The sequence below is a fragment of the Nuphar pumila genome, chromosome 10 (genome assembly GCF_984573655.1).
Source record: "Nuphar pumila chromosome 10, dmNupPumi1.hap1.1, whole genome shotgun sequence".
Taxonomy (NCBI): Eukaryota; Viridiplantae; Streptophyta; class Magnoliopsida; order Nymphaeales; family Nymphaeaceae; genus Nuphar; species Nuphar pumila.
In genome coordinates, this window is record NC_143258.1 from 14,434,945 (window position 1) to 14,507,033 (window position 72,089).

Here is a 72,089-nt window from a genome sequence, read left to right on the forward strand (position 1 = left end):
GTAAGTATGAATATTGTAGGTAAGTGGCAATGTACAAGTGTTGTATAGTGCAGGATAAGTGCATAAGGATGTGGGAAATGAGCCGATATATACCAAATGCTTAGACATGCTCAATGCTAACTATCAATACCCATGCTAACCGATAGCTTATGACCTTAACAAGGTTTGATAACATCAATACAGGTTTTTGATAACAATGGATACTTACTGGTGCTGGATGAACTATCAACACATACTCATGTAAGTACAGTCTATTTGACAGGGACCGACCCATCCACTATTTAATGCCTCTTGAATTCAGTTTTTTTTTTTTTTTGCTAAGATAAATTATACAAAGCTGAGATAAGTTATACAAAGCTTATTGGCTACCTGAACAAATTGGATTCGGACTGTTCATCATTCAAGCTGAGTTGAACATCTGCCAACATGACTATTAACATTTATGTATAGGTGCCTGGATATTCCTTGCTTTTGGAAGATCAAAATATTTCAATAAGTCAAAATCATTTACTAGAATCTGAGTAGCATAATTTCATATGACTTGCTAGAGATTGATCCCCCATCTTCTCAGAGGATCCATAGCAGTGAAATCTTAATGGAAAAATGATGTAAAACTTGATTAAAACAACATGGTATGACTTAGGTATAGGGCCTGAGAATGACTGATTACCATGACCCTGTACACAGATATAAAATCATAACTAGCAAACATACCTGGCTGGGAGGTGGTGACCGATGATCAGGACAGTGTGCAGAGGAGCGGATATCAGTGAAAGTATATCTCCAACAAGAGCAAGAATCTAGCAACAACAGTTCTAGACAAGGATAACTGAGTATCTCTGTTTTGCGGATGGGCGCTGTATATATACTTCTCTTTTAACCAAAAGGAAACTTGAGAAAAGGAATTTTCTGACCTCCAGAAAGGCAACCTCATCGATAAAACTTACTGCTGTTCATAACAATAGGAGCTTTGTATCCTTGATTGAAAATTTCTCAATGGCGCCTTTGGGCTGCTATCAACCTGACTGTAGGGATGTGCATATATACGCAGATGAGGATACTGAGATACCTGCGGCCGTGAGGTTAATAGAGGAGCATATGTTGTAATGAAATGATGCTAGGACCAAGAAAACACTTCACTGCGTCAAGATCCGATGAAGATTGAGAGGAGAAACTTGGAGATACAAGCAATCAATGTGTTTGAAAGTATTGGCTTCTGTTAAAACACAGTTTTCCATCATCCTCACTTTCACATGTAAAGGTTGCAAGCCAAGGAGCCATCCATCATTCTGCTGAGCCCTCAACCGAGGTTCTTAAAAGATCACCAACACCCATGGACCTCACAAGGAGTTTCCTCAAAATTACTTGATCTATGAGCGTCAACACGTCAAAGAGTCTTCAATGCCACTTTTCTTAATGGTGGTTTTTAAAATGACTTGTGGAAATCTGGTAACAGAACCCCTGCGCATACTAAGTTAATCCCAAACATTTTTTTTTATCTGACTAGTTTTAGCCGTCAATGATATAGCCAACAAGGGAGGGTTTCTTCAGCTTGCACCATTTGCCTAAGAGATGAACAGATATAGACTTCCACATACCTCAAGACAGACTTAAATTTTTGAATCACAAAGGGAGAATCATTTATCAAATCAACCTCTGAGACAACGGTTCTATCGTCATCCTCTCCACTCTCGTTGATGGAGATCGTAAAGAAACAACCATGAACTTCAGGGGGGGACTTAGTGATCATTTCCTTGGTGCCGATAATGTTAAATAAAACAAAAAATTTGCTGATGACAGATTAAAATTGTCAATGAACAAATGCAGAGGATTGAATGTTGTGCAGAGCGTGGTGAAGAACTGGCTGTGCATCGTGAAACACTAAGCCGGAGACATGAAAATGGAAGAAAGAAGAAAAAAAAAAAAGAAAACAAAGGGAAAAGTGATACTATAAACAGTAAAAGAGCATTGAATCTGAAGATGTTTGCGCCTACATAAACTAAGGAGATCGGTTAAGATGAAGCATAGCAATAAAATGTTGGGGTTACTCATTTACTGTTGCACGGAGTTGGATTGAGGATGCTATCGGCAACTCAATACCATTGAAGGTGCGTTAATGGGGGTTAAAAGCAGCAAAAAGAAAGAAAGAAAGAAAAAAAAAAACGAAATAAGATAGATACAGAGGAAGATTGAAAAATCAAACTATAAACATACCCTAAAACCTATAAAAATCAAAGAAAATTTGGGAATAGACAATGAACGAGAGGAGGGAAGGTGAGGGGCGACTTACCTCTATTTTGTGTGGTTCTGAAGGAAGAAGGAGAGGGATCGGGAAGAAGAAAATGGGGAGGTGAAGAAGCAGTGGATTTAGGGTTCCTGGTGTGTCTCTTTTAAAGGGGAAGAGGGAGGTTTCGGTTGGGGGATGAGAGGCTGAAGATGAAGAGATGGAGGTTTGTTGCAGATGGACGAAGGAGAGAGAGATCGCACATGGGGGTGTTCGGCGGAAGCTTCATGAAGGAGTTCGGGAGATGGCTGCCTGCGGTTAAGGGTTTTGGTGGCAAAAGGGGTTTGAGATTGTGAGAGGGTTTGAGAGTGCGATTGAGGGAGAAGGTGTTGGAAAATTTTCTAAAATTCCCAGGGGGGGGGCTCCTTTTCAGAAATTTTCTTAAAAAATGGTTAAAAAGGAGGTTTTTGGCAAAAATTCAATTTTTCAAGTTTTAAAACCATTTACCTTCCTCAAATTTTTTTATTTTTATATTGCTTTTTCCTTTTTTTGTATTTTTATAGTAGAAAACTAAGGTTTTAAAAGAAAACAAAGTTTTAAACACTAAATTTTTGTATTTTTCTGAGGAATATTTACAAAAGTATTTTTCTGAGAATTTTAGACCATTTCGGGGAAATTTCTTCAGAAGAATAGGTTTTTGACCCAGGTTTTGAGAAAATGTTCTAGTTTTGACACTCGAATCGAGAAATACAATGTGATGGACCCAAACGGATGTCAAACGGACTATCCGAGCTATTTAAAGGCTATTTTTGGTATTTTCTATAATTTTAATTTAAAATTTGAACGATGAGACTCAGATTTGGATCTGGACAATGGATCCAGATCCGAAATCAATGTAATCATATAAAATGAATTTAATTTCAGTAAAACTTGAGAAATGAACTGGAATTTAGATTTAAAGTGACTTATTTACTCAAAAAATGAATTTAGGGGCAAAAGGGGAATATTTAAAAGATTTTGAAAAATTTGGGGTGTTCACAAAGAGGAGATTACTTGGGACTTCTTCGACAGAAGAGAGACCATTCCTCGATACACTTACGCTCGCGACAAGCGCTACAGGTTGCTGGGCCCTTTTTTTTGTGTTGATTATCAGCCGGAACGATGTCTCAGACAGTTTTCGCAGCGACAGGTTCGTGCCAACACCCGTTTCCCGACAGGCAATTGTGAACACCCCAAATTTTTTAAAAAATCCAAAAATGACCTTTTTGCCCCTGACCTCCGCCCTCTGAATAATCGGATAAATTTTTAACCAAAAATTTCATTCATCCCTTCGATTCGTTAGAATTCAGACCCAAAGTCTTAGCTCTGACCCAATTTTGATCCAAATTGGATCCGATCCCCCTCTTTGAGAAAAAATTCAAAAATAAGAACCTGAATTCTCAAAAGACTCTCTTTTGTAAATATTTTTGCAAAACTACAAAAAATCAGTTTTAAGATCTTTATTTCTCGTAAATCTTAGGATTTTTTACAAAAAAAATAGAAAAATAAAACAAAAGCCAAAAAAATGGAAAAATTTCAAGAAAAATGAATGAGTTTAAACCTTTTTAAGTCGATTTTGCTGAAAAAATCATTCTTAAACCATTTTTTTATGAAAATTTTTGTTAAGGGAGCCTCTTTTTGAAAAAACCAAAAAGTTTTCACAAATAAACCCTAATCGCCCCCCTCTCGTTTACACGGGGAAACCCTCATCGCCCAGCCGCCCTCTCCTTCTACAGGCTCTCGCCCTCCACCTTCACCTCCTCCATGTGCGCACCCTATTTCCCCGCTGTTTATCTCGAACGACCCCATCCTTCCCGAATCTTCTCCATCTTCTTTAAAATCGGCAAAAGAAGAAAACCCTAGGCATCCGTCTTCACCACACCAGCGGTCTCCTTCTCTTCTCTCTACTTCAGAAATCCATCTTCTACCTCCCCATCTTCTTCTCATTCACGATCCGTCTTCACCCCATCATGCTTCAGAAGCAAGAGGAAAGAATCCTCCTCTGCCCAAGCTCGTTCAGCGCTCGCAGTGACAAATTTGGAATATGCATCACCCAATCACATTTTTCTTCCCTTTTTCCCCTTCTTCATCAGTCGATCGAGCCCCTCCTTCAGCAACAGAAGGTCCCTGTTGCAGAACGAAGGGAAAGAAGATCTGGTGGAAAGGAGGAAAGGCCACCCTTCTTCCTTCAGAAGCCCTGCGAGCAGAAAAGTCGATCCAGCCCCTCCTTCTGAATCCCGACAAATCAATGGAAATCCTCATCCAATTGCTTTAAAAATCCAAAGCTCCAATAAAATCATAGAGTCAATCGATCCCAAGAGGTACAGGAAAGCAACTTTTCCTTCTCTGATTCTTGCAGAAATCCTCGTTTCCTTTTATTGTATTGCCTCATTTTCTTTGGTTTTTTTGTTTTCCCTTTTATCATTTTTTCTTTAAAGAGCATGAGGATGGAATCGTCCTGCATATGGCAGAGTCGATCCACTAATGGCAATATCAATAGGAATTTCTTATAGCAAATTTGCTTTCTCTAATTTACTTAATTTCTAGTGTTTGCCTTTCATGCTTCTTCTTTTCTTTATTATTTTCTTCTCCTTTATTTCTCTTTTTCTTGCTTTCCTATTGTTGTTTCTGATTCTATTAATGCGCTTGTTCGTAACTCCTTTAGAACACTCTTGGTAGCATCGGGTGGCTTATAGCAACCTCGATCTTCCCTTGTGCAACAGCAAAGGAACCTTTGATTCCGACATTTTTCCCATTTTTTTTTTTTTTGTGTTATGTTGCTATAATCGACGATTACTTGGGTTATCCTCTCTAGTGAATTCCTATTTGGAATACTCGTCAGTTCTTTTTTTTTTCCTTGTTCCATATTATATTCTGTAGATAACGTTCATATTGTTTCATCATGCATCGACTCACCCAAATCTAGCCTAATCAACCCTTGCTTTGAATTTTGGATTCCCTACAAAAGATAAAAGTTGATCTGAAGGCAGGTGTTCGATTTACCTCAAATGGCGTTCCAACATTCGAGTATCTTTTGCTATTCTTTATGCTCTTGTGTCATATTATGTTTCATCACACTCAGGCACCTCCATCTTAAATGATCACTTCATTATCATTTGCTATTTTGTTTTAATTTCAAACATCTCTTTCCCATATTCTTTTATTAATTTAGTTTAAGTCTCCTTTACGCATCATGTTGTAGTGTCTGTGAGCATGACTCACTCTCCAGACTTCATCATCCAGTCTAAAACTACTGTAACAATGGGCTTTGTTGTATTGTTCCATCAGACTGAATGTCGATCTCTGTTTTGTTCATCATTTAGCATTACATGGCTCTGTTTAATCATTTCACACAGCACATAGAGATTATATTCCATAGGTTCATATTTTGCATCTGCCCTGTTCATGGTCATAGCATCATCTTTAACCTGGACCTAGCAAACAGGATTTTATGCATCTCTTGTAATATAACTACATTTTTTATTCCTGACAACAATTGAAGCAGAACAACACACGGCCATTGCTGCATTCCAGATATTTTCTCAGATCTTTACAATTTGTAAATTCCATTATTTCTTCTGTTCCGATCAGTCTTTTTTTTTTTCTTCTCCTGATGTGATTTACTTTGATCAGTTCAATCTGCAGATTTTTTTTTTTATTTATAATTAACTCGTAGAACCAACCTTGGTTCCACTCCATTGCATGTGATTTCCTACCAGTAACATTGATTTCTTGTGTTCATTCTGATATTTGATTGATCTTTGACCTCAGGTCTTATGTTATGTTACCTGTATTTGATCAGCAACGATTTCCTCTCTAAAATCTATGGGATGGTAACGATTAGATATTCTTTCTATTCATGTTGTTATAGTATCATTACCTGCTTAATCTGCATAACTAATCATCTTTTTTTTTTTTTATTCAGCTTCATAACATTCTTCTTACAGTAATTCACGTTTCTGAAGAGCGCTGTGATAGAGGAATTCTCTCTTTCTTTTGTTATAATGATCCATGATTGGTATTCATTGGGGAACCTCTATATGAATTACATTTACACTGGTTAAAATCAGATGCAGACTCTTTCCATTGGCTATTTATGTTAATAAATACCATCTTTAGCAGAAAGAATTATTTGTTGATAGAGTTATAGAAATCAAACCCCAATAACTCTTTCATGTTTTCAATGGTCATTTTCTTGAAGTATTCATCAAGTTAATATCACAGAGAAAGTAAAGGGTGGGGATGGTAAGTTGCTCCAAGCATGATATATCTTGGAAAATGTGTTTCTTGTTAAATTTTATACCTTAAAAATTCATTGTTATGACAAGGAATCAGATTAATTGATACCTTCACCTAAAGCGGGGAATGATTTAAGTGTTTGGTGTCTCCCGAACCTGGAAGGATTCCTGCTCACAACATCGTCAATCTGTGTTTTGCAAGAAAAGTGATTCCAGCAACTGGAGGTAACCATTCAATTGATTAAATGATTTAAATTGAGCTCAATATCAGCTTGTTTGACCCATGAATTAGCATTTTCTGTTTCACTCTTCACTGTATGCTCATATGACCCCATTTTTTTTTTTAGATTCCTAAAAGTAGAGATTGTTATCATGCTCATATCTTAAAAAAAAAAACAAGACAAAATAAAAAGAGAACATAAATGCATGATCTTTCATTTTACATTCAAAATTTTCCTTAGTTTTCACATACCAGGAATTTTGATAAACTTGGTACACTCAGCTTGTTGCAGACATCGCCGAGCCTCTCCATCCATCGGAATTTTTGTTTTGTATGGTGAAGCTAAAAAAGATCTTATAGGAATAAACCAGCTCCAGGAGTTGATATTGAGGGTCTTGAAGTCGTTAGTGACTGTTTGGAAGATATTTTTTTTGGACTTGATGCATATGCAGCTGATGGCCCTCCCCATCATAATTTGTTGGTTGATTATTTTAGTTCACTTGAGCGAAAGAAGCATGAGATGTCTTCATTTACACAGCAGCTACTCATTACACTCTGCTGCACACAGCTGTTAAGTGCATCATGTTCTCTATAGGGCATCCAAACACCCTTTTCAGCACAACCACCGTTTACATTCGATCATTACCCACACAGTCAACTCCTACTTCACTAACCCTCACAAAACAACAACAACCTCTCACCATCCCTTTTGTTCATCATCCATAGTAGCTGCAGCATTTTCACTCCATCTTATTTTCTTTTTTTGCATTTACTGCAAATTCCACTGTTTATTCACTACAAAATTTGCCATAGCATCACAACCACTTTATTTCTTCACTTAACATCCCTTTTCAGTTGCACTTGTCATCACCACATATTTTCCCAGCACTCACTCCACCAACACTTTGCTGTCCAATTGTGACTTCATTCCAGTTGCATTTTCAATATCACAATCCCCTTTCATAGCCTCTATCTCCACTTGATATCACCACTATCATAAACCATATGCCCATTTAGATATACAAATATATGAATAGGTTCAATATAGACTTTGACATAGGTATTTCCATTTCATCACCAGATACAAGTATTAGATTCCCTTCTAGATAATATATATGTATTCTAAACTTATTTTCACTATTATTTTAGGATATTGTATATATGTTTTAGCATTCACTCAATACATCATCCCAGCATATACTTTATTATTTACATAGCATCTCCATTTAAGTAAATATATTTATATGTGCATTTTCCATTCAGTATAAGCATAATATTTAGATTTTACTTCATGTTTTCCATCATTCTCAGTTTTTTTGCAAATTTGTCCTATGCTAAACCCTGGTTTTTGTAGGAAACGTATAACAATGGTACTTTCAATCCTAAGTTAGGGAGTTTTGCAATTTTAATTTCAGATTTCAATGATTGTGATAGCTAGATATAATGAAAATTTATGTTCTTTGTCTTAGAATAGAATGCATAAGCATGTATATATCTTCTAGAATTACTTGATTCAAGACATTTTTTCTCTTTTACTTTCAAAACTACACAAATGGTGAAACACGAATGGCACGTGCACCCTTTCGTAAGAGGTAAATTAATCCTAAGTTGATGATCCACATCAATGGCCATAGTCAGGGCGTGGACAAAACTTAGCATTTTTATCTTTTACGAAATAACACTGGATCCACATTCGATCCGTTTTCAAAATTCATCATATTTTTCTTAAATATTTTCTTTTTTTATCAGAATTTAACTTAAAATTAATTCAAAATATATACCAATGGCCATAGTCAGGGTATATTGAGAATTAATTTCATTTTAAATTCTATAAAAGCACCAAATATGTTTTATTCTTCACCTGAATTTAAATATAGATTATTATATAATACATTCAATGACCATAGTCAAGGATGTATTATATCTTCAATCTTATTTTAAATTCATTTAAAGAATGGAATAGCTTTTCAAAATCCAATTTAAAAAATTTAAATTCATTCATCATTTAGATAGAATTGTATCATAGTTTTAAATTCTTTTTCATAAATCCAAGTAATTCTTTCATTCATTTCTCAGATCAAACCCCATTCATAAATTCAAATTCAACTCTATTTTTCAAAAGAATTCAAGAATTCAATTTCAAAGTCCCATTTGACTTTGAAACTTCAGAATCATCTTGTATTTCAAATTCCAAATTCTATCTTAAAATTGAAGCCCAATTTAACTTTGAAATTCATTTGTATATTCAAGATTCAATTCATTTTCCAAGTTCAAATTAAACTTGGAAATTCTTGATTCATCTTTTTGAATTTAACTCCAAATCCATTTTAGGATCCAGGATTCAACACTCATATTGGATCTCAGACTTCAGATCCAATTCCTCTTTAGGATCCAGACTCCAATTTCATTTCGGATCTTAGACTTCAGATCCAATTCCTCTTTAGGATCCAGACTTCAGTTTCACTTTGGATCTTAGATTTCAGATCCAAATCCATCTTAGGATCAAGAGTCCAACTCTATATTGAATCTCAGACTTCAAGATCCAAATCCATCTTAGGATCCAAAGTCCAACTCTACATTGGATCTCAGACTTCAGATCCAAATCCATCTTAGGATCCAGAATCCAAATTTACATCGGATCTCAGATTTCAAATTTTAAATCCATTTTAAGATCCAATTCCATTCCTAAATTCTAGATTTCAAATCCAATTCCATTTTCAGATCTCGTATGAATCCATTTCTACTTTCTATATCATTTGGATCTCTCAAGCTTGTCCTGATTTCAAATCTTAAGATTACACTTTCAAATTTCATCTTCTTCTCCTAAATCCATGATTAAATTCAAAGTCCATTTCTGACTTTGAAATTCCATTTTCTTTCATTTCAAAGCTTCAAATCTTTCTCTTCAAAATCAATATTTATTTCCCAACTCTGAAAACTTAGAACTTCTCTGATTTATCTCAAGTTCTACGTTAAATTCAAATATTTCTTCACTCCCTTATCAAGTCCATCTCAGAACACTTGGAAATTTTCAAAACATCTTTCAAAAGGAGCATACATCCTTGCATTGCACAAGTATGATTCTTTGTGCATTTAGAGTTAGGATAAATTCTTAGATTATATTTAGGCAAAGCAAAAGGCATAGATTCGATCCTTGGTTCGATTACCCCTGGTAAAGGCGCCAGGAACGGTCGAACCTCGTACCGACGAGCGAATCCCGTCTCTCCCTTTTCCCGCAAATATTTTCAAAAACGGAGGCGAGTAATCGTTTAAATCTTTTCAAATCAAGGTCAAGTGAGACCGCGTAAAATAGTTCCTCTTCTCACTTCACTTCTCTTCTCTTCTTTCTTTTCTCTTCTCTCTTTCTTTTCTTTCTTTTATTTTTCTTCCTTCAAAAAGGAGGAAAATAGAGGTTAGAAAAGGGAAAGAGAAGGAAGAGAGAGAAACCAACGAGAGAGGAAAAATTTTGCGATGATCACAGTTTTGGCGACCGTGATGAGACTTCGTCTTCGTCCGGTTGGATTTATGCCTTTGCTTTGCTTTTGTATAATCTAAGAATTTATTCTAACATATGTCAGCTTCATTTTCATGCAAACCTTAGGAGCCTAGACTCTATCCTAAGCTGACATCATTGCATATAGGATTTAAGTATGGTTTGATAGGACCATATTGAGGAGATTATCCATGTTCACATTAGATTTAGGTTGAAATACAACTCTCCTCAATTCTAGGGATTGAATGCAAAACAATGTATGCAAGTGTATGCTTCTTCTTATTTAAATCTATCTCTTTAGGACTTGCATTAGAGCCTTCTGGTTTTACTTGCATGTTGATCATATTTTGAAAACATCCCTACCTACATTGTCCCGGTCTTCACGTTGCTGGGTTGTCTCACTGAACCATAGTTCGGGAGAGAGCCTCACAACTGGACCACTTATTTGGGTTCGCGCCCCCCTACCACGTACTTAAGGGCCATAGTCTGAGGTATATCGGTAGGTGCTCAAGGATGTTGGGAAGCTATTACCTTAGAACCGGAGAAATAATTCTTATGCCACGTACTTCGAGCTTCGGCTTGGGTATATCGGCATACCTTGATTGGAATCAGAAGATCTAAACTTTAGAGTTAGGATTAAGGTCCTACGAGCCTTTTCAAAATTTACATTTTGAGTCAGCTTCTAGGGAATGCTATTCTGTGCATCATTGCTTGTATAAATTGATTTTTTTTGTAGATATTATCCTGAAAATTCTTATCTTTCAAAGCCCTGGATATTTATTTCATAAAAATCCTTTTATTTTCTCAAAATCCAGGATGATATATTTCTTATTTCTTTATTCTTTCATAAATTTCTTAAACCCTGGACATTCTTTTAAATTCTTTCCCCTATCTTTCAAAAGTCCAGGCGTATTTTTCTTCTTCTGATTTATTTACATTCTTTTGATCCTGCCTGCAATTTTCAAAAATATTCAAGGTCTTGTCATCTTCAAAAAATACTCTTCCTCGTATATTCCATCTTCTTCATATAAAATCCTTTTTATCAAGAAATTCTCTTTCATTATCTCTTTTCCTTTCAAAAATTTCTTTGATCTGAACCTTTCATTTATTCGTCAGAAAACATCATGGTTCAAACAAGAGCAGAAAGAAGGGCAGCTCAGCAGCGCGATAACATCGAAGTGGAAGAGATGAACTCTTCCAGATTGTCCCGAAAACATGATTCAGATGAGGATGATGTCGACCCGGCGATGTATAAAATCTTTCAAAAGATGATGGCAAAAATGATGTCCGAACAAGCTGGGGCAGGTTCGAAGAAAACATCCTCTAAAAACAAGGTAAAAAAGAAGCCAGTGAAGAAGCATGTTAGGATCGGCAAGAAGAAGGTTCAGCAAGACAACACCTCTGAAGGTACAAAGTTAGAAGATGAGGATTCTGAGGAAGAACAGTTTGTGTTCGTCCCGAAACATTTGCGACAAGTCAAGAAGGTGGCAGAGGAACCTGAATCAGTCAACAAGCCTAAAGATGGAGTCCCGGCGAAAGACTCAGTTCAAATATTGACGAAGATGGTCAAAGACCTACAGATCCGAGATAAGGGAAAGAGGGTATATACCAGACAGGACTTCTACCTTGGTTTAGATGGGGACAGTAGCTTGGAAGATCTCCCCCGAAAATTTATTAAGTTCAATGGGTCCGGCAACCCAAAGGCCCATCTCGCGATGTTCTTTGCCGAATGTGCCAGATTCAGTTAAGACAATCGGGCCCTCTTCTTGTGCTTTCCTCGCAGCTTAGAAGGTGTAGCCGCAAAATGGTACGCAGAGCATATCAACCCCGTTGAGCTGCAAAATTTTGACAAAGTTGTTAATCTGTTCGTGGAAAGATTCATGTTCAACACTGAGGCACTGCCAACCCTCAATCACCTGTATAACCTGAAACAAGGGGATAAGGAAAAAGCCGTAGACTTCATTCGGAGGTGGAGAGATACCTGCAACAAGATGAGAACCCCCATTTCAGAGAAGCACACACTCCAAGTTATCCTGAACAATTTTTCTCAGCCTCTTAGAAGCCTCATCTCCACTTACCCATCAAAATCATTCATAGAGCTTATCGAACGAGCTGAGTGGCTCGAAATGGGAATGGACAATGGAAATTATGAGGGCATCACTCTCGTCAAGAGCGGCCAAGACCTTAAAAGGAAGGTAAATTATACATTCTCGGCTAATTCTGGGGGTAGTGGCAGCAAAGATAACAAGACCAAGCAGATGAGTCAGCAAAAGGAACCCTTCAAGCAGAATGACAAGCCAGTTCAGGCCAAGCAGAAGGAAAAGATAAAACGTGAAGGTTGGGGTTATGACCGCCAATTCTCTGCTCTTGAACAGTCCCTTGAGCAAATTTTGGAGTATATGTTGAGCAAAGATATGATTAAACTCCTGAGAGTCGTTGATCCTCTGGTCTCCCTGGGAAAATGGAAGGACAAGTTCTGCAAGTTCCACCGGGCAGTGGGGCACGATACCGAGCACTGCTTCGTCCTAAAGAACATCATCCAGGACTGCATTGATAAAAACCTTCTGATAGAGGATGAAGAAGAAGAGCAGCCCGCTGTCCTAACCAAGCCTTTCCCAGATCACTCAAAGAACTGATGATATCAAAGTTTTCTTGCTTTCTTGCTTTTGCTTTTTCCCATCGTCTTGTAGGGGCAAGTCAGCCCTAGTCTTTTGTGATCTTTTTGGTCACATGCTTGTAAATAGTCAAGTCCTTGTTTTCAGTAGTTACTTATAAATGAAATATCAATTTCCTTCATACCTTTGTGTTCAATTCTTACTTCCTTCGCCATATTGGGATATCTTTTTGCATTTACACTTCAAAAAATTCTTTTTCCGTTATAATCCTGTCCTTTTTCGCAATGCGGGACAAAATCCTGACATCATTCATGAGAGAAATGATATTACCTATGAGGGTTTTTCCAAAAATCATGAAATTTCGAAAGTCTTCATTATGATGACCGAAGAGTTCAAATACTCTTTGGTCCAGCCTTTGTCAACATCAACCCCCGAGTTGATCATGTTTTCAAAAATAAGTTTTCGAACCATCGCATTAAAAGGTCAACCCTTGTGTTGGTCTTATCTTCCAAAATGGGTTTCAAATCATTTATGTTCAGAGATCAACTCTGGTGTTGGTCTTATCTTCCAAGATTGGTTTCAAAACATTGCATTTAAAAGATCAACCCTCGTGTTGATCATATCTTTCTACAAATCGATTTTGAATCATTGCATTCCAAAGATCAACCCCTGTGTTGATCTCATTTTCAAAAAATTGATTTCATTACATTCAAGCATCAACTCTTGTGTTGATCATATTGATTCAAATATCGACCCTCGGGTTGATCATCTTTCTAAAAATTGGTTTCGAATCATTACATTCAAAGATCAACCCTCGCGTTGGTCATATTTTCTACAAATTGGTTTTAAAATCATTTGCTTCAAAAATTAACCTTCATGATGATCTCTCGTGAATGATCCCCTTCAAAAATCAAGCTCTCGCAGTTAATCCTCTTTTCCAAAATGATTTCCTTGTATTCTTCTCCCACTTCTTAAAAGATCCCACATGCAGGCAGGATCAAACAAAATTCTTTTTCTTCTCAATCAACTCTTTCCTTTTTGTCAATTTTATCAGTCTTATCAATTTTTATTCATCTTTATCAATTTTGTCAATTTTATTGATCCTTCATTAATTTTGTTAATTTTTCTTGTCAAATTCTTATTTTCAAAAATTACCCTTTCAGGTTAAGGGATAAACCTGATGCCTCTTTCCCATGAGGTATTCCCTTTTTCCTTCCTCTTTTCCCATTCAGGATAAGGGATAATCCTGAGACCCCTCATAAGAGCACCAATGCTACTTGTGAAAATTCTTGTTCAAAATAAATTCCTTTAAATTCTTCCCCATTTTTATAAATTTTATTCGATTTCCCACTCAGGTTAAGGGATAAACCTGAATTTCCCTCTCAGGTTAAGGGATAAACCTGAACCTCGTCCCGCGAGGTCCTTCTTCCTTCAGGAACAGAGATAATCCTGAAGTCTTTCATCATCTTCCAAGTATCTTTAATTTTTGTACCAAGCTTCGCCATTCTTTTAGATCTTTGTCAATCTTTGTCAATTCTTTATTACTGATTCTTTATCAATTTTATTAATTCTTTTTCATTTGTTATCAATTCTTTTAATTCTTTATCAACCCTTTATTAAATTTGTCAATTTTATTCCTTCATTCCCTTTCAGGTTGAGGGATAAACCTGAATCATCTTCCATTCTCATCAAATCCTAATTTTCTTTTTATCTTTCCCTTTTAAAGATTTGGGTTCCGACTCGAGTCTTCCTCTTATCTTTTCGTTTGAAGTTTCGAGTTCCGACTCGGGCTTCCCTTTGGTTCTGATTGAACCAATTGTTTTCTTTTATCTTTTATCTTTTATCTTTTCCTTTTAAAGATTTGGGTTCCGACTCGGGTCTTCCTTTTATCTTTTCTTTTGAGGTTTCGAGTTCCGACTCGAGCTTCCCTTTGGTTTTGATTGAACCAATTGTTTTCTTTTATCTTTTATCTTTACCTTTTAAAGATTCGGGTTCTGACTCGGGTCTTCCTTTTATCTTTTCTTTTGAGGTTTCGAGTTCCGACTCGGGCTTCCCTTTGGTTCTGATTGAACCAATTGTTTTCTTTTATCTTTTGTCTTTTTAAAGATTCGGGTTCCGACTCGGGTCTTCCTTTTATCTTTTCTTTTGAGGTTTCGAGTTCCGACTCGGGCTTCCCTTTGGTTCTGATTGGACCAATCGTTTCCTTTTATCTTTTATCCTTTCCTTTTAAAAATTTGGGTTCCGACTCGAGTCTTCCCTTTCATCTTTCCTTTTGAAGTTCCGAGTTCCGACTCAGACTTCCTTTTGAATCCAATCCTCGCATTGGAAATCCCTCATTTCTTTAGAAAACCGAATTTCAATTCGGGCTTTTCTTCCATTATTTTTCATTTGAAGTTTCGAGTTCCGACTCAGACTTCCTTTTGAATCCAATCCTCGCATTGGAAAACAATTGTTTCTTTAGAAATTTAAGTTTTCAAAACTCAATTTTCTCTTTTATCTTTTATCTTGAAAATCTGGGTTCCGACTCGGGTTTTCCCCTTTTATATATTTCATCTCCTTGAATATCCAAATTGAGTTTTATTCTCTTTAAAATCCCTTCATTCCCGCTCAGGATAAGGGATAATCCTGAAACCATTCATAGAAGCAGCGCAACCTTCTATAATGGTCCTTCCAAATCCAGTCTAGCACTGGTCCTTCATCACAAAAATCCTTCGTAAAACCCAATTCTCACATTGGTCCTTCCAAATCCAGTCTAACACTGGTCCTTCATCAAAATCCTTCCAAAATACCAATTTTCACAAATTGGTCCTTCAAAATTCCAGTTTCACGCTGGTCCTTTGAATTCCAATTGGTCCTTCAATCAAATTCCAATTCCATGAATTGGTCCTTCCAAAATTCCAATGTTTACATTGGTCCTTCCAAAATACCAATTTTCACAAATTGGTCCTTCAAAATTCCAGTTTCACGCTGGTCCTTTGAATTCCAATTGGTCCTTCAATCAAATTCCAATTCCATGAATTGGTCCTTCCAAAATTCCAATGTTTACATTGGTCCTTCCAAAATTCCAATGTTTACATTGGTCCTTCCAAAATACCAATTTTCACAAATTGGTCCTTTAAAATTCCAGTTTCACGCTGGTCCTTCGAATTCCAATTGGTCCTTCAATCAAATTCCAATTCCATGAATTGGTCCTTCCAAAATTCCAATGTTTACATTGGTCCTTCCAAAATACCAATTTTCACAAATTGGTCCTTCAAAATTCCAGTTTCACGCTGGTCCTTCGAATTCCAATTGGTCCTTCAATCAAATTCCAATTCCATGAATTGGTCCTTTCAAAATTCCAATGTTTACATTTGGTCCTTCCAAAATACCAATTTTCACAAATTGGTCCTTCAAAATTCCAGTTTCACGTTGGTCCTTCGAATTCCAATTGGTCCTTCAATCAAATTCCAATGTTTTCATTGGTCCTTCCAAATTCCAATTCCATGAATTGGTCCTTACAAAACTCCAATGTTTTCATTGGTCCTTCCAAATTCCAATTCTCACGAATTGGTCCTTCCAAAATTCCAATGTTTACATTGGTCCTTCAAAATTCCAGTTTTTACGCTGGTCCTTCAAATCTCGATGAGTCCTTCAAAAATTCCAATATTATTCCTTCAAAATTCCAGTTTAGCACTGGACCTTACCAAAGTCTTTCTACCAAAATCCTTTACCAAAGTTTTTTACCAAAATCTTCCTTTATCAAAATCCTTCAAAATTCCAAGTTTAGCACTGGTCCTTACCAAAGTCTTTTTACCAAAAATTTCTTTACCAATTCTTTCACAAGATTCTTTACCATAATTCTTTATCTAACCTCATTTTTTTAGTTGGTCTCGTAAAGACCAGTTCTACTGATCAAGATTGCCAAAAATAAAAGATGTTCAGCCCGAGGTCCTATCAAAATCTATATTGAGTGATTATTTCACAAAGGATTCTCGAAAACTTTGCCAATCTGCTAAAATATGTCTTGCTTCCAATATTTTACTGCACCAAAAAGAATCACCTCATATTACCTCTAGTATTCTTTTCAAAAGGGTGAAGCTTTTTGCGAAAATGAGTGAAAATTCAAATCTTCTCTCTGTTGGTCAACCAAGAGGATGTGAGAAAGATCCTTGGTATGATTAGCAAAAGAAATATTCAATGATGTTGAAAAGCTAGAAGCGAATCGATGTTGATCATAGCTATGACACATGCTTTAAGATGACTTTCTGGCGATCAGGCAGTGGAGATATCCTCGGCGTTAAAAAGAATCCACTCAATCCATACCTTCTCATTCATTCATTTAAGCTTCAATCAAATATCCGCAAAAGGGATCTCTCAATTGTCGTCAAGATGAAGGCGAATTAAGCGAGTAGACCCCTGGGGTAAAAGAAGATTTGAAACATCTCCAAGATGACGAGGTTTGTGACAGATCCTTCCAAGGAAAGTTCAGATCACCGTCAAGATGAAGGCGAGTGTGATGAATCTCCTGACAAACCCTAAAAGATATTTGATTGTTGCTATCATTTTTAACCAATGAGCTTATATAATCCCTGAGAAAAAGAAGGATCAAAGCATCTCCAAGATGACGGAGTTTGTGACGTACCCTTCCCCGAAAAAGAGAGAAAGTCAGGAAACATCCAAATGAAGGATGATGTAATAAACTTCCCCTGAAACCCAAGAAAGCTCAATGTCCTTAAGAGAGTGCCAAAAGTTCGTTATAGGAAAAGCCTCAGAATATCAGACTGCCAAAGTTGCCAGGAATCATCTTTTCTTATGCGAAATCCTTTAATCAATGTCTTTTCACTACTTGCTTTTATGAAATTAAGAGTATTTCTTCTCTATTCATGTCAAGGAAATGGATAACTTCCTTGAAGAAACTCAACAGCTTTAAAATTTGAATCTAACTCTAGAATTCAAAGAGTTAACCTCATTTTGGAGGAAATACTCTAGGTAAAAGAGGGAACGTCTTCCGCACATACATGCACACTTTCAAGTGTTTGAATCAATTACAGTTTCATCTTATTGGCAAAATTTTCTGGTTATCCAAAAATAAGATAAATGCTCAATATCTATTTTGATAAAACCTAGCGTCGTTTGTATATTCTTTAAACAAGAAATGCCTTATTCAGGTGAGGTATTTCTCCCAGTCCCATCATGATATTCCTCATCAAGGAATCCATGCTTTGTATATCCATTCAAATAAAGATTATACCTAAAAACCTCGTCCCACGAGGTATTTTTCAAAAGCGTCCCATCCAGGTTAAGGGCTAAGCCTGTGTCTTTTCAAAAATCCTTATCCTTGTCTCAACCTTGAAATTTCTTTAAAAATCTCTCCTTTTACTTTTCTTCGGGATCTTTATCCCAAAATCCCATCACGGTTTCCTCATTTTCTTCTATCCAAATAATTTTCATCCTCGAGGATTTCGTTATCTTCCCAAAACCCTTTCAGAATAAGGTACAAAACCTGGAAAAAAAAATATAATAAAGCTTTTTAAAGCAAATTCTTCCATACCCAGTTCAGACCATTTGACTGGGGCATTTTTAAAGAAAATTCGGCGTGTCTTCTTTGCCCCTAAGCTCGGCTTATAACCGGCTTAGCAGCAAAGAGGGGCATCTGTGAACACCCCAAATTTTCCAAAAAATCCAAAAATGACCTTTTTGCCCCTGACCTCCGCCCTCTGAATAATCGGATAAATTTTTAACCAAAAATTTCATTCATCTCTTGGATTCGTTAGAATTCGGACCCAAAGTCTTAGCTCTGACCCAATTTTGATCCAAATTGGATCCGATCCACCTCTTTGAGAAAAAATTCAAAAATAAGAACTCGAATTCTCAAAAGACTCTCTTTTGTAAATATTTTTGCAAAACTACAAAAAATCAGTTTTAAAAATCTTTATTTCTCGTAAATCTTAGGAGTTTTTACAAAAAAAATAGAAAAATAAAACAAAAACCAAAAAAATGGAAAATTTTCAAGAAAAATGAATGAGTTTAAACCTTTTTAAGTCGATTTTGCTGAAAAAATCATTCTTAAACCATTTTTTTATGAAAATTTTTGTTAAGGGAGCCTCTTTTTGAAAAAAACAAAAAGTTTTCAAAAATAAACCCTAATCGCCCCCCTCTCGTTTACACGGGGAAACCCTCATCACCCAGCCGCCCTCTCCTTCTACAGGCTCTCGCCCTCCACCTTCACCTCCTCCATGTGCGCACCCTCTTTCCCCGCCGTTTATCTCTAACGACCCCATCCTTCCCGAATCTTCTCCATCTTCTTTAAAATCGGCAAAAGAAGAAAACCCTAGGCATCCGTCTTCACCACACCAGCGGTCTCCTTCTCTTCTCTCTACTTCAGAAATCCATCTTCTACCTCCCCATCTTCTTCTCATTCACGATCCGTCTTCACCCCATCATGCTTCAGAAGCAAGAGGAAAGAATCCTCCTCTGCCCAAGCTCGTTCAGCGCTCGCAGTGACAAATTTGGAATATGCATCACCCGATCACATTTTTCTTCCCTTTTTCCCCTTCTTCATCAGTCGATCGAGCCCCTCCTTCAGCAACAGAAGGTCCCTGTTGCAGAACGAAGGGAAAGAAGATCCGGTGGAAAGGAGGAAAGGCCACCCTTCTTCCTTCAGAAGCCCTGCGGGCAGAAAAGTCGATCCAGCCCCTCCTTCTGAATCCCGACAAATCAATGGAAATCCTCATCCAATTGCTTTAAAAATCCAAAGCTCCAATAAAATCATAGAGTCAATCGATCCCAAGAGGTACAGGAAAGCAACTTTTCCTTCTCTGATTCTTGCAGAAATCCTCGTTTCCTTTTATTGTATTGCCTCATTTTCTTTGGTTTTTTTGTTTTCCCTTTTATCATTTTTTCTTTAAAGAGCATGAGGATGGAATCGTCCTGCATATGGCAGAGTCGATCCACTAATGGCAATATCAATAGGAATTTCTTATAGCAAATTTGCTTTCTCTAATTTACTTAATTTCCAGCGTTTGCCTTTCATGCTTCTTCTTTTCTTTATTATTTTCTTCTCCTTTATTTCTCTTTTTCTGGCTTTCCTATTGTTGTTTCTGATTCTATTAATGCTCTTGTTCGTAACCCCTTTAGAACACTCTTGGTAGCATCGGGTGGCTTATAGCAACCTCGATCTTCCCTTGTGCAACAGCAAAGGAACCTTTGATTCCGACATTTTCCCCATTTTTTTTTGTGTGTGTTATGTTGCTATAATCGACGATTACTTGGGTTATCCTCTCTAGTCGTGAATTCCTATTTGGAATACTCGTCAGTTCTTTTTTTTTTCCTTGTTCCATATTATATTCTGTAGATAACGTTCATATTGTTTCATCATGCATCGACTCACCCAAATCTAGCCTAATCAACCCTTGCTTTGAATTTTGGATTCCCTACAAAAGATAAAAGCTGATCTGAAGGCAGGTGTTCGATTTACCTCAAATGGCGTTCCAACATTCGAGTATCTTTTGCTATGCTTTATGCTCTTGTGTCATATTATGTTTCATCACACTCAGGCACCTCCATCTTACATGATCACTTCATTATCATTTGCTATTTTGTTTTAATTTCAAACATCTCTTTCCCATATTCTTTTATTAATTTAGTTTAAGTCTCCTTTACGCATCATGTTGTAGTGTCTGTGAGCATGACTCACTCTCCAGAATTCATCATCCAGTCTAAAACTACTGTAACAATGGGCTTTGTTGTATTGTTCCATCAGACTGAATGTCGATCTCTGTTTTGTTCATCATTTAGCATTACATGGCTCTGTTTAATCATTTCACACAGCACATAGAGATTATATTCCATAGGTTCATATTTTGCATCTGCCCTGTTCATGGTCATAGCATCATCTTTAACCTGGACCTAGCAAACAGGATTTTATGCATCTCTTGTAATATAACTACATTTTTTATTCCTGACAACAATTGAAACAGAATAGCATACGGCCATTGCTGCATTCCAGATATTTTCTCAGATCTTTACAGTTTGTAAATTCCATTATTTCTTTTGTTCCGATCAGTCTTTTTTTTTTTTCTTCTCCTGATGTGATTTACTTTGATCAGTTCAATCTGCAGAATTTTTTTTTTCTTTATAATTAACTCGTAGAACCAACCTTGGTTCCACTCCATTGCATGTGATTTCCTACCAGTAACATTGATTTCTTGTGTTCATTCTGATATTTGATTGATCTTTGACCTCAGGTCTTATGTTATGTTACCTGTATTTGACCAGCAACGATTTCCTCTCTAAAATCTATGGGATGGTAACGATTAGATATTCTTTCTATTCATGTTGTTATAGTATCATTACCTGCTTAATCTGCATAACTAATCATCTTTTTTTATTTTTTTTTATTCAGCTTCATAACATTCTTCTTACAGTAATTCACGTTTCTGAAGAGCGCTGTGATAGAGCAATTCTCTCTTTCTTTTGTTATAATGATCCATGATTGGTATTCATTGGGGAACCTCTATATGAATTACATTTACACTGGTTAAAATCAGATGCAGACTCTTTCCATTGGCTATTTATGTTAATAAATACCATCTTTAGCAGAAAGAATTATTTGTTGATAGAGTTATAGAAATCAAACCCCAATAACTCTTTCATGTTTTCAATGGTCATTTTCTTGAAGTATTCATCAAGTTAATATCACAGAGAAAGTAAAGGGTGGGGATGGTAAGTTGCTCCAAGCATGATATATCTTGGAAAATGTGTTTCTTGTTAAATTTTATACCTTAAAAATTCATTGTTATGACAAGGAATCAGACTAATTGATACCTTCACCTAAAGCGGGGAATGATTTAAGTGTTTGGTGTCTCCCGAACCTGGAAGGATTCCTGCTCACAACATCGTCAATCTGTGTTTTGCAAGAAAAGTGATTCCAGCAACTGGAGGTAACCATTCAATTGATTAAATGATTTAAACTGAGCTCAATATCAGCTTGTTTGACCCATGAATTAGCATTTTCTGTTTCACTCTTCACTGTATGCTCATATGACCCCATTTTTTTTTTTAGATTTCTGAAAGTAGAGATTGTTATCATGCTCATATCTTAAAAAAAAAAACAAGACAAAATAAAAAGAGAACATAAATGCATGATCTTTCATTTTACATTCAAAATTTTCCTTAGTTTTCACATACCAGGAATTTTGATAAACCTGGTACACTCAGCTTGTTGCAGACATCGCCGAGCCTCTCCATCCATCGGAATTTCTGTTTTGTATGGTGAAGCTAAAAAAGATCTTATAGGAATAAACCAGCTCCAGGAGTTGATATTGAGGGTCTTGAAGTCGTTAGTGACTGTTTGGAAGATATTTTTTTTGGACTTGATGCATATGCAGCTGATGGCCCTCCCCATCATAATTTGTTGGTTGATTATTTTAGTTCACTTGAGCGAAAAAAGCATGAGATGTCTTCATTTACACAGCAGCTACTCATTACACTCTGCTGCACACAGCTGTTAAGTGCATCATGTTCTCTATAGGGCATCCAAACACCCTTTTCAGCACAACCACTGTTTACATTCGATCATTACCCACACAGTCAACTCCTACTTCACTAACCCTCACAAAACAACAACAACCTCTCACCATCCCTTTTGTTCATCATCCATAGTAGCTGCAGCATTTTCACTCCATCTTATTTTCTTTTTTTTGCATTTACTGCAAATTCCACTGTTTATTCACTACAAAATTTGCCATAGCATCACAACCACTTTATTTCTTCACTTAACATCCCTTTTCAGTTGCACTTGTCATCACCACATATTTTCCCAGCACTCACTCCACCAACACTTTGCTGTCCAATTGTGACTTCATTCCAGTTGCATTTTCAATATCACAATCCCCTTTCATAGCCTCTATCTCCACTTGATATCACCACTGTCATAAACCATATGCCCATTTAGATATACAAATATATGAATAGGTTCAATATAGACTTTGACATAGGTATTTCCATTTCATCACCAGATACAAGTATTAGATTCCCTTCTAGATAATATATATGTATTCTAAACTTATTTTCACTATTATTTTAGGATATTGTATATATGTTTTAGCATTCACTCAATACATCATCCCAGCATATACTTTATTATTTACATAGCATCTCCATTTAAGTAAATATAATTATATGTGCATTTTCCATTCAGTATAAGCATAATATTTAGATTTTACTTCATGTTTTCCATCATTCTCAGTATTTTTGCAAATTTGTCCTATGCTAAACCCTGGTTTTTGTAGGAAACGTATAACAATGGTACTTTCAATCCTAAGTTAGGGAGTTTTGCAATTTTAATTTCAGATTTCAATGATTGTGATAGCTAGATATAATGAAAATTTATGTTCTTTGTCTTAGAATAGAATGCATAAGCATGTATATATCTTCTAGAATTACTTGATTCAAGACATTTTTTCTCTTTTACTTTCAAAACTACACAAATGGTGAAACACGAATGGCACGTGCACCCTTTCGTAAGAGGTAAATTAATCCTAAGTTGATGATCCACATCAATGGCCATAGTCAGGGCGTGGACAAAACTTAGCATTTTTATCTTTTACGAAATAACACTGGATCCACATTCGATCCGTTTTCAAAATTCATCATATTTTTCTTAAATATTTTCTTTTTTTATCAGAATTTAACTTAAAATTAATTCAAAATATATACCAATGGCCATAGTCAGGGTATATTGAGAATTAATTTCATTTTAAATTCTATAAAAGCACCAAATATGTTTTATTCTTCACCTGAATTTAAATATAGATTATTATATAATACATTCAATGACCATAGTCAAGGATGTATTATATCTTCAATCTTATTTTAAATTCATTTAAAGAATGGAATAGCTTTTCAAAATCCAATTTCAAAAATTTAAATTCATTCATCATTTAGATAGAATTGTATCATAGTTTTAAATTCTTTTTTATAAATCCAAGTAATTCTTTCATTCATTTCTCAGATCAAACCCCATTCATAAATTCAAATTCAACTCTATTTTTCAAAAGAATTCAAGAATTCAATTTCAAAGTCCCATTTGACTTTGAAACTTCAGAATCATCTTGTATTTCAAATTCCAAATTCTATCTTAAAATTGAAGCCCAATTTAACTTTGAAATTCATTTGTATATTCAAGATTCAATTCATTTTCCAAGTTCAAATTAAACTTGGAAATTCTTGATTCATCTTTTTGAATTTAACTCCAAATCCATTTTAGGATCCAGGATTCAACACTCATATTGGATCTCAGACTTCAGATCCAATTCCTCTTTAGGATCCAGACTCCAATTTCATTTCGGATCTTAGACTTCAGATCCAATTCCTCTTTAGGATCCAGACTTCAGTTTCACTTTGGATCTTAGATTTTAGATCCAAATCCATCTTAGGATCCAGAGTACAACTCTATATTGAATCTCAGACTTCAAGATCCAAATCCATCTTAGGATCCAAAGTCCAACTCTACATTGGATCTCAGACTTCAGATCCAAATCCATCTTAGGATCCAGAATCCAAATTTACATCGGATCTCAGATTTCAAATTTTAAATCCATTTTAAGATCCAATTCCATTCCTAAATTCTAGATTTCAAATCCAATTCCATTTTCAGATCTCGTATGAATCCATTTCTACTTTCTATATCATTTGGATCTCTCAAGCTTGTCCTGATTTCAAATCTTAAGATTACACTTTCAAATTTCATCTTCTTCTCCTAAATCCATGATTAAATTCAAAGTCCATTTCTGACTTTGAAATTCCATTTTCTTTCATTTCAAAGCTTCAAATCTTTCTCTTCAAAATCAATATTTATTTCCTAACTCTGAAAACTTAGAACTTCTCTGATCTATCTCAAGTTCTACGTTAAATTCAAATATTTCTTCACTCCCTTATCAAGTCCATCTCAGAACACTTGGAAATTTTCAAAACATCTTTCAAAAGGAGCATACATCCTTGCATTGCACAAGTATGATTCTTTGTGCATTTAGAGTTAGGATAAATTCTTAGATTATATTTAGGCAAAGCAAAAGGCATAGATTCGATCCTTGGTTCGATTATCCCTGGTAAAGGCGCCAGGAACGGTCGAACCTCGTACCGATGAGCGAATCCCGTCTCTCCCTTTTCCCGCAAATATTTTCAAAAACGGAGGCGAGTAATCTTTTAAATCTTTTCAAATCAAGGTCAAGTGAGACCGCGTAAAATAGTTCCTCTTCTCACTTCTCTTCTCTTCTTTCTTTTCTCTTCTCTCTTTCTTTTCTTTCTTTTATTTTTCTCCCTTCAAAAAGGAGGAAAATAGAGGTTAGAAAAGGGAAAGAGAAGGAAGAGAGAGAAACCAACGAGAGAGGAAAAATTTTGCGATGATCACAGCAACATGCCAGAATTCAATCTACAGTCGGATCAGTGGTCTGGGGCATACCATGTCACAAAATATACCTGGAACTCCTTTATTTCTCTGTCTATATTTCCTGGACCAAATGTATCATCTGAATATCGAGAATGGTGGCAAACTGTCTGCCCACCCTCTCTTTGTCTTTGAATGTTAAAATATCAATAAAAAATTACTTTTGGCCAAAATTTTACTTCTTGTATTTTGTTTTATAGTGCAAATAGTCACAATTTTGGTGACGACCTCATCTTGGGTAAAAGGGACATTCCTCTCACATTGATCTTCAATATATTTTATCATGGTTGACGACCTCGCCTAGGTAACAAGGCACATTTCTCTGTTATCATCAAATGATAAACACAATTATCACAAATCGTGTGATGACCCAATCCCGGGTAATGGGATAATCTCTTGAAATCGTCTGCCGAAATCCTTCATTCTTTTTCCTCAAAAATTTATAATTTTCAAAAAAGCTTCTCCATACTCTAACCATTCCCATATTCCGCAGGAAAACTTTGGCATCCAAAGATGGTTCAGACAAGGGCTGGTAAACAGGCTGCTCAACGACACAGTGACAGCGAGCCAGAGGAGATGAATTCTCCTAGAGTATCCAAAAAGCATGACTCGGGGGATGAGAGCGATGTTGATCCGGCTATGTACCAAGTTTTTCAAAAGATGATGACTAAGATGATGGCCGAGCAGGCTAAGGCTGTTCCCAATAAGGCAGCTTCCAAGAGCAAAGCTAAGAAGAAGCCCATAAAGAAGCCGGTCAAGATCAGCAAGCAGAAAGTACAGCGTGACAGCACCTCTGAGGATTCCGGGTCAGCAGAAGAAGTCTCCGAGGAAGAAGAGCAGCTGATCTACATCCCGAAGCATCTACGGCAATCCAAGAGGCCAGTAGAAGAGCCAGTGTCAGTAAACAAGCCCAAGTATGGGGCCCCTGCGGAGGACTCAATCCAGGCACTGACAAAAATAGTCAAAGACCTGCAAATTCGGGACAAAGGAAAAGGGTCATACACCAGGCAGGATTTCTACCTCGGTTTAGAAGGGGACATCAATATGGAAAACCTCCCCAGAAAATTCATTAAGTTTGATGGATCCGGCGATCCTAAGGCCTATCTTGCCATGTTCTTTGCAGAATGCGCTCGGTTCAGTGAAGACAACCGTGCCCTCTTCCTCTGTTTCCTCCGCAGTCTGGAGGGAATAGCTGCCAAATGGTATGCCGAGAATGTCAATCCCATCGAGTTAAGGGATTTTGACAAAGTCGTCAACATGTTTGTTGAACGTTTCCTGTTCAACACGGAAGCCCTGCCTACTCTGAACCATTTGTGCAACTTGAAGCAAGAGCCCAATGAGAAGGCCAGGGATTTCATTCACAAATGGAGGAGCCTTTGCAACAAAATGAGAAACCCTATTTCTGAGGAACATGCCCTCCAGGTCATTCTCAACAATTTCTCGCAACCCCTAAAAAGCCTCCTTTTCCCATATCCTTCCAAGTCATTCATTGAACTGACAGAGCGAGCAGAATGGCTCGAGATGGGGGTGGAAAACAGGATGTATGAAGATGTTGCTTTGGCCAAGAATATTCTGGACCCAAAGAAGAAGGCACACTTCACTTACTCCACCGAGGTTCCAGGGGATGATCAGGGCAGTAGCAGCAAGCTGGGCAGCGGCAGTGGTACAAAGCCCGAGCAGAATAGAGGCAGAAAGGGAAAATTCTTCAAGAGCAGTGACAAGCCTCTCCCGACCGGTCCTCAACAAAAAGGGGACCTTCAAGAAAAACCCAAGCACATAAACTGGAGCAGGGACCGGAAATTCACCCCCTCGACCAGCCTCTAGAAAAAATTCTGGAATACTTGTTGTCTCACGGAATGGTGAAACTTCCTAAAGTTGCAAATCCGCCAGTGATCATGGGAAGATTCAAGGAATAGTATTGCAAATTCCACAGGGCGATGGGCCATGACACTGAATATTGCTTCGTCCTGAAGCATCTGATCCAGGATTGCATTGATAAAAGCATCCTCATCGAGGATGAAAAAGAAGGCAAAATGGACATCCTGTCCGCCCCATTCCCAAAGCATTCAGCATCAATCATTTCTGAACATTCTTTTCTTCCACAGAATCACATACGTCCATGTTCCAGTGAAGAAATGAGTTTGCAGCATTAGGTGATGGTTCTATATCAGGATCAACCTGCATTTCAGAGAGGGGATATCCTCTCATTTTTAAATATAAGAAACATGTCAGTTGAGAGTGGAAAAACCCAAGTTTTTCCAAAGAGATTCTTGAAAAGGGAAGCTTGTACAGAGGAAGCAGAAACCTCCGAGGCAACAGAAGAACAGGCCAAAAGCCTTCAGAAGCCAATTACAGCGCTCTCCAGCATCTCCATTTTTGAGTTAACTCACGATTCTCCCCAGCATCGGGAAAAACTAGATGATCTACTGAGAAAGATCAAGGTGAAGCCGGGCACCACGCCCGAAGACATGGCACAAATTGTAAACCAGGCGATGACAAACGCGCCTATTACTTTCTCTGATGAGGATTTGCCTAAGCCTCATTCATTCCACAATAATGCACTATACATTGTGGTAAGGACCCGGGGCATGACTGTCCCGCATGTACTCGTTGATGGAGGTAGCAACCTCAATATTTGCCCAGAGATGACAGCAAAGGCCCTGGGATTAAAAGAAGAAGAATATGTGCCTGATCCCATCACCATCTACGACCTTGATAATCACGGGCAGACTGCCAAGGGAAAGATCTTCCTAGAAATTTTCATCAACTACTGAGTGCACACCCTCTTATTCCATGTCGTCAATGTGCCGCCAACTTACAATCTTTTGTTGGGACGAACATGGATCCATAATGCCAATGCCATTCCATCAACTCTCCACCAATGCATCAAGTGGGCCAAGGATGGAATGATTACTACCGTCTTGGGCGAAGATCCTGAAGAGAGGCTGCCACAGCCTATGATTCCTCGCCCGACATTTACAGCAGATATTCCCAGCATCCGGGAGGCAGACGAAATCAATCTCAGTGACAGCCTAGAGATGCTGAAATTAAAAGATGTCATGGAAGAAGAGAACGTTGCAGCCACGGTCCAATGGCAGGGACCTTGTTTCTTCAAATTAGGAGGCCGCATCAATTACACCTCCTTCAAAGATCATCCTTTATTCCCTCAGTTTTCCAAAGCAAGGAAGGGATTCGATCTGTTGATCAAACATGGATATCAGCCATTCTGAGGCATGGGGAAAGATGAAGATGGCATGATAGAGCCTATCATTCCAGTCCAGCATGCAGATAGTTCAGGGTTGGGGTTCACCGGCCAGGATTCCAGCAAAAAGATGGTTTCGTCAGAGGAAACAAGTGAAGATGATGCCTTAGTTTTCCTGCTTTCTTTTCTTATCTTTTGTTAAATCTTGTAGGGACAACACAGTCCCATCTTTTGTCGATGTCTTGTAAATACTTCATTTCCAATCAATGAAAGATCAATTTTCTCTTCACATTTTGAGCATCTATCATTCTTATCTTATATTTTGTCTATACCATTATTCTTTGCTTTGTGTAAAAGGCTCACTTTTTTATTTGTATTTTCTCTTAAAAACCTCCTCTTGGCATTTTCAGGATCATTAACTCCTGAATCAAAGACAAAATTCGTTATCAATCCCAAATATCTAAAATTGGCAAGGTTTCTTGAGATGAAATACAGAGCAGAGGTCAGTCAGGCAGCAGAGCAGACTGAAGAGCCAGCCGAGTTTGATTCCACCATTCAGGATTTGCCAGAATTTGCTCACATTCAGAAGCAGGATGAACCATCATCTTTGGTTCAAGATCCAACTGAGGATATAAACATTGGGTCGGAAGATGATCCGAAAATTCTCAAAATCGGGTCGGGTCTAAGCGAGGTTGAAAAAGCAAGATTCATCCAATTCCTTAAGAAGCATCAGGAAGTATTTGCCTGGACTTACGAAGATATGCCAGGATTAGATACCAAGCTAGTTGAGCATCGACTCAAGTTGAAACCAGAAGCCAGACCGATCAAACAGAAACTGAGGAAATTAGACCCTCAAATTGAGCAACAAGTCAAGGAAGGACTTGAAGACTTATTAAAAGCAGGCTTCATCCGAGCCATTAATTATCCAGACTGGTTAGCAAATATTGTGGCAGTCCCTAAAAAGAACAGAAAAGTTCGAATTTGCATTGATTTCAGGGTTCTCAATAAGGCCACCCCAAAAGATGATATTGACCTGTTGATTGATAGCACGACAGGTCATGCCATGTTTTCTTTCATGGACGGATATTCAGGCTATAATCAGATCAAGCTGGCTGTTCGTGATCAGTCCAAGACTTCATTTACTACCCCATGGGGAACCTTCTGCTATACAGTCATGTCATTTGGGCTTAAAAATGCCGGGGCAACTTATCAAAGGGCGATGGCCATCATTTTCCATGATCAAATGCATAAGAATATGGATGCATATGTGGATGACATTCTAGTTAAGTCTAAAGAAGAAGAGGATCACCTTGATGCTCTTAATCAAGTTTTTGAAAGGCTTATTCTTTACAAGTTAAGACTTAATCCTCAGAAATGTGTTTTCAGAGTTGAATCCAGCAAATTACTCGGCTTCATTATCAGCAAGAAAGGAATCGAGGTGGATCCGACCAAGGCAAAAGCCATTATTGATATGCCGCCCCCAACTAATCTGAGAGAACTGCGAAGCCTTCAAGGATGTATTCAGTCTATTCGCAGATTCATCTCTAATTTGGCCATGAGATGCAAGCCTTTCAACCATTTGCTAAGAAAAGGAGTTAAATTTGAATGGGGATCAGAATGTCAGCTCTCGTTTGAGCGCATCAAGCAGTATTGTAAACACCCCAAATTTTCACTCACCTGAAATTCCACTAGAGGGGGGGTGAATAGTGAAATACGATGCAGATCGATAAAATAAAAAATAAGGCAATAAGGCACAACACAATAAACACAGGATTTATACTGGTTCAGCCGAGTTATTGACCTACATCCAGTCCCCAAGTAAAACACTTGAGCCTTCCACTATAACATCCGAGTTACCGGATAAATAGTACAACACCCTCTTCCCAAGAGGTCTTCTTCTCTCAACAGAGAAGGGAAACACCCTCTTCCCAAGAGGTCTACTTCTCTCAACAGAGAAGAGAAACACCCTCTTTCACAGAGGTCTACTTCTCTCAACAGAGAAGGGATACAACAGAGATCAGAAAGTTACAACACTTTCCTATAGAACCTTCAGAATGATATGCAGAGTATAAATGCACGTATGAAGATTCTCAGAATGATCTTTTTCTTTTCTTACACACTCTTGTATTTTTCTGAGAGCTTTTCTTGACTTTTTCTCTTTCTTTTTCTCTTTCTTTTTCTAAGCTCTTTTCTCAGAGTGTCAAGCAGGAATTTTTCTCGTTGAAAGCTTGCTTGTGTTTTCACACTGTTCTGTTTGTATATATATAGTCTTTAGAAAACTAGTCGTTGTCTTTTTGAAATGATTGTCCTTTTGGGATATGAGAAGTCAGGTCATTTCAAATACAACTTAGTGTGAAAAGATAAGTGTACTATATTGCTTTTTCAAAAAGTCTTCTTTCCATACGAAGCATTTTTGGAGTACACCATTCGTTGGTGTATTTAGAATGAGTTATTCTTTGTATTCGGTCTTTTCTCATAATAAATGTTCTGTAGTATTTTTGAACGTTGAAGTGTAGTTTTGTCTTTATTCTAATTAATGATTTGAGGTACATAAGTACTTCTTTACTTTAAATGAGTGTAAGTACAATGAGTGCTTTGAGATATTTATTTGTACATAGTCATGTTAAGTGTTTTCTTTATGTTGTGGTTTTCAAAGTCTTCAGAGAGAATGAGGACTACAAGAAAGTCGACATTCTTTGAGAAGGATATTAACAAGGATTTCTTACAGGAGGTATTTAATGCTTGTACAAGGAGAATGATGACTTCAAGTAAGTCGACATTCTATGGTTTTGTAAAAAGGTAACTAGAGTCTTTTCAAAACATATTATATTTATATTTTATGTTTATGAGTAAGTCGACATTCTATGGGTTTGTAAAAAAGTAACTAAAGTCTTTTCAACATATATTATATTTGTATTTAATGTTTATGAGTAAGTCGACATTCTTGAGTGTGGGTTTTATTTATAAATAAATAGATATTTCTCAAATGCTTTTGAGGTGGCATTTAATGCTTAAAGAAATAAATGGTCATTTCTTATTTTAATAAAATAATATTTATTTTCTCAAATCGTCAATTCTAAAATGAATGGTTGTGAAGTACACTAAATGCTTGAGTAATACTTATATTACAAATAGTCATTTCTCAAATAAATGCTTGTGTATTATCTTTTCATAATTTATCTTTTCTTACATAAATGTTTATGTATTATGAACCAAAATTTCTTACGTAAATGTTTGTGTATTATGAACTAATGCATTTTGTCTTTTCTTACATAAATGCTTATGTATTATGAACCAATACATCTTTTCACATTTTGTCTTTTCTTACATAAATGCTTATGTATTATGAACCAATACATCTTTTCACATTTTGTCTTTTCTTCATAAATGCTTATGTATTATGAACCAAAATTTCTTACGTAAATGTGTATTATGAATTAATTCATTTTGTCTTTTTCTTTCATATTTGAAATCATTAGCTTTTATATCTTTTCAAGTTGTCTTTTTCATAAATGCATGTTAGAAGGTACAATTAATGCTTTTGAAATCATGAGCTATTATATCATGTCAAAATGTCTTTTTCATAAATGCTTGTAAGAAAGTACAATTAATGCTTTTGAAATCATGAGTTGTTATATCTTGTCAAAATGTCTTTTTCATAAATGCTTGTAGGAAGTACAATGATTTGTTTCAAAAAGGTGGTTTTGAAATGCTACAATATACATAACGTATCCTTTTATGAAAGCTTAACTTTTTGTAAATAAATGGCTTGTATGATTTCAAAGCATATAGTCTAATATGAAATATGCATGCTTCTGAAGGTTCTGTTACATATGACTCTAAAGAAGAAAAAAGTCTTCATCTTGAGGAAGCCGATCTTCTTGGATAATCTTTATGAGTGTATGGCCCATCAAGCTTTTTCTTCAAAGTAGTATGATTGCATTAAATAGTTGCACTTGATCAAGTTGTCTTCACTCTTCTTAAGTGAAATAACCTTGCATCAAATACTCGTTAAATACATAGCACATCATATCCAGTCATAATATAACATATTCAGTTTCACATATGAAAGCATATCATATTTATCATATCTCATGAAAGCATATCATGTATTTATCATGTATCATATATATGCATCATGAAAGCATATCATATTTATCATGTATCATCAAAACATAGTTTCTCAACATTCTCCCCCTTTTTGATGATGACAATATATGCTCCCCCTGTCACTAAGCCATATATATTATGATGATTTAAATATGATATCAGAAATAAAAAATGCATAGAAATAGTAATCATAAAAAAATACCAAAATTAACATAAAAAAGTTTGTGTATGCTTCATGTGTATGAGATAAAGTGTTAAACGTTTTTCTCCTACATAGGAGAGGTAAGTTTTCTCTCCCCCTTTGTCATTGACAAAAAGGAGGGATCAGAGTCGAAGAGTTAATATTATAGACCAGGTTGAAGTAAGTTGAAGACAACAAGTCAAGAAATGGATTTCAAATAATACATGGGGTGATCCATTGTTTTGAGACAAAGTAAAGAAGGAAGTGAGCTCAATTCATGTGAGAGAGATGAATAGAGATAAAGTCAAGCTCAATTTTAAGTTGGGCGTATGAAGAGAGTGATGACAGACATGGATTTTCAAATAAGACATGGATAGGGACAAAAATAATTAATGAGTGATATGAGATGACAGAGATAAATAAATGTCTTGATTGCTTATTTAATATAGAAATAGTTTTTATGGAAATAGGTCATAGGGTGATCATGTGATGTGTACTTTGAAAGATATGACATTTTTGAAAGAAAAGAATGACTTCAAAAAATGTGTCATGATTAATGTGTTTTCATATTTGTAATTTTTGTGAGTATACGTAAATATGAGAAGGACACACTTTGACTTTGAATAGTGGTAAGAGAGATGATGAGACAAAAAGATATTCATGAGTGAAGAGTAATAATTGCTTATATAAGAAGTGTTTTTATGGATATACGTGGAAGGAGTAAAAGTAGACATAAAGAAGGGTGATATGAATTTGTAGAGAGATAAGAGTGGTCATAATGTACAACAAACACTGGATGTATGACATAAAGTAAAGTTATGATTGATAGGAATTGATGTTTTGCTTGAAGGACATAGTTTTTGAAAAAAATAAATTGTAAGAGGTCAAAGATCACATATGGAGTCTCACTTCGTATGAGATAGAGAGAGAAAAAAAGTGGTATTAATAGTACTTATGAGAATAAAAAAAATGAAAGACAAGTTTTTCGAATAATTTTTCATAAAAGGTGTGAAGGATGAAAGGACGATAATAGATTGTACTGAGGATATGATATAACAGATGATGTAGTAAGATTTTACGTGAAATATGACAGCTTGATTTTGAAAAAGGTGGTGAAGAAAATAAGAAGGATAAACACTTGATTTATTTAACATAAAGTTTAGTGAAGTGTCTTGATAGGAGTAAAGGAAGTCATGAAAAGGGATATATCACTTGAAAAAATAACATAAGTGAGGAACACAATATCATGTTGAATCTCGGATAGCTTATCGTAATAGAGGTTTTCACAAGAAGACAAAAGTGATAAAAGGTGTTATGAGATGAGTGATGTGAACAGAGTCATGATAGCTTTACTTAATATTATTTTTTCTTATGGATATGAGTGAAAAGGAAATAGGAGAAGGAGTTATTATTGATGTGTACTTGAAAGATGACAAGTTGAAAGACATAAAGAATGTGTCATGATGAATGTGTTTTTATGAGTGTTTAGAGTATACGTGAATATAGTTTGAAAACATGATCAGGAAATTGTTCATTTTTAAAACCTGGAGGTTGTTTTATATAAACTTGTTCATTTATAAAACCATTTAGAAAAGTACTTTTAACATTCATTTGATATAGTTTAAAATCCATATAGCTTGCATATGCTAAAAACATTCTTATAGATTCAAGTCTAGCAACAGGAGCAAATGTTCTTTGATGATCATCTTTATTAGATTCAGCTGAGTTATCTAAAAGAAAATCTGTACTTTCAAGATCATCATCATTAGTCTTATTATGAACAGATTGACCAATAGACTCATTAAAACTGACATGCATAGATTCTTCAATAGTATTAGTACTCTTATTGAAATATAGCATGCAGTATTAACAGCTTCAGCCCAAAAATATTTAGCAAGATTGTTATGTTGAAGCATAGTTCTGGCAGATTCTTGAGGGATTCTATTCTTTCTTTCTACTACACCATTTTGAGGTGCAGCTCTAGGAAAGGCAAAGTTATGTGAAATACCATGCAAGTTACAAAAAAAAGGTCATTATCAAATTCTCCTCCATGGTCACTACGAATTTTAACAATTGAAGAGGATTTTTCATATTGTAATTTTTTCATAAAATTTCACAAAACGTATTACTTTTGTTTTTCAAAAATATTACCCAAGTGAATCTTGAGTAATCATCAATAATGACAAAAGCATATTTATTATGATTAAGACAAGCATCACAAAAAAAATAGTCTCTTTTAAATGGTATTTTAGGTAACCCACGAACCAAGTTATTTTTAGCCATTTTAGAGATATATTTAAAGTTAACATGACTCATTCTCATATGCCATAAATTTTGAGAGTCATTATTTGCTTATGAGACAATGTTCAACAATATTATTCATATACATTATTTTTCTTTATACCTTTTAAAACAATATTTTCGTTTGTGTCCACTATGAGGCATGCATCATGTTTAAAACATACATTATATCCTATGTCACACATTTGACTGATGCTTAAGAGATTATGTTTTAAACCTTTAACAAGGAGAACGTCTTTGATAAGAGGTTTATCGATATTACCAATATTGCCAGTACCAATTATCAAACCTTTGTTGTTATCTCCAAAGGTGACGGTTCCTCCTTCTTTTTGATGAAGAACAGCAAAAAGATCTGGATGTCCTATCATATGTTTTGAACATCCACTATCTAATATCCATCTGTTCTTCTTTTTCAATACCTGCAATAGATCAAGTAGAAACTCTTTTTGGTACCCGATCGGGTCCCTTTTTGTTAGATTTTGGAACCCATATCCATTTTGATTTGGGTTTATCAATAATCTTAGAGGAGTACAAGGAATTAAAATTAAGATTATAATACTCCTTTTTAGGTTCAAAAGAACATTTGACAAAAGTGGTCTTTTGATTCATACAAGAAAGTTTGCTGAAATGAGAGTAACCAATACCATTCTTGTAAAAAGAGAATTTTTGAGAGGATAGGAGTTTATCCAAGTTCTCTTTTCCCTTGGTAAATTTGAAAACCGTTTTCATAAGGTTTCCAGTTTTACTTTTTAATTCTGAAATTTCTACTTGAAGATTTTTAGTCATGGAACTAGTAGAAGAGATTTCAGAAGTAAGCATAAAATTTTTCTTTTTCAACTCAGAATTTTCAATACTGAGTTTTTCATTTTTCTGGGAAAGCTCTAAATTTTCAGATTTTAAAACTTTATTTTTGAGACTCATTTTTCTAGATTCTTCAAATAGTTCTTGAAAAGCATCTAGAAGTTCTTCAAAGGAAAAGTTAGAAATTTCACTTACAGAGCTTTCATTTACCATGAAGCACATGTTTGCAGTTTCGGCTTCATCATCACTTGACTCTTCACTGGTGGATGGTTCTGAATCATCCCATTGAGCATGGAGAGTCTTCTTCTTGAAGAACCTTTTCTTTGGTTCCTCGACTTTAGATCTTCTCATTAGTAGAGGACAGTCACGTTTTACGTGACCTGGCTTATTGCATTGATAGCACATGGTGTCTTCTTTAGAATCCTGCTTTTCTTTGAGTATTTTGGAAAACCTGTCCTTTCTCATGAAGCGTTGGAAACTTCGGGTAAGAAGAGCCATTTCAGAATCTTTTTCTGAATCATCATCCTCTGAGAGAGTTGGGAAGGCAAGATTTTTCTCTGTAGGTTGTTCTTCTTCCCTTCTTTCCTTCATATGAACTTCATAGGCCATAAGATTGCCTATTAAGTCATCCAGAGTAAGCTTGGAAAGATCTTGGGCTTCTTCTATAGCTGTAGTCTTTTTATCCCAATCAGTTGTGAGAGATCTCAAGATCTTTTTTACTTTATCAGTCTGGGAATGAGTTTCTCCCAGAGATTTAAGATCATTGGTGATATTGGTGAATCTAGTGAACATTTCAGTAATGGTTTCATCTTTGATCATCTTGAAAAGTTCGTATTTTTGAACCAATGATGAGATCTTAGCTTCTTTTACTCTGTTTGTTCCCTCATGAATAACTTCCAGAGAATGCCAAATATCATGAGCAGAATCACAAATGGATATTCTGTTAAATTCATTTTGGTCTATGGCATAATATAGAGCATTCATTGCTTTTGCATTTAAGTTTGCCATTTTTCTTTCTTCATCAGTCCATGAAGAGTAGTCTGATGTAGGAGAAGAATATGGACATTCTACAATTTTCCATACAGCAAAATCTACAGACTTAAGAAATATGGTCATTCTACATTTCCAGTAGCCATAGTTAGTGCCATTAAAAAAAGGAGGGCGAGATGAGTGTTGACCTTCAATATCACGAGCATAAGAAGTTGATGCCATTTTTGTGCCGGAAGACTTGTTATGTCGAAACCAGCAGAACCTGCTCTGATACCAAATGAAATTCCACTAGAGGGGGGGTGAATAGTGAAATACGATGCAGATCGATAAAATAAAAAATAAGGCAATAAGGCACAACACAATAAACACAGGATTTATACTGGTTCAGCCGAGTTACTGACCTACTACCAGTCCCCAAGTAAAACACTTGAGCCTTCCACTATAACATCCGAGTTACCGGATAAATAGTATAGCACCCTCTTCCCAAGAGGTCTTCTTCTCTCAACAGAGAAGGGAAACACCCTCTTTCCAAGAGGTCTACTTCTCTCAACAGAGAAGGGAAACACCCTCTTTCACAGAGGTCTACTTCTCTCAACAGAGAAGGGATACAACAGAGATCAGAAAGTTACAACACTTTCCTATAGAACCTTCAGAATGATATGCAGAGTATAAATGCACGTATGAAGATTCTCAGAATGATCTTTTTCTTTTCTTACACACTCTTGTATTTTTCTGAGAGCTTTTCTTGACTTTTTCTCTTTCTTTTTCTAAGCTCTTTTCTCAGAGTGTCAAGCAGGAATTTTTCTCGTTGAAAGCTTGCTTGTGTTTTCACACTGTTCTGTTTGTATATATATAGTCTTTAGAAAACTAGTCGTTGTCTTTTTGAAATGATTGTCCTTTTGGGATATGAGAAGTCAGGTCATTTCAAAAACAACTTAGTGTGAAAAGATAAGTGTACTATATTGCTTTTTCAAAAAGTCTTCTTTCCATACGAAGCATTTTTGGAGTACACCATTCGTTGGTGTATTTAGAATGAGTTATTCTTTGTATTCGGTCTTTTCTCATAATAAATGTTCTGTAGTATTTTTGAACGTTGAAGTGTAGTTTTGTCTTTATTCTAATTAATGATTTGAGGTACATAAGTACTTCTTTACTTTAAATGAGTGTAAGTACAATGAGTGCTTTGAGATATTTATTTGTACATAGTCATGTTAAGTGTTTTCTTTATGTTGTGGTTTTCAAAGTCTTCAGAGAGAATGAGGACTACAAGAAAGTCGACATTCTTTGAGAAGGATATTAACAAGGATTTCTTACAGGAGGTATTTAATGCTTGTACAAGGAGAATGATGACTTCAAGTAAGTCGACATTCTATGGTTTTGTAAAAAGGTAACTAGAGTCTTTTCAAAACATATTATATTTATATTTTATGTTTATGAGTAAGTCGACATTCTATGGGTTTGTAAAAAAGTAACTAAAGTCTTTTCAACATATATTATATTTGTATTTAATGTTTATGAGTAAGTCGACATTCTTGAGTGTGGGTTTTATTTATAAATAAATAGATATTTCTCAAATGCTTTTGAGGTGGCATTTAATGCTTAAAGAAATAAATGGTCATTTCTTATTTTAATAAAATAATATTTATTTTCTCAAATCGTCAATTCTAAAATGAATGGTTGTGAAGTACACTAAATGCTTGAGTAATACTTATATTACAAATAGTCATTTCTCAAATAAATGCTTGTGTATTATCTTTTCATAATTTATCTTTTCTTACATAAATGTTTATGTATTATGAACCAAAATTTCTTACGTAAATGTTTGTGTATTATGAACTAATGCATTTTGTCTTTTCTTACATAAATGCTTATGTATTATGAACCAATACATCTTTTCACATTTTGTCTTTTCTTACATAAATGCTTATGTATTATGAACCAATACATCTTTTCACATTTTGTCTTTTCTTCATAAATGCTTATGTATTATGAACCAAAATTTCTTACGTAAATGTGTATTATGAATTAATTCATTTTGTCTTTTTCTTTCATATTTGAAATCATTAGCTTTTATATCTTTTCAAGTTGTCTTTTTCATAAATGCATGTTAGAAGGTACAATTAATGCTTTTGAAATCATGAGCTATTATATCATGTCAAAATGTCTTTTTCATAAATGCTTGTAAGAAAGTACAATTAATGCTTTTGAAATCATGAGTTGTTATATCTTGTCAAAATGTCTTTTTTATAAATGCTTGTAGGAAGTACAATGATTTGTTTCAAAAAGGTGGTTTTGAAATGCTACAATATACATAACGTATCCTTTTATGAAAGCTTAACTTTTTGTAAATAAATGGCTTGTATGATTTCAAAGCATATAGTCTAATATGAAATATGCATGCTTCTGAAGGTTCTGTTACATATGACTCTAAAGAAGAAAAAAGTCTTCATCTTGAGGAAGCCGATCTTCTTGGATAATCTTTATGAGTGTATGGCCCATCAAGCTTTTTCTTCAAAGTAGTATGATTGCATTAAATAGTTGCACTTGATCAAGTTGTCTTCACTCTTCTTAAGTGAAATAACCTTGCATCAAATACTCGTTAAATACATAGCACATCATATCCAGTCATAATATAACATATTCAGTTTCACATATGAAAGCATATCATATTTATCATATCTCATGAAAGCATATCATGTATTTATCATGTATCATATATATGCATCATGAAAGCATATCATATTTATCATGTATCATCAAAACATAGTTTCTCAACATTCTCCCCCTTTTTGATGATGACAATATATGCTCCCCCTGTCACTAAGCCATATATATTATGATGATTTAAATATGATATCAGAAATAAAAAATGCATAGAAATAGTAATCATAAAAAAATACCAAAATTAACATAAAAAAGTTTGTGTATGCTTCATGTGTATGAGATAAAGTGTTAAACGTTTTTCTCCTACATAGGAGAGGTAAGTTTTCTCTCCCCCTTTGTCATTGACAAAAAGGAGGGATCAGAGTCGAAGAGTTAATATTATAGACCAGGTTGAAGTAAGTTGAAGACAACAAGTCAAGAAATGGATTTCAAATAATACATGGGGTGATCCATTGTTTTGAGACAAAGTAAAGAAGGAAGTGAGCTCAATTCATGTGAGAGAGATGAATAGAGATAAAGTCAAGCTCAATTTTAAGTTGGGCGTATGAAGAGAGTGATGACAGACATGGATTTTCAAATAAGACATGGATAGGGACAAAAATAATTAATGAGTGATATGAGATGACAGAGATAAATAAATGTCTTGATTGCTTATTTAATATAGAAATAGTTTTTATGGAAATAGGTCATAGGGTGATCATGTGATGTGTACTTTGAAAGATATGACATTTTTGAAAGAAAAGAATGACTTCAAAAAATGTGTCATGATTAATGTGTTTTCATATTTGTAATTTTTGTGAGTATACGTAAATATGAGAAGGACACACTTTGACTTTGAATAGTGGTAAGAGAGATGATGAGACAAAAAGATATTCATGAGTGAAGAGTAATAATTGCTTATATAAGAAGTGTTTTTATGGATATACGTGGAAGGAGTAAAAGTAGACATAAAGAAGGGTGATATGAATTTGTAGAGAGATAAGAGTGGTCATAATGTACAACAAACACTGGATGTATGACATAAAGTAAAGTTATGATTGATAGGAATTGATGTTTTGCTTGAAGGACATAGTTTTTGAAAAAAATAAATTGTAAGAGGTCAAAGATCACATATGGAGTCTCACTTCGTATGAGATAGAGAGAGAAAAAAAGTGGTATTAATAGTACTTATGAGAATAAAAAAAATGAAAGACAAGTTTTTCGAATAATTTTTCATAAAAGGTGTGAAGGATGAAAGGACGATAATAGATTGTACTGAGGATATGATATAACAGATGATGTAGTAAGATTTTACGTGAAATATGACAGCTTGATTTTGAAAAAGGTGGTGAAGAAAATAAGAAGGATAAACACTTGATTTATTTAACATAAAGTTTAGTGAAGTGTCTTGATAGGAGTAAAGGAAGTCATGAAAAGGGATATATCACTTGAAAAAATAACATAAGTGAGGAACACAATATCATGTTGAATCTCGGATAGCTTATCGTAATAGAGGTTTTCACAAGAAGACAAAAGTGATAAAAGGTGTTATGAGATGAGTGATGTGAACAGAGTCATGATAGCTTTACTTAATATTATTTTTTCTTATGGATATGAGTGAAAAGGAAATAGGAGAAGGAGTTATTATTGATGTGTACTTGAAAGATGACAAGTTGAAAGACATAAAGAATGTGTCATGATGAATGTGTTTTTATGAGTGTTTAGAGTATACGTGAATATAGTTTGAAAACATGATCAGGAAATTGTTCATTTTTAAAACCTGGAGGTTGTTTTATATAAACTTGTTCATTTATAAAACCATTTAGAAAAGTACTTTTAACATTCATTTGATATAGTTTAAAATCCATATAGCTTGCATATGCTAAAAACATTCTTATAGATTCAAGTCTAGCAACAGGAGCAAATGTTCTTTGATGATCATCTTTATTAGATTCAGCTGAGTTATCTAAAAGAAAATCTGTACTTTCAAGATCATCATCATTAGTCTTATTATGAACAGATTGACCAATAGACTCATTAAAACTGACATGCATAGATTCTTCAATAGTATTAGTACTCTTATTGAAATATAGCATGCAGTATTAACAGCTTCAGCCCAAAAATATTTAGCAAGATTGTTATGTTGAAGCATAGTTCTGGCAGATTCTTGAGGGATTCTATTCTTTCTTTCTACTACACCATTTTGAGGTGCAGCTCTAGGAAAGGCAAAGTTATGTGAAATACCATGCAAGTTACAAAAAAAAGGTCATTATCAAATTCTCCTCCATGGTCACTACGAATTTTAACAATTGAAGAGGATTTTTCATATTGTAATTTTTTCATAAAATTTCACAAAACGTATTACTTTTGTTTTTCAAAAATATTACCCAAGTGAATCTTGAGTAATCATCAATAATGACAAAAGCATATTTATTATGATTAAGACAAGCATCACAAAAAAAATAGTCTCTTTTAAATGGTATTTTAGGTAACCCACGAACCAAGTTATTTTTAGCCATTTTAGAGATATATTTAAAGTTAACATGACTCATTCTCATATGCCATAAATTTTGAGAGTCATTATTTGCTTATGAGACAATGTTCAACAATATTATTCATATACATTATTTTTCTTTATACCTTTTAAAACAATATTTTCGTTTGTGTCCACTATGAGGCATGCATCATGTTTAAAACATACATTATATCCTATGTCACACATTTGACTGATGCTTAAGAGATTATGTTTTAAACCTTTAACAAGGAGAACGTCTTTGATAAGAGGTTTATCGATATTACCAATATTGCCAGTACCAATTATCAAACCTTTGTTGTTATCTCCAAAGGTGACGGTTCCTCCTTCTTTTTGATGAAGAACAGCAAAAAGATCTGGATGTCCTATCATATGTTTTGAACATCCACTATCTAATATCCATCTGTTCTTCTTTTTCAATACCTGCAATAGATCAAGTAGAAACTCTTTTTGGTACCCGATCGGGTCCCTTTTTGTTAGATTTTGGAACCCATATCCATTTTGATTTGGGTTTATCAATAATCTTAGAGGAGTACAAGGAATTAAAATTAAGATTATAATACTCCTTTTTAGGTTCAAAAGAACATTTGACAAAAGTGGTCTTTTGATTCATACAAGAAAGTTTGCTGAAATGAGAGTAACCAATACCATTCTTGTAAAAAGAGAATTTTTGAGAGGATAGGAGTTTATCCAAGTTCTCTTTTCCCTTGGTAAATTTGAAAACCGTTTTCATAAGGTTTCCAGTTTTACTTTTTAATTCTGAAATTTCTACTTGAAGATTTTTAGTCATGGAACTAGTAGAAGAGATTTCAGAAGTAAGCATAAAATTTTTCTTTTTCAACTCAGAATTTTCAATACTGAGTTTTTCATTTTTCTGGGAAAGCTCTAAATTTTCAGATTTTAAAACTTTATTTTTGAGACTCATTTTTCTAGATTCTTCAAATAGTTCTTGAAAAGCATCTAGAAGTTCTTCAAAGGAAAAGTTAGAAATTTCACTTACAGAGCTTTCATTTACCATGAAGCACATGTTTGCAGTTTCGGCTTCATCATCACTTGACTCTTCACTGGTGGATGGTTCTGAATCATCCCATTGAGCATGGAGAGTCTTCTTCTTGAAGAACCTTTTCTTTGGTTCCTCGACTTTAGATCTTCTCATTAGTAGAGGACAGTCACGTTTTACGTGACCTGGCTTATTGCATTGATAGCACATGGTGTCTTCTTTAGAATCCTGCTTTTCTTTGAGTATTTTGGAAAACCTGTCCTTTCTCATGAAGCGTTGGAAACTTCGGGTAAGAAGAGCCATTTCAGAATCTTTTTCTGAATCATCATCCTCTGAGAGAGTTGGGAAGGCAAGATTTTTCTCTGTAGGTTGTTCTTCTTCCCTTCTTTCCTTCATATGAACTTCATAGGCCATAAGATTGCCTATTAAGTCATCCAGAGTAAGCTTGGAAAGATCTTGGGCTTCTTCTATAGCTGTAGTCTTTTTATCCCAATCAGTTGTGAGAGATCTCAAGATCTTTTTTACTTTATCAGTCTGGGAATGAGTTTCTCCCAGAGATTTAAGATCATTGGTGATATTGGTGAATCTAGTGAACATTTCAGTAATGGTTTCATCTTTGATCATCTTGAAAAGTTCGTATTTTTGAACCAATGATGAGATCTTAGCTTCTTTTACTCTGTTTGTTCCCTCATGAATAACTTCCAGAGAATGCCAAATATCATGAGCAGAATCACAAATGGATATTCTGTTAAATTCATTTTGGTCTATGGCATAATATAGAGCATTCATTGCTTTTGCATTTAAGTTTGCCATTTTTCTTTCTTCATCAGTCCATGAAGAGTAGTCTGATGTAGGAGAAGAATATGGACATTCTACAATTTTCCATACAGCAAAATCTACAGACTTAAGAAATATGGTCATTCTACATTTCCAGTAGCCATAGTTAGTGCCATTAAAAAAAGGAGGGCGAGATGAGTGTTGACCTTCAATATCACGAGCATAAGAAGTTGATGCCATTTTTGTGCCGGAAGACTTGTTATGTCGAAACCAGCAGAACCTGCTCTGATACCAAATGAAATTCCACTAGAGGGGGGGTGAATAGTGAAATACGATGCAGATCGATAAAATAAAAAATAAGGCAATAAGGCACAACACAATAAACACAGGATTTATACTGGTTCAGCCGAGTTACTGACCTACATCCAGTCCCCAAGTAAAACACTTGAGCCTTCCACTATAACATCCGAGTTACCGGATAAATAGTATAGCACCCTCTTCCCAAGAGGTCTTCTTCTCTCAACAGAGAAGGGAAACACCCTCTTTCCAAGAGGTCTACTTCTCTCAACAGAGAAGGGAAACACCCTCTTTCACAGAGGTCTACTTCTCTCAACAGAGAAGGGATACAACAGAGATCAGAAAGTTACAACACTTTCCTATAGAACCTTCAGAATGATATGCAGAGTATAAATGCACGTATGAAGATTCTCAGAATGATCTTTTTCTTTTCTTACACACTCTTGTATTTTTCTGAGAGCTTTTCTTGACTTTTTCTCTTTCTTTTTCTAAGCTCTTTTCTCAGAGTGTCAAGCAGGAATTTTTCTCGTTGAAAGCTTGCTTGTGTTTTCACACTGTTCTGTTTGTATATATATAGTCTTTAGAAAACTAGTCGTTGTCTTTTTGAAATGATTGTCCTTTTGGGATATGAGAAGTCAGGTCATTTCAAAAACAACTTAGTGTGAAAAGATAAGTGTACTATATTGCTTTTTCAAAAAGTCTTCTTTCCATACGAAGCATTTTTGGAGTACACCATTCGTTGGTGTATTTAGAATGAGTTATTCTTTGTATTCGGTCTTTTCTCATAATAAATGTTCTGTAGTATTTTTGAACGTTGAAGTGTAGTTTTGTCTTTATTCTAATTAATGATTTGAGGTACATAAGTACTTCTTTACTTTAAATGAGTGTAAGTACAATGAGTGCTTTGAGATATTTATTTGTACATAGTCATGTTAAGTGTTTTCTTTATGTTGTGGTTTTCAAAGTCTTCAGAGAGAATGAGGACTACAAGAAAGTCGACATTCTTTGAGAAGGATATTAACAAGGATTTCTTACAGGAGGTATTTAATGCTTGTACAAGGAGAATGATGACTTCAAGTAAGTCGACATTCTATGGTTTTGTAAAAAGGTAACTAGAGTCTTTTCAAAACATATTATATTTATATTTTATGTTTATGAGTAAGTCGACATTCTATGGGTTTGTAAAAAAGTAACTAAAGTCTTTTCAACATATATTATATTTGTATTTAATGTTTATGAGTAAGTCGACATTCTTGAGTGTGGGTTTTATTTATAAATAAATAGATATTTCTCAAATGCTTTTGAGGTGGCATTTAATGCTTAAAGAAATAAATGGTCATTTCTTATTTTAATAAAATAATATTTATTTTCTCAAATCGTCAATTCTAAAATGAATGGTTGTGAAGTACACTAAATGCTTGAGTAATACTTATATTACAAATAGTCATTTCTCAAATAAATGCTTGTGTATTATCTTTTCATAATTTATCTTTTCTTACATAAATGTTTATGTATTATGAACCAAAATTTCTTACGTAAATGTTTGTGTATTATGAACTAATGCATTTTGTCTTTTCTTACATAAATGCTTATGTATTATGAACCAATACATCTTTTCACATTTTGTCTTTTCTTACATAAATGCTTATGTATTATGAACCAATACATCTTTTCACATTTTGTCTTTTCTTCATAAATGCTTATGTATTATGAACCAAAATTTCTTACGTAAATGTGTATTATGAATTAATTCATTTTGTCTTTTTCTTTCATATTTGAAATCATTAGCTTTTATATCTTTTCAAGTTGTCTTTTTCATAAATGCATGTTAGAAGGTACAATTAATGCTTTTGAAATCATGAGCTATTATATCATGTCAAAATGTCTTTTTCATAAATGCTTGTAAGAAAGTACAATTAATGCTTTTGAAATCATGAGTTGTTATATCTTGTCAAAATGTCTTTTTCATAAATGCTTGTAGGAAGTACAATGATTTGTTTCAAAAAGGTGGTTTTGAAATGCTACAATATACATAACGTATCCTTTTATGAAAGCTTAACTTTTTGTAAATAAATGGCTTGTATGATTTCAAAGCATATAGTCTAATATGAAATATGCATGCTTCTGAAGGTTCTGTTACATATGACTCTAAAGAAGAAAAAAGTCTTCATCTTGAGGAAGCCGATCTTCTTGGATAATCTTTATGAGTGTATGGCCCATCAAGCTTTTTCTTCAAAGTAGTATGATTGCATTAAATAGTTGCACTTGATCAAGTTGTCTTCACTCTTCTTAAGTGAAATAACCTTGCATCAAATACTCGTTAAATACATAGCACATCATATCCAGTCATAATATAACATATTCAGTTTCACATATGAAAGCATATCATATTTATCATATCTCATGAAAGCATATCATGTATTTATCATGTATCATATATATGCATCATGAAAGCATATCATATTTATCATGTATCATCAAAACATAGTTTCTCAACATTCTCCCCCTTTTTAATGATGACAATATATGCTCCCCCTGTCACTAAGCCATATATATTATGATGATTTAAATATGATATCAGAAATAAAAAATGCATAGAAATAGTAATCATAAAAAAATACCAAAATTAACATAAAAAAGTTTGTGTATGCTTCATGTGTATGAGATAAAGTGTTAAACGTTTTTCTCCTACATAGGAGAGGTAAGTTTTCTCTCCCCCTTTGTCATTGACAAAAAGGAGGGATCAGAGTCGAAGAGTTAATATTATAGACCAGGTTGAAGTAAGTTGAAGACAACAAGTCAAGAAATGGATTTCAAATAATACATGGGGTGATCCATTGTTTTGAGACAAAGTAAAGAAGGAAGTGAGCTCAATTCATGTGAGAGAGATGAATAGAGATAAAGTCAAGCTCAATTTTAAGTTGGGCGTATGAAGAGAGTGATGACAGACATGGATTTTCAAATAAGACATGGATAGGGACAAAAATAATTAATGAGTGATATGAGATGACAGAGATAAATAAATGTCTTGATTGCTTATTTAATATAGAAATAGTTTTTATGGAAATAGGTCATAGGGTGATCATGTGATGTGTACTTTGAAAGATATGACATTTTTGAAAGAAAAGAATGACTTCAAAAAATGTGTCATGATTAATGTGTTTTCATATTTGTAATTTTTGTGAGTATACGTAAATATGAGAAGGACGCACTTTGACTTTGAATAGTGGTAAGAGAGATGATGAGACAAAAAGATATTCATGAGTGAAGAGTAATAATTGCTTATATAAGAAGTGTTTTTATGGATATACGTGGAAGGAGTAAAAGTAGACATAAAGAAGGGTGATATGAATTTGTAGAGAGATAAGAGTGGTCATAATGTACAACAAACACTGGATGTATGACATAAAGTAAAGTTATGATTGATAGGAATTGATGTTTTGCTTGAAGGACATAGTTTTTGAAAAAAATAAATTGTAAGAGGTCAAAGATCACATATGGAGTCTCACTTCGTATGAGATAGAGAGAGAAAAAAAGTGGTATTAATAGTACTTATGAGAATAAAAAAAATGAAAGACAAGTTTTTCGAATAATTTTTCATAAAAGGTGTGAAGGATGAAAGGACGATAATAGATTGTACTGAGGATATGATATAACAGATGATGTAGTAAGATTTTACGTGAAATATGACAGCTTGATTTTGAAAAAGGTGGTGAAGAAAATAAGAAGGATAAACACTTGATTTATTTAACATAAAGTTTAGTGAAGTGTCTTGATAGGAGTAAAGGAAGTCATGAAAAGGGATATATCACTTGAAAAAATAACATAAGTGAGGAACACAATATCATGTTGAATCTCGGATAGCTTATCGTAATAGAGGTTTTCACAAGAAGACAAAAGTGATAAAAGGTGTTATGAGATGAGTGATGTGAACAGAGTCATGATAGCTTTACTTAATATTATTTTTTCTTATGGATATGAGTGAAAAGGAAATAGGAGAAGGAGTTATTATTGATGTGTACTTGAAAGATGACAAGTTGAAAGACATAAAGAATGTGTCATGATGAATGTGTTTTTATGAGTGTTTAGAGTATACGTGAATATAGTTTGAAAACATGATCAGGAAATTGTTCATTTTTAAAACCTGGAGGTTGTTTTATATAAACTTGTTCATTTATAAAACCATTTAGAAAAGTACTTTTAACATTCATTTGATATAGTTTAAAATCCATATAGCTTGCATATGCTAAAAACATTCTTATAGATTCAAGTCTAGCAACAGGAGCAAATGTTCTTTGATGATCATCTTTATTAGATTCAGCTGAGTTATCTAAAAGAAAATCTGTACTTTCAAGATCATCATCATTAGTCTTATTATGAACAGATTGACCAATAGACTCATTAAAACTGACATGCATAGATTCTTCAATAGTATTAGTACTCTTATTGAAATATAGCATGCAGTATTAACAGCTTCAGCCCAAAAATATTTAGCAAGATTGTTATGTTGAAGCATAGTTCTGGCAGATTCTTGAGGGATTCTATTCTTTCTTTCTACTACACCATTTTGAGGTGCAGCTCTAGGAAAGGCAAAGTTATGTGAAATACCATGCAAGTTACAAAAAAAAGGTCATTATCAAATTCTCCTCCATGGTCACTACGAATTTTAACAATTGAAGAGGATTTTTCATATTGTAATTTTTTCATAAAATTTCACAAAACGTATTACTTTTGTTTTTCAAAAATATTACCCAAGTGAATCTTGAGTAATCATCAATAATGACAAAAGCATATTTATTATGATTAAGACAAGCATCACAAAAAAAATAGTCTCTTTTAAATGGTATTTTAGGTAACCCACGAACCAAGTTATTTTTAGCCATTTTAGAGATATATTTAAAGTTAACATGACTCATTCTCATATGCCATAAATTTTGAGAGTCATTATTTGCTTATGAGACAATGTTCAACAATATTATTCATATACATTATTTTTCTTTATACCTTTTAAAACAATATTTTCGTTTGTGTCCACTATGAGGCATGCATCATGTTTAAAACATACATTATATCCTATGTCACACATTTGACTGATGCTTAAGAGATTATGTTTTAAACCTTTAACAAGGAGAACGTCTTTGATAAGAGGTTTATCGATATTACCAATATTGCCAGTACCAATTATCAAACCTTTGTTGTTATCTCCAAAGGTGACGGTTCCTCCTTCTTTTTGATGAAGAACAGCAAAAAGATCTGGATGTCCTATCATATGTTTTGAACATCCACTATCTAATATCCATCTGTTCTTCTTTTTCAATACCTGCAATAGATCAAGTAGAAACTCTTTTTGGTACCCGATCGGGTCCCTTTTTGTTAGATTTTGGAACCCATATCCATTTTGATTTGGGTTTATCAATAATCTTAGAGGAGTACAAGGAATTAAAATTAAGATTATAATACTCCTTTTTAGGTTCAAAAGAACATTTGACAAAAGTGGTCTTTTGATTCATACAAGAAAGTTTGCTGAAATGAGAGTAACCAATACCATTCTTGTAAAAAGAGAATTTTTGAGAGGATAGGAGTTTATCCAAGTTCTCTTTTCCCTTGGTAAATTTGAAAACCGTTTTCATAAGGTTTCCAGTTTTACTTTTTAATTCTGAAATTTCTACTTGAAGATTTTTAGTCATGGAACTAGTAGAAGAGATTTCAGAAGTAAGCATAAAATTTTTCTTTTTCAACTCAGAATTTTCAATACTGAGTTTTTCATTTTTCTGGGAAAGCTCTAAATTTTCAGATTTTAAAACTTTATTTTTGAGACTCATTTTTCTAGATTCTTCAAATAGTTCTTGAAAAGCATCTAGAAGTTCTTCAAAGGAAAAGTTAGAAATTTCACTTACAGAGCTTTCATTTACCATGAAGCACATGTTTGCAGTTTCGGCTTCATCATCACTTGACTCTTCACTGGTGGATGGTTCTGAATCATCCCATTGAGCATGGAGAGTCTTCTTCTTGAAGAACCTTTTCTTTGGTTCCTCGACTTTAGATCTTCTCATTAGTAGAGGACAGTCACGTTTTACGTGACCTGGCTTATTGCATTGATAGCACATGGTGTCTTCTTTAGAATCCTGCTTTTCTTTGAGTATTTTGGAAAACCTGTCCTTTCTCATGAAGCGTTGGAAACTTCGGGTAAGAAGAGCCATTTCAGAATCTTTTTCTGAATCATCATCCTCTGAGAGAGTTGGGAAGGCAAGATTTTTCTCTGTAGGTTGTTCTTCTTCCCTTCTTTCCTTCATATGAACTTCATAGGCCATAAGATTGCCTATTAAGTCATCCAGAGTAAGCTTGGAAAGATCTTGGGCTTCTTCTATAGCTGTAGTCTTTTTATCCCAATCAGTTGTGAGAGATCTCAAGATCTTTTTTACTTTATCAGTCTGGGAATGAGTTTCTCCCAGAGATTTAAGATCATTGGTGATATTGGTGAATCTAGTGAACATTTCAGTAATGGTTTCATCTTTGATCATCTTGAAAAGTTCGTATTTTTGAACCAATGATGAGATCTTAGCTTCTTTTACTCTGTTTGTTCCCTCATGAATAACTTCCAGAGAATGCCAAATATCATGAGCAGAATCACAAATGGATATTCTGTTAAATTCATTTTGGTCTATGGCATAATATAGAGCATTCATTGCTTTTGCATTTAAGTTTGCCATTTTTCTTTCTTCATCAGTCCATGAAGAGTAGTCTGATGTAGGAGAAGAATATGGACATTCTACAATTTTCCATACAGCAAAATCTACAGACTTAAGAAATATGGTCATTCTACATTTCCAGTAGCCATAGTTAGTGCCATTAAAAAAAGGAGGGCGAGATGAGTGTTGACCTTCAATATCACGAGCATAAGAAGTTGATGCCATTTTTGTGCCGGAAGACTTGTTATGTCGAAACCAGCAGAACCTGCTCTGATACCAAATGAAATTCCACTAGAGGGGGGGTGAATAGTGAAATACGATGCAGATCGATAAAATAAAAAATAAGGCAATAAGGCACAACACAATAAACACAGGATTTATACTGGTTCAGCCGAGTTACTGACCTACATCCAGTCCCCAAGTAAAACACTTGAGCCTTCCACTATAACATCCGAGTTACCGGATAAATAGTATAGCACCCTCTTCCCAAGAGGTCTTCTTCTCTCAACAGAGAAGGGAAACACCCTCTTTCCAAGAGGTCTACTTCTCTCAACAGAGAAGGGAAACACCCTCTTTCACAGAGGTCTACTTCTCTCAACAGAGAAGGGATACAACAGAGATCAGAAAGTTACAACACTTTCCTATAGAACCTTCAGAATGATATGCAGAGTATAAATGCACGTATGAAGATTCTCAGAATGATCTTTTTCTTTTCTTACACACTCTTGTATTTTTCTGAGAGCTTTTCTTGACTTTTTCTCTTTCTTTTTCTAAGCTCTTTTCTCAGAGTGTCAAGCAGGAATTTTTCTCGTTGAAAGCTTGCTTGTGTTTTCACACTGTTCTGTTTGTATATATATAGTCTTTAGAAAACTAGTCGTTGTCTTTTTGAAATGATTGTCCTTTTGGGATATGAGAAGTCAGGTCATTTCAAAAACAACTTAGTGTGAAAAGATAAGTGTACTATATTGCTTTTTCAAAAAGTCTTCTTTCCATACGAAGCATTTTTGGAGTACACCATTCGTTGGTGTATTTAGAATGAGTTATTCTTTGTATTCGGTCTTTTCTCATAATAAATGTTCTGTAGTATTTTTGAACGTTGAAGTGTAGTTTTGTCTTTATTCTAATTAATGATTTGAGGTACATAAGTACTTCTTTACTTTAAATGAGTGTAAGTACAATGAGTGCTTTGAGATATTTATTTGTACATAGTCATGTTAAGTGTTTTCTTTATGTTGTGGTTTTCAAAGTCTTCAGAGAGAATGAGGACTACAAGAAAGTCGACATTCTTTGAGAAGGATATTAACAAGGATTTCTTACAGGAGGTATTTAATGCTTGTACAAGGAGAATGATGACTTCAAGTAAGTCGACATTCTATGGTTTTGTAAAAAGGTAACTAGAGTCTTTTCAAAACATATTATATTTATATTTTATGTTTATGAGTAAGTCGACATTCTATGGGTTTGTAAAAAAGTAACTAAAGTCTTTTCAACATATATTATATTTGTATTTAATGTTTATGAGTAAGTCGACATTCTTGAGTGTGGGTTTTATTTATAAATAAATAGATATTTCTCAAATGCTTTTGAGGTGGCATTTAATGCTTAAAGAAATAAATGGTCATTTCTTATTTTAATAAAATAATATTTATTTTCTCAAATCGTCAATTCTAAAATGAATGGTTGTGAAGTACACTAAATGCTTGAGTAATACTTATATTACAAATAGTCATTTCTCAAATAAATGCTTGTGTATTATCTTTTCATAATTTATCTTTTCTTACATAAATGTTTATGTATTATGAACCAAAATTTCTTACGTAAATGTTTGTGTATTATGAACTAATGCATTTTGTCTTTTCTTACATAAATGCTTATGTATTATGAACCAATACATCTTTTCACATTTTGTCTTTTCTTACATAAATGCTTATGTATTATGAACCAATACATCTTTTCACATTTTGTCTTTTCTTCATAAATGCTTATGTATTATGAACCAAAATTTCTTACGTAAATGTGTATTATGAATTAATTCATTTTGTCTTTTTCTTTCATATTTGAAATCATTAGCTTTTATATCTTTTCAAGTTGTCTTTTTCATAAATGCATGTTAGAAGGTACAATTAATGCTTTTGAAATCATGAGCTATTATATCATGTCAAAATGTCTTTTTCATAAATGCTTGTAAGAAAGTACAATTAATGCTTTTGAAATCATGAGTTGTTATATCTTGTCAAATGTCTTTTTCATAAATGCTTGTAGGAAGTACAATGATTTGTTTCAAAAAGGTGGTTTTGAAATGCTACAATATACATAACGTATCCTTTTATGAAAGCTTAACTTTTTGTAAATAAATGGCTTGTATGATTTCAAAGCATATAGTCTAATATGAAATATGCATGCTTCTGAAGGTTCTGTTACATATGACTCTAAAGAAGAAAAAAGTCTTCATCTTGAGGAAGCCGATCTTCTTGGATAATCTTTATGAGTGTATGGCCCATCAAGCTTTTTCTTCAAAGTAGTATGATTGCATTAAATAGTTGCACTTGATCAAGTTGTCTTCACTCTTCTTAAGTGAAATAACCTTGCATCAAATACTCGTTAAATACATAGCACATCATATCCAGTCATAATATAACATATTCAGTTTCACATATGAAAGCATATCATATTTATCATATCTCATGAAAGCATATCATGTATTTATCATGTATCATATATATGCATCATGAAAGCATATCATATTTATCATGTATCATCAAAACATAGTTTCTCAACATTCTCCCCCTTTTTAATGATGACAATATATGCTCCCCCTGTCACTAAGCCATATATATTATGATGATTTAAATATGATATCAGAAATAAAAAATGCATAGAAATAGTAATCATAAAAAAATACCAAAATTAACATAAAAAAGTTTGTGTATGCTTCATGTGTATGAGATAAAGTGTTAAACGTTTTTCTCCTACATAGGAGAGGTAAGTTTTCTCTCCCCCTTTGTCATTGACAAAAAGGAGGGATCAGAGTCGAAGAGTTAATATTATAGACCAGGTTGAAGTAAGTTGAAGACAACAAGTCAAGAAATGGATTTCAAATAATACATGGGGTGATCCATTGTTTTGAGACAAAGTAAAGAAGGAAGTGAGCTCAATTCATGTGAGAGAGATGAATAGAGATAAAGTCAAGCTCAATTTTAAGTTGGGCGTATGAAGAGAGTGATGACAGACATGGATTTTCAAATAAGACATGGATAGGGACAAAAATAATTAATGAGTGATATGAGATGACAGAGATAAATAAATGTCTTGATTGCTTATTTAATATAGAAATAGTTTTTATGGAAATAGGTCATAGGGTGATCATGTGATGTGTACTTTGAAAGATATGACATTTTTGAAAGAAAAGAATGACTTCAAAAAATGTGTCATGATTAATGTGTTTTCATATTTGTAATTTTTGTGAGTATACGTAAATATGAGAAGGACACACTTTGACTTTGAATAGTGGTAAGAGAGATGATGAGACAAAAAGATATTCATGAGTGAAGAGTAATAATTGCTTATATAAGAAGTGTTTTTATGGATATACGTGGAAGGAGTAAAAGTAGACATAAAGAAGGGTGATATGAATTTGTAGAGAGATAAGAGTGGTCATAATGTACAACAAACACTGGATGTATGACATAAAGTAAAGTTATGATTGATAGGAATTGATGTTTTGCTTGAAGGACATAGTTTTTGAAAAAAATAAATTGTAAGAGGTCAAAGATCACATATGGAGTCTCACTTCGTATGAGATAGAGAGAGAAAAAAAGTGGTATTAATAGTACTTATGAGAATAAAAAAAATGAAAGACAAGTTTTTCGAATAATTTTTCATAAAAGGTGTGAAGGATGAAAGGACGATAATAGATTGTACTGAGGATATGATATAACAGATGATGTAGTAAGATTTTACGTGAAATATGACAGCTTGATTTTGAAAAAGGTGGTGAAGAAAATAAGAAGGATAAACACTTGATTTATTTAACATAAAGTTTAGTGAAGTGTCTTGATAGGAGTAAAGGAAGTCATGAAAAGGGATATATCACTTGAAAAAATAACATAAGTGAGGAACACAATATCATGTTGAATCTCGGATAGCTTATCGTAATAGAGGTTTTCACAAGAAGACAAAAGTGATAAAAGGTGTTATGAGATGAGTGATGTGAACAAAGTCATGATAGCTTTACTTAATATTATTTTTTCTTATGGATATGAGTGAAAAGGAAATAGGAGAAGGAGTTATTATTGATGTGTACTTGAAAGATGACAAGTTGAAAGACATAAAGAATGTGTCATGATGAATGTGTTTTTATGAGTGTTTAGAGTATACGTGAATATAGTTTGAAAACATGATCAGGAAATTGTTCATTTTTAAAACCTGGAGGTTGTTTTATATAAACTTGTTCATTTATAAAACCATTTAGAAAAGTACTTTTAACATTCATTTGATATAGTTTAAAATCCATATAGCTTGCATATGCTAAAAACATTCTTATAGATTCAAGTCTAGCAACAGGAGCAAATGTTCTTTGATGATCATCTTTATTAGATTCAGCTGAGTTATCTAAAAGAAAATCTGTACTTTCAAGATCATCATCATTAGTCTTATTATGAACAGATTGACCAATAGACTCATTAAAACTGACATGCATAGATTCTTCAATAGTATTAGTACTCTTATTGAAATATAGCATGCAGTATTAACAGCTTCAGCCCAAAAATATTTAGCAAGATTGTTATGTTGAAGCATAGTTCTGGCAGATTCTTGAGGGATTCTATTCTTTCTTTCTACTACACCATTTTGAGGTGCAGCTCTAGGAAAGGCAAAGTTATGTGAAATACCATGCAAGTTACAAAAAAAAGGTCATTATCAAATTCTCCTCCATGGTCACTACGAATTTTAACAATTGAAGAGGATTTTTCATATTGTAATTTTTTCATAAAATTTCACAAAACGTATTACTTTTGTTTTTCAAAAATATTACCCAAGTGAATCTTGAGTAATCATCAATAATGACAAAAGCATATTTATTATGATTAAGACAAGCATCACAAAAAAAATAGTCTCTTTTAAATGGTATTTTAGGTAACCCACGAACCAAGTTATTTTTAGCCATTTTAGAGATATATTTAAAGTTAACATGACTCATTCTCATATGCCATAAATTTTGAGAGTCATTATTTGCTTATGAGACAATGTTCAACAATATTATTCATATACATTATTTTTCTTTATACCTTTTAAAACAATATTTTCGTTTGTGTCCACTATGAGGCATGCATCATGTTTAAAACATACATTATATCCTATGTCACACATTTGACTGATGCTTAAGAGATTATGTTTTAAACCTTTAACAAGGAGAACGTCTTTGATAAGAGGTTTATCGATATTACCAATATTGCCAGTACCAATTATCAAACCTTTGTTGTTATCTCCAAAGGTGACGGTTCCTCCTTCTTTTTGATGAAGAACAGCAAAAAGATCTGGATGTCCTATCATATGTTTTGAACATCCACTATCTAATATCCATCTGTTCTTCTTTTTCAATACCTGCAATAGATCAAGTAGAAACTCTTTTTGGTACCCGATCGGGTCCCTTTTTGTTAGATTTTGGAACCCATATCCATTTTGATTTGGGTTTATCAATAATCTTAGAGGAGTACAAGGAATTAAAATTAAGATTATAATACTCCTTTTTAGGTTCAAAAGAACATTTGACAAAAGTGGTCTTTTGATTCATACAAGAAAGTTTGCTGAAATGAGAGTAACCAATACCATTCTTGTAAAAAGAGAATTTTTGAGAGGATAGGAGTTTATCCAAGTTCTCTTTTCCCTTGGTAAATTTGAAAACCGTTTTCATAAGGTTTCCAGTTTTACTTTTTAATTCTGAAATTTCTACTTGAAGATTTTTAGTCATGGAACTAGTAGAAGAGATTTCAGAAGTAAGCATAAAATTTTTCTTTTTCAACTCAGAATTTTCAATACTGAGTTTTTCATTTTTCTGGGAAAGCTCTAAATTTTCAGATTTTAAAACTTTATTTTTGAGACTCATTTTTCTAGATTCTTCAAATAGTTCTTGAAAAGCATCTAGAAGTTCTTCAAAGGAAAAGTTAGAAATTTCACTTACAGAGCTTTCATTTACCATGAAGCACATGTTTGCAGTTTCGGCTTCATCATCACTTGACTCTTCACTGGTGGATGGTTCTGAATCATCCCATTGAGCATGGAGAGTCTTCTTCTTGAAGAACCTTTTCTTTGGTTCCTCGACTTTAGATCTTCTCATTAGTAGAGGACAGTCACGTTTTACGTGACCTGGCTTATTGCATTGATAGCACATGGTGTCTTCTTTAGAATCCTGCTTTTCTTTGAGTATTTTGGAAAACCTGTCCTTTCTCATGAAGCGTTGGAAACTTCGGGTAAGAAGAGCCATTTCAGAATCTTTTTCTGAATCATCATCCTCTGAGAGAGTTGGGAAGGCAAGATTTTTCTCTGTAGGTTGTTCTTCTTCCCTTCTTTCCTTCATATGAACTTCATAGGCCATAAGATTGCCTATTAAGTCATCCAGAGTAAGCTTGGAAAGATCTTGGGCTTCTTCTATAGCTGTAGTCTTTTTATCCCAATCAGTTGTGAGAGATCTCAAGATCTTTTTTACTTTATCAGTCTGGGAATGAGTTTCTCCCAGAGATTTAAGATCATTGGTGATATTGGTGAATCTAGTGAACATTTCAGTAATGGTTTCATCTTTGATCATCTTGAAAAGTTCGTATTTTTGAACCAATGATGAGATCTTAGCTTCTTTTACTCTGTTTGTTCCCTCATGAATAACTTCCAGAGAATGCCAAATATCATGAGCAGAATCACAAATGGATATTCTGTTAAATTCATTTTGGTCTATGGCATAATATAGAGCATTCATTGCTTTTGCATTTAAGTTTGCCATTTTTCTTTCTTCATCAGTCCATGAAGAGTAGTCTGATGTAGGAGAAGAATATGGACATTCTACAATTTTCCATACAGCAAAATCTACAGACTTAAGAAATATGGTCATTCTACATTTCCAGTAGCCATAGTTAGTGCCATTAAAAAAAGGAGGGCGAGATGAGTGTTGACCTTCAATATCACGAGCATAAGAAGTTGATGCCATTTTTGTGCCGGAAGACTTGTTATGTCGAAACCAGCAGAACCTGCTCTGATACCAAATGAAATTCCACTAGAGGGGGGGTGAATAGTGAAATACGATGCAGATCGATAAAATAAAAAATAAGGCAATAAGGCACAACACAATAAACACATGATTTATACTGGTTCAGCCGAGTTACTGACCTACATCCAGTCCCCAAGTAAAACACTTGAGCCTTCCACTATAACATCCGAGTTACCGGATAAATAGTATAGCACCCTCTTCCCAAGAGGTCTTCTTCTCTCAACAGAGAAGGGAAACACCCTCTTTCCAAGAGGTCTACTTCTCTCAACAGAGAAGGGAAACACCCTCTTTCACAGAGGTCTACTTCTCTCAACAGAGAAGGGATACAACAGAGATCAGAAAGTTACAACACTTTCCTATAGAACCTTCAGAATGATATGCAGAGTATAAATGCACGTATGAAGATTCTCAGAATGATCTTTTTCTTTTCTTACACACTCTTGTATTTTTCTGAGAGCTTTTCTTGACTTTTTCTCTTTCTTTTTCTAAGCTCTTTTCTCAGAGTGTCAAGCAGGAATTTTTCTCGTTGAAAGCTTGCTTGTGTTTTCACACTGTTCTGTTTGTATATATATAGTCTTTAGAAAACTAGTCGTTGTCTTTTTGAAATGATTGTCCTTTTGGGATATGAGAAGTCAGGTCATTTCAAAAACAACTTAGTGTGAAAAGATAAGTGTACTATATTGCTTTTTCAAAAAGTCTTCTTTCCATACGAAGCATTTTTGGAGTACACCATTCGTTGGTGTATTTAGAATGAGTTATTCTTTGTATTCGGTCTTTTCTCATAATAAATGTTCTGTAGTATTTTTGAACGTTGAAGTGTAGTTTTGTCTTTATTCTAATTAATGATTTGAGGTACATAAGTACTTCTTTACTTTAAATGAGTGTAAGTACAATGAGTGCTTTGAGATATTTATTTGTACATAGTCATGTTAAGTGTTTTCTTTATGTTGTGGTTTTCAAAGTCTTCAGAGAGAATGAGGACTACAAGAAAGTCGACATTCTTTGAGAAGGATATTAACAAGGATTTCTTACAGGAGGTATTTAATGCTTGTACAAGGAGAATGATGACTTCAAGTAAGTCGACATTCTATGGTTTTGTAAAAAGGTAACTAGAGTCTTTTCAAAACATATTATATTTATATTTTATGTTTATGAGTAAGTCGACATTCTATGGGTTTGTAAAAAAGTAACTAAAGTCTTTTCAACATATATTATATTTGTATTTAATGTTTATGAGTAAGTCGACATTCTTGAGTGTGGGTTTTATTTATAAATAAATAGATATTTCTCAAATGCTTTTGAGGTGGCATTTAATGCTTAAAGAAATAAATGGTCATTTCTTATTTTAATAAAATAATATTTATTTTCTCAAATCGTCAATTCTAAAATGAATGGTTGTGAAGTACACTAAATGCTTGAGTAATACTTATATTACAAATAGTCATTTCTCAAATAAATGCTTGTGTATTATCTTTTCATAATTTATCTTTTCTTACATAAATGTTTATGTATTATGAACCAAAATTTCTTACGTAAATGTTTGTGTATTATGAACTAATGCATTTTGTCTTTTCTTACATAAATGCTTATGTATTATGAACCAATACATCTTTTCACATTTTGTCTTTTCTTACATAAATGCTTATGTATTATGAACCAATACATCTTTTCACATTTTGTCTTTTCTTCATAAATGCTTATGTATTATGAACCAAAATTTCTTACGTAAATGTGTATTATGAATTAATTCATTTTGTCTTTTTCTTTCATATTTGAAATCATTAGCTTTTATATCTTTTCAAGTTGTCTTTTTCATAAATGCATGTTAGAAGGTACAATTAATGCTTTTGAAATCATGAGCTATTATATCATGTCAAAATGTCTTTTTCATAAATGCTTGTAAGAAAGTACAATTAATGCTTTTGAAATCATGAGTTGTTATATCTTGTCAAAATGTCTTTTTCATAAATGCTTGTAGGAAGTACAATGATTTGTTTCAAAAAGGTGGTTTTGAAATGCTACAATATACATAACGTATCCTTTTATGAAAGCTTAACTTTTTGTAAATAAATGGCTTGTATGATTTCAAAGCATATAGTCTAATATGAAATATGCATGCTTCTGAAGGTTCTGTTACATATGACTCTAAAGAAGAAAAAAGTCTTCATCTTGAGGAAGCCGATCTTCTTGGATAATCTTTATGAGTGTATGGCCCATCAAGCTTTTTCTTCAAAGTAGTATGATTGCATTAAATAGTTGCACTTGATCAAGTTGTCTTCACTCTTCTTAAGTGAAATAACCTTGCATCAAATACTCGTTAAATACATAGCACATCATATCCAGTCATAATATAACATATTCAGTTTCACATATGAAAGCATATCATATTTATCATATCTCATGAAAGCATATCATGTATTTATCATGTATCATATATATGCATCATGAAAGCATATCATATTTATCATGTATCATCAAAACATAGTTTCTCAACATTCTCCCCCTTTTTTATGATGACAATATATGCTCCCCCTGTCACTAAGCCATATATATTATGATGATTTAAATATGATATCAGAAATAAAAAATGCATAGAAATAGTAATCATAAAAAAATACCAAAATTAACATAAAAAAGTTTGTGTATGCTTCATGTGTATGAGATAAAGTGTTAAACGTTTTTCTCCTACATAGGAGAGGTAAGTTTTCTCTCCCCCTTTGTCATTGACAAAAAGGAGGGATCAGAGTCGAAGAGTTAATATTATAGACCAGGTTGAAGTAAGTTGAAGACAACAAGTCAAGAAATGGATTTCAAATAATACATGGGGTGATCCATTGTTTTGAGACAAAGTAAAGAAGGAAGTGAGCTCAATTCATGTGAGAGAGATGAATAGAGATAAAGTCAAGCTCAATTTTAAGTTGGGCGTATGAAGAGAGTGATGACAGACATGGATTTTCAAATAAGACATGGATAGGGACAAAAATAATTAATGAGTGATATGAGATGACAGAGATAAATAAATGTCTTGATTGCTTATTTAATATAGAAATAGTTTTTATGGAAATAGGTCATAGGGTGATCATGTGATGTGTACTTTGAAAGATATGACATTTTTGAAAGAAAAGAATGACTTCAAAAAATGTGTCATGATTAATGTGTTTTCATATTTGTAATTTTTGTGAGTATACGTAAATATGAGAAGGACACACTTTGACTTTGAATAGTGGTAAGAGAGATGATGAGACAAAAAGATATTCATGAGTGAAGAGTAATAATTGCTTATATAAGAAGTGTTTTTATGGATATACGTGGAAGGAGTAAAAGTAGACATAAAGAAGGGTGATATGAATTTGTAGAGAGATAAGAGTGGTCATAATGTACAACAAACACTGGATGTATGACATAAAGTAAAGTTATGATTGATAGGAATTGATGTTTTGCTTGAAGGACATAGTTTTTGAAAAAAATAAATTGTAAGAGGTCAAAGATCACATATGGAGTCTCACTTCGTATGAGATAGAGAGAGAAAAAAAGTGGTATTAATAGTACTTATGAGAATAAAAAAAATGAAAGACAAGTTTTTCGAATAATTTTTCATAAAAGGTGTGAAGGATGAAAGGACGATAATAGATTGTACTGAGGATATGATATAACAGATGATGTAGTAAGATTTTACGTGAAATATGACAGCTTGATTTTGAAAAAGGTGGTGAAGAAAATAAGAAGGATAAACACTTGATTTATTTAACATAAAGTTTAGTGAAGTGTCTTGATAGGAGTAAAGGAAGTCATGAAAAGGGATATATCACTTGAAAAAATAACATAAGTGAGGAACACAATATCATGTTGAATCTCGGATAGCTTATCGTAATAGAGGTTTTCACAAGAAGACAAAAGTGATAAAAGGTGTTATGAGATGAGTGATGTGAACAGAGTCATGATAGCTTTACTTAATATTATTTTTTCTTATGGATATGAGTGAAAAGGAAATAGGAGAAGGAGTTATTATTGATGTGTACTTGAAAGATGACAAGTTGAAAGACATAAAGAATGTGTCATGATGAATGTGTTTTTATGAGTGTTTAGAGTATACGTGAATATAGTTTGAAAACATGATCAGGAAATTGTTCATTTTTAAAACCTGGAGGTTGTTTTATATAAACTTGTTCATTTATAAAACCATTTAGAAAAGTACTTTTAACATTCATTTGATATAGTTTAAAATCCATATAGCTTGCATATGCTAAAAACATTCTTATAGATTCAAGTCTAGCAACAGGAGCAAATGTTCTTTGATGATCATCTTTATTAGATTCAGCTGAGTTATCTAAAAGAAAATCCGTACTTTCAAGATCATCATCATTAGTCTTATTATGAACAGATTGACCAATAGACTCATTAAAACTGACATGCATAGATTCTTCAATAGTATTAGTACTCTTATTGAAATATAGCATGCAGTATTAACAGCTTCAGCCCAAAAATATTTAGCAAGATTGTTATGTTGAAGCATAGTTCTGGCAGATTCTTGAGGGATTCTATTCTTTCTTTCTACTACACCATTTTGAGGTGCAGCTCTAGGAAAGGCAAAGTTATGTGAAATACCATGCAAGTTACAAAAAAAAGGTCATTATCAAATTCTCCTCCATGGTCACTACGAATTTTAACAATTGAAGAGGATTTTTCATATTGTAATTTTTTCATAAAATTTCACAAAACGTATTACTTTTGTTTTTCAAAAATATTACCCAAGTGAATCTTGAGTAATCATCAATAATGACAAAAGCATATTTATTATGATTAAGACAAGCATCACAAAAAAAATAGTCTCTTTTAAATGGTATTTTAGGTAACCCACGAACCAAGTTATTTTTAGCCATTTTAGAGATATATTTAAAGTTAACATGACTCATTCTCATATGCCATAAATTTTGAGAGTCATTATTTGCTTATGAGACAATGTTCAACAATATTATTCATATACATTATTTTTCTTTATACCTTTTAAAACAATATTTTCGTTTGTGTCCACTATGAGGCATGCATCATGTTTAAAACATACATTATATCCTATGTCACACATTTGACTGATGCTTAAGAGATTATGTTTTAAACCTTTAACAAGGAGAACGTCTTTGATAAGAGGTTTATCGATATTACCAATATTGCCAGTACCAATTATCAAACCTTTGTTGTTATCTCCAAAGGTGACGGTTCCTCCTTCTTTTTGATGAAGAACAGCAAAAAGATCTGGATGTCCTATCATATGTTTTGAACATCCACTATCTAATATCCATCTGTTCTTCTTTTTCAATACCTGCAATAGATCAAGTAGAAACTCTTTTTGGTACCCGATCGGGTCCCTTTTTGTTAGATTTTGGAACCCATATCCATTTTGATTTGGGTTTATCAATAATCTTAGAGGAGTACAAGGAATTAAAATTAAGATTATAATACTCCTTTTTAGGTTCAAAAGAACATTTGACAAAAGTGGTCTTTTGATTCATACAAGAAAGTTTGCTGAAATGAGAGTAACCAATACCATTCTTGTAAAAAGAGAATTTTTGAGAGGATAGGAGTTTATCCAAGTTCTCTTTTCCCTTGGTAAATTTGAAAACCGTTTTCATAAGGTTTCCAGTTTTACTTTTTAATTCTGAAATTTCTACTTGAAGATTTTTAGTCATGGAACTAGTAGAAGAGATTTCAGAAGTAAGCATAAAATTTTTCTTTTTCAACTCAGAATTTTCAATACTGAGTTTTTCATTTTTCTGGGAAAGCTCTAAATTTTCAGATTTTAAAACTTTATTTTTGAGACTCATTTTTCTAGATTCTTCAAATAGTTCTTGAAAAGCATCTAGAAGTTCTTCAAAGGAAAAGTTAGAAATTTCACTTACAGAGCTTTCATTTACCATGAAGCACATGTTTGCAGTTTCGGCTTCATCATCACTTGACTCTTCACTGGTGGATGGTTCTGAATCATCCCATTGAGCATGGAGAGTCTTCTTCTTGAAGAACCTTTTCTTTGGTTCCTCGACTTTAGATCTTCTCATTAGTAGAGGACAGTCACGTTTTACGTGACCTGGCTTATTGCATTGATAGCACATGGTGTCTTCTTTAGAATCCTGCTTTTCTTTGAGTATTTTGGAAAACCTGTCCTTTCTCATGAAGCGTTGGAAACTTCGGGTAAGAAGAGCCATTTCAGAATCTTTTTCTGAATCATCATCCTCTGAGAGAGTTGGGAAGGCAAGATTTTTCTCTGTAGGTTGTTCTTCTTCCCTTCTTTCCTTCATATGAACTTCATAGGCCATAAGATTGCCTATTAAGTCATCCAAAGTAAGCTTGGAAAGATCTTGGGCTTCTTCTATAGCTGTAGTCTTTTTATCCCAATCAGTTGTGAGAGATCTCAAGATCTTTTTTACTTTATCAGTCTGGGAATGAGTTTCTCCCAGAGATTTAAGATCATTGGTGATATTGGTGAATCTAGTGAACATTTCAGTAATGGTTTCATCTTTGATCATCTTGAAAAGTTCGTATTTTTGAACCAATGATGAGATCTTAGCTTCTTTTACTCTGTTTGTTCCCTCATGAATAACTTCCAGAGAATGCCAAATATCATGAGCAGAATCACAAATGGATATTCTGTTAAATTCATTTTGGTCTATGGCATAATATAGAGCATTCATTGCTTTTGCATTTAAGTTTGCCATTTTTCTTTCTTCATCAGTCCATGAAGAGTAGTCTGATGTAGGAGAAGAATATGGACATTCTACAATTTTCCATACAGCAAAATCTACAGACTTAAGAAATATGGTCATTCTACATTTCCAGTAGCCATAGTTAGTGCCATTAAAAAAAGGAGGGCGAGATGAGTGTTGACCTTCAATATCACGAGCATAAAAAGTTGATGCCATTTTTGTGCCGGAAGACTTGTTATGTCGAAACCAGCAGAACCTGCTCTGATACCAAATGAAATTCCACTAGAGGGGGGGTGAATAGTGAAATACGATGCAGATCGATAAAATAAAAAATAAGGCAATAAGGCACAACACAATAAACACAGGATTTATACTGGTTCAGCCGAGTTACTGACCTACATCCAGTCCCCAAGTAAAACACTTGAGCCTTCCACTATAACATCCGAGTTACCGGATAAATAGTACAGCACCCTCTTCCCAAGAGGTCTTCTTCTCTCAACAGAGAAGGGAAACACCCTCTTCCCAAGAGGTCTACTTCTCTCAACAGAGAAGGGAAACACCCTCTTTCACAGAGGTCTACTTCTCTCAACAGAGAAGGGATACAACAGAGATCAGAAAGTTACAACACTTTCCTATAGAACCTTCAGAATGATATGCAGAGTATAAATGCACGTATGAAGATTCTCAGAATGATCTTTTTCTTTTCTTACACACTCTTTGTATTTTTCTGAGAGCTTTTCTTGACTTTTTCTCTTTCTTTTTCTCTTTCTTTTTCTAAGCTCTTTTCTCAGAGTGTCAAGCAGGAATTTTTCTCGTTGAAAGCTTGCTTGTGTTTTCACACTGTTCTGTTTGTATATATATAGTCTTTAGAAAACTAGTCGTTGTCTTTTTGAAATGATTGTCCTTTTGGGATATGAGAAGTCAGGTCATTTCAAAAACAACTTAGTGTGAAAAGATAAGTGTACTATATTGCTTTTTCAAAAAGTCTTCTTTCCATACGAAGCATTTTTGGAGTACACCATTCGTTGGTGTATTTAGAATGAGTTATTCTTTGTATTAGGTCTTTTCTCATAATAAATGTTCTGTAGTATTTTTGAACGTTGAAGTGTAGTTTTGTCTTTATTCTAATTAATGATTTGAGGTACATAAGTACTTCTTTACTTTAAATGAGTGTAAGTACAATGAGTGCTTTGAGATATTTATTTGTACATAGTCATGTTAAGTGTTTTCTTTATGTTGTGGTTTTCAAAGTCTTCAGAGAGAATGAGGACTACAAGAAAGTCGACATTCTTTGAGAAGGATATTAACAAGGATTTCTTACAGGAGGTATTTAATGCTTGTACAAGGAGAATGATGACTTCAAGTAAGTCGACATTCTATGGTTTTGTAAAAAGGTAACTAGAGTCTTTTCAAAACATATTATATTTATATTTTATGTTTATGAGTAAGTCGACATTCTATGGGTTTGTAAAAAAGTAACTAAAGTCTTTTCAACATATATTATATTTGTATTTAATGTTTATGAGTAAGTCGACATTCTTGAGTGTGGGTTTTATTTATAAATAAATAGACATTTCTCAAATGCTTTTGAGGTGGCATTTAATGCTTAAATAAATAAATGGTCATTTCTTATTTTAATAAAATAATATTTATTTTCTCAAATTGTCAATTCTAAAATGAATGGTTGTGAAGTACACTAAATGCTTGAGTAATACTTATATTACAAATAGTCATTTCTCAAATAAATGCTTGTGTATTATCTTTTCATAATTTATCTTTTCTTACATAAATGTTTATGTATTATGAACCAAAATTTCTTACGTAAATGTTTGTGTATTATGAACTAATGCATTTTGTCTTTTCTTACATAAATGCTTATGTATTATGAACCAATACATCTTTTCACATTTTGTCTTTTCTTACATAAATGCTTATGTATTATGAACCAATACATCTTTTCACATTTTGTCTTTTCTTCATAAATGCTTATGTATTATGAACCAAAATTTCTTACGTAAATGTGTATTATGAATTAATTCATTTTGTCTTTTTCTTTCATATTTGAAATCATTAGCTTTTATATCTTTTCAAGTTGTCTTTTTCATAAATGCATGTTAGAAGGTACAATTAATGCTTTTGAAATCATGAGCTATTATATCATGTCAAAATGTCTTTTTCATAAATGCTTGTAAGAAAGTACAATTAATGCTTTTGAAATCATGAGTTGTTATATCTTGTCAAAATGTCTTTTTCATAAATGCTTGTAGGAAGTACAATGATTTGTTTCAAAAAGGTGGTTTTGAAATGCTACAATATACATAATGTATCCTTTTATGAAAGCTTAACTTTTTGTAAATAAATGGCTTGTATGATTTCAAAGCATATAGTCTAATATGAAATATGCATGCTTCTGAAGGTTCTGTTACATATGACTCTAAAGAAGAAAAAAGTCTTCATCTTGAGGAAGCCGATCTTCTTGGATAATCTTTATGAGTGTATGGCCCATCAAGCTTTTTCTTCAAAGTAGTATGATTGCATTAAATAGTTGCACTTGATCAAGTTGTCTTCACTCTTCTTAAGTGAAATAACCTTGCATCAAATACTCGTTAAATACATAGCACATCATATCCAGTCATAATATAACATATTCAGTTTCACATATGAAAGCATATCATATTTATCATATCTCATGAAAGCATATCATGTATTTATCATGTATCATATATATGCATCATGAAAGCATATCATATTTATCATGTATCATCAAAACATAGTTTCTCAACATCACCTCCCCGACATCTTCACCAAGCATCATCATCCAGCCTTTTTGAAATCGCCGAAGGGCAAATGGTCATTTTCTGAGCTCGGACCTTACAAAAGTCTAATTTTCATCTGCAACTCTCAAAATTTCTCTATTTTAGCTCAGATGTTCAAAATTTTACTCCTGACAGGAGACAGACATCTCCAAGTCTTGATTCAAGATTACATTTCATAAGACATGACATTGCATATCATTGCATGAGCATTTCAAATCACTGCACTGCACAGCATGTCATTTCGAGGTCCAGAACTCTTGATTTCAAAATTTTCAATCCAGATTAGAATTTCAACTCTTTTCAAAATTGATTTCAAAACCCTGGGTCTTCAAAATTATCAATTTTTCCCATTTTACCCCCAGGACTCTGAATTTCAAAATATTTCCTCAGAAAAACCATCTGGATAGTTTTTAATATGGATTTCAGTCACTTCACCTCAGATTTGGCCCTTTTTGACAATTTCAAATATCTTTCTTTTACAAAATCGCCCTACAAGGGCCAACTCTTTCCAAAATTCCTGTTTTGCCCATTAGTCCAGATTTTATGAAAATTCCAAAAAGAAGTTGTTTTATCTTTATTTCAATAAAGAAGCAATGTGGGACCCACACTAAGGTGGTGTCACACAAGCTTTTCTTTTAAAATTTTTTTTTTGAATTTTGAAAAACCCAAAAATATAGGAGCCTTGTCCTTTGGATTGGTGCCACTTGTCATTTCTCTCTCCTCCCATTTCCATGCCAAGTGTCAGTGTGGGGCTACTTTCAGAAGCCGCCACATGTCATCCCAATTATCTGCCATATGTCACCCTATCCATCCTGCGCCATGTGTCATTTCAAAGACTACCAGGAGATGCCAAGTGTCATAGGTTATCCTGTCTAGAAAAAGTGGAGTTTGTCTCCTCTGAGGTGGCGCCACTTGAAGTGTGTCTCCTGCAGGGGACACGTGTCAACCCCTCCTTCCTTCTAGAAAAGTAGCCTGACACATGTCTCTTCCTACTTTTCTCAGAAAAGTAGGAGACATGTGTCACTCCTAAATTCCTACAGAAAAGGTAGGCTTGTCTCCTCTGAGGTGGCGCCATCTGGAGTGTCTCCTGCAGAGGACACATGGCAAGCTCTCATTTCCTCAGAAAAAGCAAGTGCCATGTGTCATTTTCTGCTTTCTTCAGAAAAGCTAGAATTCAAATATTCAAAAATCCCCATAGGTGGCGAAAATCAAGAACTCCTACCTTTTTCATCCTGTCTGAGATGGCGCCACATGGCTTGGCCCACCTTCTCTCCCCTCTGCCACGTGTCATTCTCTGCTTCTTTCAGAAAAAGTAGAGGACACATGTCTTCTCCCTACTTCTTTCAGAAAAGTAGGAGACACATGTCACTCCTGGCTTTCTTCAGAAAAAGCAAACCATTCAAAATTCAAACAAGGCACTAGGTGGCGAAAATCCTGAGCTCTGATTTTTCCAGATGGCCTGAGATGGCGCCACATGTCCTTTCCCTCCTTTTCCTCCCTCTTGCCACATGGCATTGTAGGAGCCACCCTGAGGTGGCGCCACATGTCCACCCTCCATTCCTCCAGGGCCAACCTCCATTTGAATTTCAAACTTCCCCCTGAGGTGGTGCCATTTGAGAAAGCCTCTTCAGACAGCTGACACTTGTCTGCCACATGTCCAGATCTCCTTTCACCAAAAAAAAAAGCAAAATTCAAATTCCTCTGAGGTGGCGCCTTCTGAGCCCACTGCTCTGACCTTCTGACATGTGTCAAACACCTTTTGAGGTGGCACCATTCCAGGACTCCACTTGGCTCCATTTTTATTTTTTATTTTATTTTTAATAAAGGTAGCCCACCATGAGGTGGCGCCACCTGAAGACTCCCTACAAAAAGTGAATTTGAAATTCAAACTCCAAGAGAGCACCCTCTGACGTGGTGCCTCCTGGGAGTTCCCTGCAGAGAGAATCAAGCAAACTTTTGAAAAATTCCAAATTCCCCCTGCTGAGGTGTCTCACCCACAAAATTTCCATTTTTTTATTTTTTTCAAAAAATCAAAATAGCCTTTTGAAGTGGCGCCACCTGAGGGCTCCCTGCAGAAGACAAATTCGAATTTCAAACCCCTCAGATGACACCCCCTGAGATGGCGCCACATGGAGGGCTCAGATCCAGCCTGTTTGAATTTCAAAATTTTTCAGAAAAGTTATAAAAACAAGGGTTCACGCCCAGCCTAAGGAGATCATTTTTTTAGCTCTGGTGAACTTAGAAAATCCGACCTAGCCTTCCTAACATCTGATTTTGAACCTTGGAAATCGTGCCCCCTTTGGCGCATTGAAGAAGGTGGAGTAAAGTTCGTGTCGTGGCCAATCCGATTCAAATAGAGCTCGATTTTGGTGGACCATCCGAAGCTCGGAGCGAAGGACGAAGGAAGCTCGTGATAGCTCCCCTTTCAAGAGCTCCTACGCTGCGTAACGAAGCAAGGTGCACTTCTTTTCCCCTTGATGTGATTCTATAATCCGAATCGGGAGTCGTTTGAAGAAAGAGCTCATCCGAGGGATGGATTGAGCTATTCTCATAAAACGACATATATCAAATGTTTAATTATGCTTCCTTGATGATTTTTAACATGCATGTAGTTAGTTAGATTTAATTTGCATTTTATTTCATTCATTTAGCACATTTCATGAATTAATTAGGATTAATTTAGCATTTATTTCAATTCTGCATATTTTCAGTAGGTCTCTGTTTTTGTCAGTCAGTCCACACGTCATTTCATGCATTTATTTTTTATTAAAAAACCCAAAAAAATCACGGAATGCGCCCTTAGGTGTCCCTGAAATTTTGCCAAAAAGTCGGAGGCATTTGAATTTTTTTACTGCGGTAAACATTCAAAATGGCAAGTCGGTTTTTGTTACCCGGGATGCGTTTTGAAAATCATTTGCCGACTTGTAAAATCGAGATATACTTCATGGGAGATCCTATTTTATATCCGAAAGATGTTCTGAACTCGGGAGAAGGTCTAGTTTTTAATATGATTTTTTCGTATTTTTCTGATTTTTTTTTATGTCTGAAAAAAATCCGAGAGTTCGGGACACGTGTTAGAGCCTAATTTGGGCCTCTGAGATCTTGGATCGACTTAGGGCTATGGTTTCTCTTTATGTGTTGCTCCAAATACGAAACTGTAAAAAATGAAAGTGGTGTACGAGATATCCTCTGTTTGAATCTAAAAGCCTGTAATTTTTAGAATAGTGTTGATCCCTGCTTCTGATTTTTCTTGTCATCCTCATGTTTTTCTACATTTGTCTGTTCTGTTAGTTTAGGCAGAAATAGTTATATTTTTATCTGTGTTTCCGTTGATCAAATGCTGAAGTCATAAACATGAAAGTTGTTCATGTAGGTGTCATGCATAACTCTGATTAATTTCATAAATTTCCATGGCCTTTTTTTATTTCTTTAGCATTTTTCATCAGATTAGTGTGATTTTTACCTCTGTCAGAACTAAATCTCTGTTATTGAACTCACCATGGCTCAAATCCCGAGGCTGTAAAAACTAAAAATGTTCAATTTCGAGTCTTTTAGCAGTCTGAAAAATATCAGAAGTTTTCATGGTGTAAATCTTGCATTATCATATTAGGCATTGCATTTGGTTCGGATCCATAGGCAAAATCCATCATTTTTAGGACTTTCCTTGAATTTTAGCATTTAAATCATATCATTTCGTGATTTTTAGCATTCTAGGTTGTTTATCAGAGTGTTTAGATGCTTCATACCGAATTTGGTGCAATTTGGAATCTATTTGAGGTTCGGATCATCCATAATACCAAAACAGGGTCCCGCAGGACCCAGATCCAAGCGAAAAACAAGCGAAAATCGTTATTTTTGATAAATTGCAAAATACCAAATTCTGATTTTACAGTCTTAATGTGTCTAGCAGCATGTCATCATATCTCTTACTGCATTTTATCATCATTTGATTCAATTTGAACTTCAAAATCTCAATTTTACCAAGTTTTCCTTCAAAGAACCCTGATTTTAAAGGTGTAACTTTAATTTTAGGGGTATTTTGGTCATTTTAACCTCAATTCCGAATTTCAAATTGTTTTCTACTGAATTTCTAGCATTTTCATCATTTCAAAATATCAAGGAAGCATGAGAATAGGGTTTATATCCAATTAAGTCCAATAATTTCATAATATTATTGGAAAATCTTGGAAAAACCCACATATTTGAGCTAACCTTATTTCAAGTTTGGCAGAGACATTCAAAAGAAGGAGCTGAAGTCTGAAAATTTCTTTTATTTCCTTTATTTAGTGATGTAATAATGTAAATTTTGGAATAAGAGAGTTAATTTCCTGCTTAGACTAGGATGCATATCATATAGTTTGAATTTATGCAAATATCCTGCTTATGTGATGCATACATCTTATTTCAAAAGCACTATGGATGTTCACGAATGGCACGTGCACCAACTCTTAGGGAGTTGACGGACTCGGTGGGATCCATATTTACGGCCCTAGTCGGAATATGGACGAGACACAGATCCGTCATCTTTCTACTAGTCACA